This window comes from Corvus hawaiiensis, chromosome 2 (genome assembly GCF_020740725.1).
Source record: "Corvus hawaiiensis isolate bCorHaw1 chromosome 2, bCorHaw1.pri.cur, whole genome shotgun sequence".
NCBI lineage: Eukaryota > Metazoa > Chordata > Aves > Passeriformes > Corvidae > Corvus > Corvus hawaiiensis.
Genome location: NC_063214.1, coordinates 106168681 through 106240769, shown reverse-complemented (window position 1 = coordinate 106240769; position 72089 = coordinate 106168681). Strand labels below are relative to the sequence as shown.

The 72089-nt window shown below is 42.7% G+C and overlaps 1 protein-coding gene across 1 annotated transcript; it reads right to left on the bottom strand.

Annotated features, from left to right (window-relative positions):
• Positions 1-34374: 34374 nt before the first annotated feature.
• GRPR (gastrin releasing peptide receptor) lies at positions 34375-59852 on the bottom strand. The gene is made up of 3 exons (XM_048286891.1): positions 58810-59852; positions 41372-41723; positions 34375-38865 (listed from the first exon to the last, which is right to left on the bottom strand). The coding sequence occupies exons 1-3, from the start codon at positions 59226-59228 to the stop codon at positions 38473-38475; spliced, it is 1164 nt and encodes a 387-aa protein (XP_048142848.1). The 5' UTR covers positions 59229-59852; the 3' UTR covers positions 34375-38472.
• Between the last annotated feature and the right edge of the window lie 12237 nt (positions 59853-72089).

Below are 72089 nucleotides of genomic sequence, written 5' to 3'. Positions count from 1 at the left end.
CACAGCTTGGTAACAGTGTTGTGGGCAGTGTAATTGCACAGGCTTATTAATGGCATGCTACAGAGAGGGCTCAGGAAATTATTTCTGTGTGTATTCCATGGGACTGTGCTGTGGCATGCTCAGTCATATATGCCAATATCAGCCCATATGGCCAGAAAAGGTGAGAGTCTGGACCCAGATAATATCACTGGATGGCTCCAGACACTTCCACTCCTTGCCTTGGAAAAAGGCCAGGGTCCAGAGCACATCTTGCATGTGGTGCAGGTAGAAGCCAAGCCTGGTGCGGAGAAAGGAATGGGATAGTTTGTTCATGTGTCTGGAGTATTCTGTCTATCTGAACAATCTGAGTTAATATTTGGGCTTAGAGACATCTTGCTGCTGGAGACAGACAAACTGGAATGACGTAGGAGTGAGTAATCCTGGGGTTCCTCACTGGTTAGTGGGAAGAAACAAACACTCGCAGACTGGATTCACTCTTCTTTGGACAGAGATGAATCATGCTACAGAGATAACTCTTTCTCTTCATTGACCATTGAGGGAAGCCAGGGCGACAACTCCAGTGCATGTATCTATAACATAAAAGCCTTCCTTTCCTAAGATGAAACTCTCAACTAGTGTCAGTCCCCCATACTTTAAGAAGAGAAACTAACTTAAAAGAGAAATGTGCCCTGTGATTTCTGAGATGAATTTACTTCTTTGCATATCCATGATAACCTTGCTAAGTTACATTTAGTGAGATGAAGAGGGAGATACAACCAAAAAGAGATACCCTGGGGTCATACTTGATGAGAGGAGAGTAGGGAAAGACAAGAAACAGAATTCTACTGACCTTTTCATTATTTAAAATGAAACAAAACAAAACTGGGAAATAAGAAAGAAAAGACTTGTGATTAATCATGCATTGGGTAGCTTTGATTTCTGCAGAGACTCATCAGGAGTCTGCTATTTGGAGTTGAATCATTCTTTAAAGTCAGGCAATCATTTTCACTAAGTTGATATTGAGCACAATTCATAGTCTAAACAGGCAAAGTAAAAAAATCCTTCAGCATTGTTACTCTTCAGTGGGCTCAGAGGTATCTTTTCAAAGATAAATGGGCAGCTGCTGCTTAACTATTCTTGCTCTCCACTTGAGCAAGGATTAGACTGTTTTTTGCACCTGCATCACAATTTGTGCTACAAATGAATAGTGCTATTTCAACTACAAAAGATAAGTGTTACCACTCTAACTCACACTCCTTAAGGAAGCCTTTTAGTGAGGTTTTTTTTTTGTTGGAGCTTTGTTTTGTGCCAAGTATATCCATCACCTGATGGAATTTTTGATAAAATGTCACCTCATCCTTTGCTGTTCATCAAGCATTCAACACATTGCAAAAAAAGCTGCATTGTGCACCATCTAAACCCACTTCAATTGCTGTCTAAAAGGTTTTTACAGACATACAGCATTAGGAGAAGATGCATTGATCTCCCATTGCCTGGACACCAGTGCTATTTCTGCACTATTACCTGAGTGAGTGAAAACCCCGGGAATAAAACAGAGGATACCCATGCACTTCATCTGCAATCAGAAGGAAATGCAAATGGCAATGACAATTTCCTTTTCTGTGGAAAGAATCATGCCGATGTGACTTAGCTACCCAGGGAAGGCTTTCAGGAGAGGAATATCACAGTTCTGTGCCCTGGCCAGGCACTTGGGTGAGACACCCCTGAATTCTGACTCCAGGATGCTGGGACGAGCACTGTCAGAGACAAACACAGAGACTGGTCGAGTGTGTGGTAGTCCATTGCATGTGGGCTCATGCAAAAAGAGCCTAAGTTCATTAAGATAATATTTTTTGGCTTTGGTAGTTTTCAGAAGAGGGCATATGGACTTTTTGAAGATGAATCTTCACTGTGCCATGATGTGACATTCTTGTCTTCTGCTGAGAAAAAGTAGAATTGCTATCATGGTCTTCATAGTGAGGGAAGATTGGAGAAAGGGGAAATTATTGGAAACAATGGAAAGGAAAAATCTCAGTTTGTGACACAGTTCAAAGCCAGAAAATTTTATCGAGCATCCCCAAAAGAAAATGAAGGAAGGATAAATGAAGGAAGGATATTGGCCAATATCCTTGGAAATTATTACTCAAATAATTGGCAGAAATGCTTTTGGGCTTGTGTAGGTTGTTGCGAAGTTTATACATGCTTCAGTCTGCATCTGTACAATCTCTCCTGTGTGGATATTTCTTTGCCTAGAGTTTGGCAAAGAAACATGGCTATTTAATACAGTGTTTGACACTTACAAAGCATTATGTGCCTGTGTGGAGAAGTAATGATTAATACTAATAGACTTTTGCTCATTACAAGAAGTCCACAGCCTTTAATCAGAGCAGGTGCTGGAAGGTCTTTCCTTAAGAAACAAGCAATGTCTGAAGAAACAGGACAGAAAAAGCAATATATTTAAGGATATGCCTTTTCCTTCCCTTTGCTAGTGTAATTAACTACTTGTTTGTTCCAGCCCATATGCCTGCTGTTCTTGTTACTGCTTTTTCCCTAACAACCCAGTTCTTTACCTCTTGTCTCTGTTTCTCCATTAACCATCTCAGCTATGGGAATTTCAATTTGTTTAGCAAGTCTGAGTGGCTCCTTTGCATCATTCAAACAGTCCCACTCCCACCCCCACTTCCCTGGGATCCTGTGCACCATGGTTTTGGGAACCCCTTCTCACTTCCCGACAACTGCATCTTTGAAATATGTTATGGCATCATATATTATATGATAAATCATATATCATGATGATATACACATATATCATCAATCCCACTTTAGACATCTTGTATCTTTGAGGTTAACTCTAATCCACACCATTACCCATCCCTGCCACAAGTATCTTTTCTTCTGGCTGACTCCACTTAATAAATATCCTTCCCCATCACCTGTTTCTGCTCATGACCCATATTTTCAATTATCGGTTTTCACAGGTCTTTGATGCATACTTCAGTTGCAGTTAACTTTTATTCTTGAACAGCATCTTCTTTATTCGAGGCTCTGTGGCTTATTTTCTGCAGTTTGGAAAACAGCAATGCTTTTATCTTGAGATTTACTACAAGAACACTGGAAAAGAAAATACTTAGATGAAAAATATGGAGGATTGGAGACAATTAAACTGCTCATTGTGAATTGCTCACAACTTCTGCCTGGTTTGGAAAGTGGGTTTTCCTTTCTAGTTATGCTTACATTATCTATCTATCTATCTATCTATCCATCTATCTATCTATCTATCTATCTATCTATCTCTCTATCCCCTTAATTTATGGATCCAACTTCTCACCACAGAGAGATCTGCTGCTGCCTCTCCCAAGAAATTATTATCTAATCTTTTCTTTTCCTTATTCACTCTGCCTAGTGTCTGGTTAGCCACAAAACACATATGTGTGATCTATTTCTTTGAGAACATTTTAGCTCCCTGAAACTCCCTTTTTCCTTCCAGATTTGAATCAGATAATTTTCTGGAAGGCTGATTTTCTGAAGCCAGATGATTTTGTTTCCTTTCCCAAGGAATGTGGTCACACTTTATTCTGATTTCAATTCCTTTCTAATGCTCATGGTTCTTGCAGTGTCTCCTTTTCATTTGTTTTCTCGGCTCTCTGTACTCAAAAGCTGTAAAAAGCAGTTGCCAGCTTCAAGAAATTGCTGGATTGTCTCTGCCTCCCTGTATTCCTATCCTGGATACTGGGTTCCTCAAAGTTACTTATTCTGTAGCCATTCTTGAAGACAGAGCTGAAGATCTGAGGCTGTGTTGGCATTGGTGGTGTACTAAAATGCAGATTTTGCTCAACCATGTATTATTGCTTCCTTCTTCATTCCAACCCCCTGGCATGGAACACCCACAGCAGCCCACTGACTATCTGGATATTCAGCCCTCTAGGTACTTCCAGCACGACAAAGCCCACTAACAGTGTGTAAGGAGGGCATACTTTCGTTCAACAATTTGTTTAACTTGTTTGACAGGCTAAAATTGCCATTCAGGGTGTATGTAATCTTGAGTTTTCTCAACAGACAAAGACACAGTAATCTCACATAGCTATAGCCATGGTGCAAGAACTGGTTGATGTTTCTGGCAGATCTTAAGCACAGAAAAGGGGTGGTCTTTCCCTGGAAATCTGGAGAGTTTATATCTATTCAAAACAGCTGAAGACCAACACCAGGATAAGTGCAATCACATAAGAGTCAAGACTTTTGTAAGACTTGATATTTTCCAGGTCCAGGTACAGTGCAGCTTAGAGAGTGAATAAGCACTGGGAATAGATGAGCACACAGTATCCTGCAGGTTTTCAGAAGAGGGGTGCAATTTTGACAGTCCTATGGCATGTCAACCTTGTTTTCCATGCATCTTTTTGGAAAGATTGAAAGTTAGAAACTCATTTAGCCTGTTAACACATGCTTTCAAAAGGGAGGACGGAGGCATGTACAGAAATTGATGAAATCTCACTAGTGTGTCTTATTTACCAGAGCATTTTGTTAGATCAGGATTTATGGAGGAGAAGCTGAGCTCTGTTTCTACAGATCTTTGCTCAGAGCTGTATTCTTTGGAGAGTACAATCTTGGGCTGAAGACTCCAAAATATTTATTGAGCATCAGTGACTCAGGGACTCTAATGGCAATATGTTGTATACCATAGTAGCAGGCAGTAAGATGTGGAGTAACTCAGTGGAGAACAAATATAGAAGTTACTTTCCCATTTGTCCCATTTAGTCACCCCTGGAAGAAGTTTGGACTGCTGTAGTGAATCCAGCTGAGCACAATTTTCTTCGGGACTCTAACCTGCTCATCTGCTTTTAGTGCCCTTGGAAAGGAAGGGAAAGATAATAATTTTCAATTAAAAGTCCAGCAAGTTGTTGTGAAATTTTATACCACATACTTGAACCACTTCCAAACTTTTACCAATATTTTCAATCTCCTTTTTCCTCCCAAAGAAGTTAAATGACTGCATGAGGATGACACCAGGAAAAAAAAAATGGATTACGGTTATTTTGTTATGAGGGCTCTACTGGGACTTTGAGGAAACCAATTCAACAAAAAACCCCCCACAGAACAAATTTTCAGGGCCAGTGGAGAGGAATAATATTCTCATACTCTGCGGATCTGTATCATCATTATTCTTAATGGCCTGTTCCAGCATTTCTAGAATACAGTGTACCTGAAGTTGGATGACTAGCTGTTCTTTGGGACTCAGTGCATTTGGATTCAAAGCTGCATTTTTGCTGGATACAGGATGCAAACCTGAGGGAAGCTCATGTCATGAATACATTCTCTCTGTCAATCTTTGTGAAGCAGTCTCATGTGTTGTACATATGCCTTTTTGTGCTCTTTTCCTTTTTTCCCCTTTCTTTCCTGATTAATAAGGACTGCTGGGATAACGCTGAAACACAGTCTGACTTCTAACGCACCTCTAGAGAGCTCCTGGATTAATTGCTTTTTTGTCAACAGAATTTTGTCTCTCCTGCACATTATTTATGGCACCTGTCTGCCATTGTCACTGTAACTTTGGAATGGGTTCTCCCAGACCCCACTGTTGTCAACACTTCCTTCAAATTAATTTGCACAGGAAATTCAGACATCCCTGTTGTTTACATTGAGATATAGTTATTTAGGTGAGACTGCTCTCATCAGATTTTCAGGTGTATTCATGTGATTAGAAATCTTTTGCTACCCAAATACCATAAAAAATACACTCAATTTATCAGAAGTGACTATCAGGAAAAGATCATTTATTGATGTTCTTTGGAAAATTAATGGACACACTATCTTCTCAGAATTTTGTCTGTTAGGTATGCTCAAGAATAAGATTTTTCCATCCATCTCTCTTCCCAAACTCTGTATTTACATGCAAAGAGACTTCCCCTTGCTGAAAATATCTTACACACAAAGATGAAGCAAAGAAATATTAGAAATGGAAGGTGCAAGTCCAATGGGGAATGGCTAAAGGAGCTTGGGTTTTTTATCCAGAGGAAAAGGAGGCTCAGAGGAGACCTTATCACTTCCTGAAACTTCCTGAAAGGAGGTTGTAGCCAAGTGGGAGTCAGTCTCTTCTCCAAGGTAACAAGTGGCAGGACAAGAGAAAACGTCTTCAAGTCACAGCAGGAAAGGTTCAGGTTGGATATTAGGAAGAATTTCTTCACTGAGAGGGTGATCAGGCATTGGAACCATTCCAAGACGCCCAGGAAAGTATTTAAAAGCACGTGGATGTGGCACTTGGGGGCATGGCTTAGTGGTGGACTTGGCAGTGCTGGGTTAACAGCTGGAACTGATGATTCTGCAGGTCATTTGCAACCTAAAGGATTTTATGATTCCATTAAAAACTACTCAATTTGGACTGAATTAAAGGCAACATCAATGATGATATTACTCAAAGTAATATTTTAAAAACTATGGATAGTTAAAATGAGGCTCCTAGAAACAATAAGACACCAAACAGTAAGTCTTTATAACTTTTGGCCCAGGTACTGATGTGGCTAAACCTTCATTTAAAAGCTTAGTTTTGGGAAAGTCTTAACAAACTAAGAAGACAAAATAGGATGTCGTATAACTTATAGTACAGAGATTTGTTTTTCTAACTCTCTAGAAAACACTTCAATTTGTTATTTCCTAATAAAAAATATTACAAAAAGAGGATCCATAGCAGATACAATTCAAAAGACTGAACACTGAATCTTCAGAAGTCCTCCAAAACATTTTCCTGGTTTTGTAATATCTGAGCTGAAATTCCCACATGCAATAAAACTCCTTTTCTCTGTATTTTACTGTAGAATCATCAGAAGTAAAACCAACAAACCAAAGCATCTCTATTTCCACGTTTTTGTCAGGGTTCAAAACTAGTAGAAAACAAGATGCCTCTTTGAGCTACTGTTTATAACTTTTTAAGCAAAGAAAGAAAGCTCTGCCAAACTGAAAGCAATTGCTGGTTTCTAATGCAATCAGCAAATACAAACTGGACACTGATACCAACCAAGAAGCCAGCCCACATCTTGCCTTTACTGGTCAGTTAACTCAATTGTATTAACTCCCCAAATCCTTTCTTCCCAATCCAAGGAAATCATGCATGATATTGCAGTGTGGAGTTTAGTGTCTGCAACTTTAGAATGTTGCCTGGTATAGAATTTAAACAAGAAGGAGGAGCTTACACCAGGGCAAGGCATGATAAAAAACATCCCAGAATTTAAAAGATGAAGTGAAAAATCTTTATTTGTATAGGGCATTTGCTACTTACCAAAAAGAGCAGACTCTTTGGTGAAATGAAAAATACCCCTTACACCAGAATCAGAAAATCCATGGCAGGTATTATTCATAACGTGGAAGAGTTGTGATTTGCAGCTAAGAGTGTCAGAAGAAAAAGGAATCAAAGCATACAGCAGATTTTTTCATATGAAACACAACTTCATATATCCTCCAGTGAACTATTTCACTTACCTGCTGTCTCCTATCCAACCTGGCTGTCATGTCTCTACGTGGGCTTCTGTGTGTCCCTATAAACAGCCACTTTGGATGTTCTGTCACTGGTCAATGTGGCCATTCTGTGTTTGGCTCTCTTGTGAAAGATGTTGTTCACAATGAGAGTGTGGCATCAGCCTTGGGGGAAGGTGTTCACACCTGGGAGCTGGAGGATGACAGCTCTGGGAGGGTGCAACTCAGAGACACATCCCAGTTCGCAGGTGGATGGGGTGGGGATTAGGATCACAGCAACCACATCTTCAGAAGATGCCTCTGTAATGACACATCTGCAGTCAGCATAATTAATGCCATTAACTTCAAAGAAACCAGGCAGACTGCTGTACTTGGTGATCTGGCTGCTTAGTTGAAAGAGGTAATGCTGTGTCTGTTTCTTTCTGTACTCTGTGTCCATGTTTCTCACTAACACAGAAATTTAAGGCTGTATTTTCCAATAAATGTCACCTTATATCAATCACAGCTAACATTACCCTTTATCCCTGTGCTTAATTCAGACACATGCACACAACTGTTTGTCTTGGAAGGTTCAGTTCATTGCACAGTAACTTATAGCCTGAATTTTGGAAAGCCCAAGCCATATGTTGAAGTCAGTAAGCACCGCAATTGCTTCACTTGCAGAGTTCAACAGTTAATTCTGCCTGGCTTCCAAACACCTTTGTCATTCCCTAAAGTGCTTCCTCTGTCATCTACCTTCACAAATTTTTTGTGATACTTGTTAGGAAGATGAGCACATTGAGTTAATTAAGAGTCAGACATATATTTTAAAAGCACAGTATCATTTTCAATGATAAAATAATAAATCTGTATTGTACTTGAAACACAGGTGTCGTGGGGCAATTGCATAAATGTTTATTGCTCCTATTTAGAGCCTTGCATTCTCTCCATATAGCAGGAACCAATTACCTCTGCAGGACTAATAGATGGTATAAAGGCCCAGTGTAAGAGAAGCTCTCTGCCTGAGTACTCTTTGACTGGTTTACAGGCTGTACATGTAGTTTGGTACTCCTATACCTGCACAGCTGTTTCTCAGCCTCAGAAACAGCTCAAGTGCACTCTTCTGATGTCACTGTCACCCTGACACAAGGACAAGCTCTTCCAGGTACTTCAGTAGTCACTTTCTAGTGGTGTCCTTCTTAGGTTTCCCATTTGAAAGGCGTATGTCCATCTCTCTTTTCTCCAGGTGTTTGCTCTTTCTGGACTTTGCTCCCTAGAGCTGTGGTACTAAGAAACAACTGAATATTGATCTCTCCCAGTTCATTCTTTAGGATAATCTTTTTGTTTACCCTTTTTGCTAAAGCATTTTCCACAGAGATTGCTTCTCCTCTGAAAGACCTGCTTTCTAGGCAGGAATGCCTCTCCTCCCTTTTGCCTTGATATATAACTCTTGATATCTACACACATGCACTTCTCTCAAAGTGCTCTGTTGCCCCAGTCCCTAGTGTTTGTTGACCTCCCTGCTAACCTCTGTCATGCCTGTGGTCTGCCAGAAGTGAGTGTGTATCTGCTTGCAGGTACTGATGAGGTTGCTGAGTACCTGGGCCAGTCCATAAGGAAGATATATGTCCCCATTCAGTGACCTCCCTGCTGACAGAAGCTTGAAGTCCATCAAGGACCCAGTCATTTTTCTTTCCAGCCTGTGCTTTTTTCTTTACTATAATTTTACATTTTTAATCAGAGTATTATGATCTCCTAAAGCCTTTACACAGTGTAAGACTATTACATCAGAGAAGTTATCTTTAATCATTAAAGATGTCATCTTATTGAAGATTAACAAATTATTATTTATTTGATAAGATTTTTGTTATCCAGGTCATTGTGCTAAGCAACACTGACTATACTGCTATAATTTAGGGTTTTATAAAATCAAACCCTTATATTAGGTTTTCTGGTATTTTAACTACAATTTATATCAGGCTGGACTACGGAAAAATGCTCCATGGATGCAGAAAACAGGAGGTTATCCTCTCCCATCCGCTATTAGGAACTTTGTTCTGCACAGTGTTGCCCAAGGTGATCCCAAACCATTTATAAGAACTGAGGAACTTTTGAAAAATAGCCCAGTAATAATACAGAGACCATTTCCCCCAAAGTAGACAAAGATAGATGAAAGAATAACTTTTTCTCCTTTCTTAAGATGAAATCCAGAGCACTGAATGGATAAAACACATTCTATTTGAAAGTTGCTAAGAAAATCCCCAAAGCGAATTATTAAAGAATAATATTTATTTCTATTTGTTTATTTAGATGCATTATTATAGAACACTCTCTTGGAAGCAACCCTGCTTTCACTCATATTTATTTTTCAGAGCTCAAACACTTTAAATAATTCTGCTCACCTGCTTTTTTTCAAAGCAAGAGCTCTGGGCATTCCTGGACCTCTTGGCTGTTCTCAATTTTAAGTAAAATGTGTCTTTGATAAGCCAAGAATTTAAACATTCTATTAAATTTTATCCAGGGGTCCTGTTGGGAAATATGATTTTCCAGCCCCACCAAATTCACCAGAAGGTCCCTGGTCAGTAATGGCGCATGTTGCACTTAGAGCCTCCCCTTTGAGGCTCAGTTTCCTGAGGATCTGGGTTGACTGGATCCCGGACACCTTGCAGAGCTCGACTGACTGACCCTGCTGGAATACTGGTTGCTGAGGGAGAGTACTGGGGATCAGGGCCTCTGGGCCAGCCTTGGAAAGCTGGATGAGCACCTGAGGTGGAGTGGCGTCACCATCTGGGGGAAGCCCACAAGGCATTCTTCCTGGTTGACGGCTGTGACCACGGTCAGAGCTGACCTCAGTCCCACAGTTGCCGGCACAGACACAGTCAGATAGGGCAGTGTGGTTCCTGTTCCCCATCTCTCTCCTAGGACCCTGGCTTGGACCTGGCATGCTGACCTTGGAGGCTGGCAGGTGGTCTTAGCCATTACTCGTCTTAGAAGCTGATAAGGGCTGTCAGCAAGTCAGAGCCTGACATTTCAGCCTATGTCACAGATAATTTTTCTTCATTTCCTCCTAACCAATGGGAGTCACAGGCCACCACAGTGTGTGACAACCCTGTATATGTGCTGAAGGCACAGGCACACAACATGATACAGGAACAAGGAGGTGTTTTATTCAATGTGAAGTACTTTGCTGCTGAGATATTGACGGGCCCTGATCACCATGTGCTTTGTTCCTCCCTCACTCAATGTTTTCTCTCCTTACACTGGCAGTGAGTTGAGAAAGAAGCAGAAAAGCATGTTGACTGTGTTCAACAGAGTTGTGTCTCATCTCAGTCTAATCCTGTCTAGTCAAGTGTGTGGGTACACCTCTGCAGAAAAAGCGGGAACAATCTATGTCAGCCAATGCAGAGTTGCTCTTCTGCACCCTCCTTCTTTCCCTTCTTCTCTCTTGCCCACTGCATCCAGCTTCTGTGATGACCTCAGCAGGCCTACCCACAACTGACTTCCACTACTGCTGTACTAAGTCCACCTCCCACAACATATCAGACTTGGTAGGAGTTTGGCTAAAATGCAGAGTGTAAAAAAGACATTGCTACTCCCTGCCTTTTCTGAGGATGTGTTTCAGAATTGTCATGTCAGGTTATGGATGATGCCTTTTCTTGGTCTTAAAATCAAGAGTCATACACGGTTAGAAGGGGAAAAGGGATTTTACCTTGGTATTTATTTTAAGGATCCTTAGGTGCACATGTCCAGGTCATACGCATCAAAATGCACCTCGTCCCGTATGCCCCCAAAGATTGGGTATAACCTTATAGGTTTTACTAATTAGCATATCTATCCAAGATTCCCCAGTGAGAGGCCTCCTCCCCAAGGAACCTTCCCCTGGATGATTCTATCTTGGTTTACAGAATGTGTTCTGGAGAGGACCTTGGGGTCTGGGGCACACTGATCCCTAGCTACGAAGCTTCTAAAATGTTTAGTCTCTTAGCTTGACAAACAAGTCCAAGAATGTAGGGAAAAAGCACTAGGAATACAGAAGTTGTAAAAAGGTATAAATAACAGGGGTATAAAAGAAAAGGCAAAAAATTTTCATGGCATCATGGAAGCCACTAGGAATGGTGAGCATTCTCATTATTTACACTAGACCTGATCAGCTGGTCTAGGATATGAATTCAAAAGCAGTCATTTTGCTTCCCTCCTCTTCTGAAGGACCCATCTCAGATCAATGGTAGTGACTCTCCCAATAACCATAAAAAAGTGGATGTGGAGAATTACATGTCAGTGAGCTTAAGAAATTATTTTAACCAAATGATGAACTATTCAGAAAGTACCTGAAAGATAAAGAAAGGTAAGGAGGCAGAGGGGATTTGTAAGGAGCAAATTGTATTACAAAACATCTAATTTTCCTCTGCAGCATAAAAGCAGATCTAGAACTAATCTATTAAACTTTACTTTGGGAACCCTTTTGATTTGATCTCACATGACATTCTTATAATCCAGCAAAAGAAATACGGCATGGATTAAATCACTAGATGATGTATACAAAACATGTTCTTTATCTATACTGAGAATTGCTTCATCCCAATCACACGCTTACGGATGATACAAAGTTGGGTTGGAATACAAGTTTGAGGTTCAAAGTTATCTTGGCAATATAGAGAAAGGGCATGAAACCCAAGGATAACTGCAAGGGAATGCTCCAAGAGATGAGCACTCAACTGCTTGGGCACAGTACATTTAACAAGCAGCCAGGTTGCTGTTTTGGAGAAGGATCGCAAGCAGAGCACAACAACGTTGTACTGTTATGAAAAAGGCAAACAGCGTACCGTGATCTATAAACACACGTGGAGTTGGCAAAACACCTAATGTATCAGTAGCATCCACACAGGAATATCTTGTCCAGTTTTGGGCACTGTGGTTAAATGAAGATAGAGGCCAACTGGGGAATGTCAGAAGAGCAATGTGAGCACATCTATACTGTGGAACTATTTTACCCTCTAAAACTGGCTGTAGACAGACAGTTCCCTGACCTGCACTAACTCATCAGGTATGTCCTGCAGCTCTCCAGGAGCATGCAAGCTCTCCCAGGTCCAGCTGGGCCACTGACTGGTTGTCATGGCCTAAAGGGCTATCCAGCCCATGGATATATAGAGATCATGACTGTGGGTTTGCAGGATTTTTTAACACACAAGCACACAGAGGCTTTTTCTTCTAAATTTCTCGATTTTTATTATAGATCACCACAAATGGTATGCAAGGATACATATTATCAATAAAGTTTATATCTCTATCTCTCAAGCCCTTACAAATTACTATCAGCAGTCAACACAGCACCAACCAGTGGTATAGCAACCATCAATTGTATAGCAGCAATCGATATTGCAGTAACCAACAGCCAACCATCACTAACAGGTGTAGGTACTATTACAGGTTACTGCAATCTCATCACTAGTGGAAAAAGCTTATCAACAATTAGCAGCACATATGCTTATGGAAGATTACTTGTAGAGATATATAATACCCATGTCAAATGAATTAGACAGATTGCAGAAGGGGCCAAAACATCCCACAGGTGGGAGAACAAACCAAACTGACTCCAAAAATGGGCCCAAAGGGTGTCTAGGAAGATAACAGAGAGACTCTCACTTCAGAGATTATCTCACATCACGGAGCTTGCAGTCTGTCAGCCGGATCCCCTGTGAGAGTCCAAGAACTTGTAAGGAGTTCATGTGGAGAATTCAGCCTGCTTAAGTAAGAAAAAATGCATGCAACATGCATTGTTCTCTGTTGTTTTACTCATTTTGCATAAAAATTAAGTCCTTTTTACATCATAGAGGCATAACAGGATGTAGACATCATCCCTTAAAGCAGCCAATAGATCTTGTAAAACTTGATTTTTCACATATAACAAAAGATAGGTGATGTTTTCTGATTTTTTCAGAGAAATTTTTATTTTTGTAGACTCTTTCTCACCTTTTCAGATGATAAGTGGTGATTACAGTCCCTTTTTTTTTTGCACGTTTTGGTGGCATCTCAGGATGTCTCTAGTTTCTAGGCACCCTGGGTGTATTTCAAAGAGACCAGCTGCTGCACTTTTCAAGTATGTTTCTGGTTCTCATGCCTGGTTCCCAGGCTCACAGCTCTCAGGCTGGCAGGAATGTTCTCTGTCAATATATTTCAGCAGGCATTTTGTTCTGTTCAGTAATTATCCCCTTCCAGCCAGGTTGCATTTGAGGCTGCTCACATTGCTTCTGTGTCCAGAAATAATCTCTGATGTTGTTTGAATCATAAATACAGACAAAATGGATGATTTTATGGCCTTTGTCCTGGCCTGAATAGCCTAGCACCACCATATGAAAGACAATCACAATTTCTTTTAAAGTTTTAAACATGGTGCCTGAGAATTTAATCAATTGACCTTAACTCGTTTTGTTGTAAAAAATAGTGAATATGAGTCCCTATTCACTGCTACATGCCATTCATGGCTGTATACACATGAAGATACACAGGTTCCTTTCTGAGCCTTTTCTTTCAAAGACGAACGCATTTTGAACTCTTTAATCTTCATACAAAAGCTGTTCCAAGGCTTTGACTGCCCTTGCCTTCATATGTGTGTATTCTACTTCTGTTTTCCTGGAGGAGGAAAGAATCTGAACAGCACATAACATTCACAGTATAATCATGAAGTGACAGAGGATTATTATTCTGTTTGTTCTCTGTTCCTTTCTCAAGAATTCTTAATGTTCTATTTACTTTCTTGATGGCTCCTGAGCATGGCATTGAGATTTTATTGGAACTGTCAACAGTAACTCAAAGATCTTTTTTTCTTGCTTGCTGATAGCTAATTTAGAGCTCATCACCGTTATGCATGGTTAAGAATGTTTATTTCCATGTGCAATACTTCATATTTATCAGCATCTCATCTGCCATTTTTCTCACAATCACTCGATATTGTGAGCCATCTGCAACTCTTCACAGTTGAATCCCATTTTATTGCCTTAAATAATAGAGTATCACCAGAAAATTTCATTACTTCATTTTTCCAGATGGCATATGAACATGTGGGATAACATGAGTTCAGGCACAAATGCTTTCAAAGAGCTACAAAGTGTAAAGTCTGTCTGTTAACTTAATGATTTAAGGACATATAATGACAAAAAAAAGGAGATTTCTTAATAGGTGAGCAGTAGATGTATCTCTGTCTTTCCCTGTGATATTTTTTTGCCTTTAGTAGTGCTATGGGGACTCGGAAGAATACCTACAGAGGATATCACTGAATATTTCTAAAGATTCTGCCTTTTACTCTTTTGACTATTCTGTTGGTTCTACTTTTGCACAATAGTCTGCTCTGCTCTGTATCAGGGCAAGATCTCATCACCCAATGGGTGCTACTGGTCCTTTGTGCCATATTGTACTTAGTCTTTCATCATCTGATACAGAGAGATGTTTCTCATTTTCGTCCTATACTCTACATCTGTAATGTCACAGCATGAGAAGCCTTTAAGTCATTGTTGTGGAAGCTTCAGACGAAGTATATTAGAGAAGCCCTGCCACTGAGCCATGAGGTACAGAAAAGACCCCCTTGTGTGCTAAACTCTTTCTCAGAGAGGAGCCCAGGGGCAGATGGATCTGATCTTAGCCTCAGACTGTCAATGGGTTAAGTAACTTTGTCCTGCAGGCTTTAATGATGGCAAATCAGATATATTTATATAAAACAAATTATTTATTATGACAAATGATTAGACAAAAGATCTTAATCAAGAGTTACTTACTACACAGTATAAAAAGCTAAAACTGCTAGCAATGCATAGTACAGTATAGTGCACTATATCTAAGCAATTATATTAAAGCTAGCAAAAAGAAGCAATTATTAAGCAGAGATTGTTATAACTCACCAGTGCTTGTGGGCAGATCCCTTTCTCTTAAACTTGAGGGGTATCTGTGGGGGGCCTCTCCCCTACCCAAGGGAGTTAAACGTCACACAGTCCAAGGAGGAATATGTGGAAGAACCTAACTGTATGAAAGTGGACTGGCCTTTTACACTATACAGTGATTGACTGCCCATCATATATCTCCAGGTGAGTTTAGCATCTTATCTGCCAAATCTTTGCCTCGCTGTCAGGATGATAATTTGGGGTTAGTTAGCCAGACAGCTTTTAGCATAATTCAAAATAGCAACACCAGCACATGGTAAGCCCTCTCAATCCACTACTGATAGCTTTGCAAACAGGACATTGTCCAAGCTGCTTGGCCATGTTCCAGGGCAGAGCACCTTGCTACAGTCATGCCTTCCCATGGGATTTTCAAACAAATTTTGCAAAATCAATTGTGCTTTCACATCATGCCTTTAGTTTGCTCCACTGCTCCATAGCACATATGGGAATGTCTGCATCCCCACCACTGTCCTTTTTCCCAAATAAAGTAAAAGGGTGGATAACAAAGAACTTTCCAGAGGCCACATGTTAATGGCTTCTTAAACAGCTAATTTGTAGTCATCAGTTTTTCCCCTTTCCCAAGCTTTTTGCATTGTATACAATGGCTTTGTATTTAACCCAGGGGCCTGGTGTACTGTCAACCATATCCCAGTTTCATCTATTCTAAGACATACCCACATATGCAGTTCCTTTCTTTTCAGCATTTGAGGCCAGGCTTCAACAATTACACTTTTTCCCAGGCATGGTGTCATGGCAGGATACAATCTCAGTTGCAGCATCAAGAAGTGACATGCATCATTAGGCCTCTGAAATCCTCCCTGCACAGAGAAGAGGATTACTCAGCCACAAGAGCATTAATTTCTCACTTTCCTTGGGGCAACTGAGGGAGGATGATATTCATGGTTTTGTTACTTCTCTCTCTTCTTCTTGGTTTGTGGTATTTACAGATCAGGAATGACTGTACATTTATAAAGATACTTGCCTGCATGACTTCACCCGCTCCCTTAGATGGTGCAGGAAAAAAGGTCACATTGAAGCCAGGAATCAGGGTACAAGAAGAAGCACAATTCTGCACCTTTTCCCCATCATGGCTTTCCATCTCTTGTTGGTACCCGAGCACACAGATGGGCAACCAGGATGCCACAGTGGGCTGCTCCCTCCTCCATACAGAGGGAATGTAGGCCACTGGAGACAATGAGGATCCCTGCATGGTTTCCAAGGTCCACTTGCTACTGATAGAGCTCTGCCATGGACATTGCACTACATCAAGCCTTTGCTTTGCCTAAATCCCTCTAGGAAACTTTGGGAATTTGCTTTATCTATTTGCCCACCAAAATCTTCATATTCTGCACTTGCAACACTCAGGGAAGATGGAGCATGCATCCCTTTCCACAGAGCAGATATACTTGGGCTCATGTCCTGAAGGGAGGACATTAGGCTGAGTGAATGGATGGAAAAGACAGAGGAACACAGCTAAGTTAATGTGTGGTGTTTCTTTGGGATATCTGCTCAAGTAATTCGTAGTGGATGAATCCCTCTTCCCTGACAAACCAGAGTCAGAATGAAGCTCTCACAGGGATTTGGTGTGGGAACTGGTGTTCCTCATGTTTGGTGTGGTGAGAAAAGCCCCCAGCAGACAGATATCTCCCTCTTTTCTGGAAGATGACTGAGATGGCATTGCAAAGTGGAGCAGGATGAAGTGCAGGTCAAACAGAAACCCTTCACTGAGTGAAGCTATGCAAGGACTAAGTCACAAGGAGGGACTTATGGCTGGATGGATACACAAGAGAGCAATTCAGAAAGGGGTCTGGCAAAATCTCTGTAATTAGCCACCTGAGACAGCACTAGCTCATTCCTGTGACAGAGAAGCTACTCAGACCCCTTCATGCATCTTTCTGAAGCTTGTCCTGTTTTCTAAACTTCTCAGTTGAGCCACGCACTGCAACAGAGAAGTGCAGTTGAAAATCTTTAAGCATGATAGTTAATGTGGCTTGTAACATGATAATTCTTGCCCCTCTGCAGATGTGTGGGACTGCTCCAGCAACACTGTGTTAATTGAAACTTGTGGGTCCTATCTTGTAGTAGCAAAACATACAAGCAGCTAAAATAGTGTATTTGTTGGTTTTGCCTATATAGAGAGAATGGGGTAAGTGCTACATAGGCAAAACGTAAGTAGGAATGTTTGGTTACCACTCTCCAATCCACAAAGCCAAACTGTTACTTGCAGCAGCAAACTGCTTTAGTAGGACTTTACCCCTTGACACTTCCCCATTCCAGTCTCCTGAGTACTCAGCATAATTCATCTCTAGCTCTCCACAATTTACAGCTCTTTACATTAGACTACATGGTCCTGTGTTGTCAGATTTGCTCTCTTCCCTTCTCTCCCCTGCAGTCAACAACAGAGACTGTCTCCATTCTCTATAATATATTACCTTTACAATTTAATTGGTTCAGAGGTAATATATAAACAGCTGGAATAATCAGACAACCAAAATGTTACATGGAGCAATTATTATCTTTTGAAAGTATGCAAGAGAACAGCGTATCATTTATATTTCCAGTAAAGTATGTATGATGGTGGTACAACTTGCAACTAGATCGTCAAATACTTAATATATGCAGACCACAGTGTTTTCTTGTAAGTACAAATGCAGAAGAGAGAAATGAATTCCCAGAACAGCAAGGAGGAGGAGTGTTGGGGTTCGTCCCCTCCTGCCATGTAGTCCTGGGAGAGGGGCCCTGGAGGGGAGGCATGGGGTTTCCCTGCCCCTGGTCAGCCTCGTTCCCCATTGGTTGGTTTGTGTTCCCCTGCGCGGGCAAGGACCCTCAGGTCCCGTGATTGTAAGAGTTCCTTGGCAGATCCCGGCCATGCGGCTGGAGAAATAAACATCTCTGAAACATTTATCAAGAATCGGTCCATGTATATTTCTTTTCCTTGGGCCTCCTTGTTTGATATATGCGTGTTACAGCATCCGCACTGTAACAAAATGGTGGAGAATTGTGAGCAGAATGATCCCCGATCCCTAAGTGACTGATATGTGAGTAAACCCTAGAAACTTTGGATTCCTCTTCTTGTTTTTGTTTTCCTATTCCATATCTAAACTACGGAGGAACTGTGGAAAGACTCTTGGCTCTCAGAGCCGCATATGGACATTTATCTTAAACTTGAAAAGATTCTTGAACAATGATTTGTAAATTTTAGCTTAATTCAAGCTCGAAAAGAACTGAAACACTTCCTGGCATGGTTGTTTAAGAACTTTTTCTATGTTTCTTGGGATTTAATTCTTACCAAAGACTTTCGGAACACTGTTTGGACACAGTTAATTTCTGAATCAAAATATATGCCGATGGAAGAATATTTTTGTGAATATTATTTAATTACCGAGACTGTTGAGCAATGTCAGCTGTGTCTTGGCGAAGGGAAGCCTGCCTCAGAGTCTGTGAGACCCAGGCCACGTGGACCGAGCCCTCTCTGAGCAGCAGCGAGGCAGTTCCCGCGTGCGGGCAGAACGACACAAGCTGCAGTGTCGGCGGTGGAACGAGGCACGGTGGGAGCGGCGCAACCCAGCGGTGACCGCCCGGCCACACATAGCGTGTGGTGGAGCGAGCCCCGTGAATGCCTGACCGAGAGGGGCGGCGTGTGGGCGGCAGCTGGCAGCGGTGGCGGTGGAGCGGAGCCGCGCCCAGCCGAGATGCGCACTGGAGCAGGGCGTGGGGGAGTCGTCGCTCGGGGGCCCCGCCGAGACACGGGTGCAGTGCCTGGCAGCGGCAGTGAAGCTGAGAGCAGAAGCGGCGATGCATGGAGAACTGAGTGGCGTGGCCCGGCCCGGCCTGCGCTGCCCCGAATGTGACCCCGGGAAGAGCGCGAAGGCACGAGCAGCTCTGGCAGCCCCGGCAGCACTAGCAGCCCTGGCAATTCCAACACGGGACAAAGCGAAAGAGAAAGCAAGAACGCAGCGAGACAGAAAAGAGCAGCCATGTGGAAGAAGGGAAAGATCACCATAGCTAAGGTTTTAGGAATATTAAAATGGTATAATGTTAAACAAAATTATGGTTTTATAACAAAATGTGACAACCAGCAAGACATAGTCGTTCGTAGAACTGCTATTAAAAAGAATAACCCTGAAAAATGCATCCCAAGCTTGGGAGATGGAGAGGTGGTGGAATTCAAAACTGTGCAAGGTAGAAAAGGGTTACAAGCAGCAGAGGTCACTGGGCCTGATGGTGTTTCTGTAAAAGGCAGTATATATGCTAAAAATCATTGTCATGTTGGACAATATCTCCATTATAAGACCCCCTACAGTCTCCCTTTCCTAATCCCACCTTTCCCTTTTACCCTATATCCTATTACCCCCAGTGTATTCCCAATCCGTTTTTCCACCCGTGGTTTCCCTCACAAAACCATGCCTTTACCAATTGATTCCCCAAAAATCCCTTTCCAATGCTGTCCTGGATTGCAGTGTATTCTATTACCATCCTCAGGAGCTGTTGAAACCAGGAGGGGCAGTGTTTCCTTGCCTCCTCCCCCCAGACTATCTTTCTGTTAATTGCCCATCATTGTCCTGCTGCCTGACTCAGAGATAACTCCCTCCGGACTATCTTCTGTTAATGAGCCTAATCAACACTTTGCCTCATGACTCATTACCCCATTGTGAGATGCTCCACCCAGAGGGAGGAACCAAGCATCCCATCGTGGATATAATCTGGGACTCTGACCACCAGACAACCCTTCCCACTGGATTTCCAGAGGACAGGAGCTACACAGCCACCATTGGACTTCCTGAGGAAGAGCAGACTCTTTTACTACAGGATCACCGCTTCAGAGGACTGCAGCCACCATTCTACCAGACTGCTACCACCACCGTGCCTAACAGGGTGTCAGGTTGTACCTTGACTCTGTCAGTTTGACAGTGTTTTTCTTTTACTTTTTTCTTCCTTTTCTTTAATTTCCATTAAATTGTTATTCTGACTTGGTGCCTCCCACTGGTTTGTTTTCAAACTAGTACAAATGCCAAGTGAGGGATGAAAAGGGGGAGGGAAGAAATGAAACCCTCTCCTGCCTCAGTTTCCCCACAAAGCATGCTCAGAGAGTCCTGTCTCCTTTCTGTCAGCCTTAAGATGTTCCAGAGAATCTGTTTGGACATTTAAAGACTCAGGAGGGTGGCTTATTTTATTTTAAAACTGTTCTTGTTATGTTTATCCAGTTGTTTTCAATGTTAAGTTTTAAATCTCTTTTTGTTAAAAATAAACGGGTGAAATGTTGGGGTCCCTTCCCCCCTGCCATGTAGCCCTGGGAGAGGGGCCCTGAGGGGAGGCACGGGGTTTCCCTGCCCCTGGTCCGCCTCGTTCCCCATTGGTTGTTTTGTGTTCCCCTGCACGGGCAAGGACCCTCAGGTCCCGTGATTGTAAGAGTTCCTTGGCAGATCCCGGCCATGCGGCTGGAGAAATAAACATCTCTGAAACATCTATCAAGAATCGGTCCATGTATATTTCTTTTCCTCGGGCCTCCTTGTTTGATACATCGTATTACGGTATCTCCACTGTAACAGAGGAGCAGTGGGTACATGCTGAAATGGCAGTGTGACATCCTCTGCTCCTGTTGACAACCTGACCCACGGGCTCTGGCTGTGTTTCCTGGGTGAGGTGCTGCAGCAAAGAATTCATTCCTCTCCCTGGTAATGGAGACGCCAGAACAATGAGAATCCCTTCTCAGACAGCTCCTCCTGAGTCAGTGCAGTGGGAACTGCTGCAGGCAACAAGCCCTTTTCATTTCCTGGTCATTCACCGCTCCTTCTGTCACAGCTCTTTAAGTGTCTCATTTCCTAAGCCTTTTGACCTGGTGAAACAGAGTAATGAAATTTTTGTGAAAGGCTGACTTAGCTCTGAAACATCAGTCACTTCCCATCACCATGTGAGGTAGAAAAACTTATTACTAGATCTTTCATGGAATCAGGGCATGAACTACAGGTCACCAAAAGCCAGGGTTATTTTTTTATTAGCTGCCAAAGTTTTCAGATACAATTGTCACAACCAGTGCTCTTTGAAGGGAACCATGAGGGCAGCTGACCCCAGAAAGAGCTGGAGCGGAGCATGAAGGGGGTGTGTAAGCTACAGAAGTTGATGCCATACCTTGCAAACTGGATGGCTTTTAGCTGGGAATCTTTTCCTAGAGAGAGAGGGGGGTAATGTTGGATGTTTGATAGGCTATCCAAAGGGATGTAGCCCAAAATATAAAAAGCAAAGAATAATTTTTATTGCTTCTTCTAGCTTTTGGGGGAGGGCTGGTGGGGGGTCAGGGTGGGAATTGCACCTCTGAAGTAAAGAGAACACTAGAGAACCTTTTAAATCATCTGTTCTGCTTCAGCTGGCACAGCCAGAAGAAATGAAGCTCTGCTTCATCCCCTCTAATTTCACAAACAGAAACATCCACTAGGGGGAAAAAAGTCATATATATATTTGTGGCTTGGCGGCATATCACAAGAGTGGGAAGTTTGGTCTACCTTTTTATCTGTTGCAGGTCACTCTGAATGACAGCAAGATTTGTGGCCTGATTTACCCCCAGCTGGCAGCTCAGCCCCATGCAGCTAATTCCCACAGTCAGGCAGATGTTCTGCCATCTCCAGGAAAGACCACCAAAGATCCCTGAAGCCCTCTGACCCTTTTCCAGCAAAGTCTAGAAGAACAAAATCTGTGTGATAATTCATTTGCATAGAAAGAGAGAAACTTAGCTCCAGGGTGGGGAAAACTTATCTATAAAAAGGTATCCCTGTGAAGCCTGGGTGGACACTGGACACCCCATCAGCTGGATCAAAACTGAAGCTGGGATTGGTCATCCTTCCTTCCTTCCTTCCTTCCTTCCTTCCTTCCTTCCTTCCTTCCTTCCTTCCTTCCTTCCTTCCTTCCTTCCTTCCTTCCTTCCTTCCTTCCTTCCTTCCTTCCTTCCTTCCATCCATCCATCCATGATTCTATTCTATGATTCTAAACATCTCTGCCGTTATCAGCAGTGTTTTCAGCAAAAATCCAAAGCGCAAACCCATCCCAGCAACTATGAAGTAAATTACCTCTATCACAGCCAAAACCAGCATATTCTGGCAGACAAAACCATAGCAAAACAGATTTTTCTCTCACTTCTTTCCAGCAGCTCCAGAGATATCAATATTGCAAATAATCAAGATAACAAGCAATAAATTCCCAAAATATTTATCTTGCAGTTATACACTTACATGAAGGCCTCTTGCTCACTGCTGTTTCTCATGTCCTAGTTTTCTGCAAATTGCCTGGATACGATCCTAAATTCCTGCTGATAATAAGAATTATAGTAAAATACAGATTAAAAATTATATTTAAAAAGAACTTCTGATATCTATGACACTAAAATAATCTTTCAGGAATGCAGAGAGACTTGCATAACTACTGAAGAATACAGAAGATTAAAAGATCTGAAAGACAATTTAAAAATAGTAATAGAATTTGTGTCTAGAGAGATTCAGAAAAACATTCTGCAAAGACAGGAAGGACAGATGCAGAGCATCTAATAAACATTTCACTCTTGGCACATGAGTGATGAGCTACCCTGAAAGGTTTGGGCATTTTGGAAGGCGGTACCAGAGTGGGTGTCATGATGAAATTTATTTCTCATCCTGGCTCTCACAAAGTGTCTTCGGAGCGTGCCTTCAAAACGTTAATTAATCTAATGGGAATTTCAGGCTTTGTGGTCTACTTTAAGAGCCATAATAAGGCGTCTCTTAACTAGGTTTGAAGAAGATTGGATTATCACAGGAATTGAAATTTCCATGGCATAAGCAGTAAATCATGATTTTTTGCAGGGCGCTATAAATCTCAAATACAAGCATGCCCCCACTGAAAAATGCCCTTGAATTTCTCAGCTCAGCTAGTGTTTCCTGTTTGGCTTACCAAAACTGCCATGCAAGCAAGTTACTGGAAGGCAACCTGGAGTGTAAGTTTGCAGTGTTCTGATGCAGCAGAGCCATGTCACTTGGGCAAAGAGCTTGTACCAGGGCTGGAGTCATGATGTCCATACCTGACTGGTGCTGCATTTGCAGCTTCCCATGGAAAGGCATTCCCCTAGGTACTGATAGAATCAAGTTTTGGAGTTTCCTTAGAAAAATTCTGGAATGTGCTAGTACCAGCTAGGATCTGCACTTAACTCAGGCTGCCTAAAGGCAGGTATGCCACCACCAGCTGTAGGCAGACTGGATGCACTGTGAGACAAAACAATTGCCACAGTTACATGGAAGTGTTCCAAAGATCCCAACTTTGTGCATAATACAGTACTGGAATGAGACACCAGAAAAGGCTAGAGATTCAGAGTTACAAAAAGCCTTTGCAGCTAATACCCCATCAAGCCTGAGTGCTGATCCTCTGCCCTTTAAACACTATCAGGGACATGTGTTCACCAAAACAATGTTGAAAAAAAGTGTGAACCGTGATCTGAGTCTTCAGCCTTGGTGGCATCCTTTCCAAGGGTTGGAAAGGACTTCAGTGGGAATCTGCCACTTCAAATGGGAGCTGCCTCAGGATGCCTCAGGGTGGTCTGAAATCAATATCTGTGGCTAAGAATATTCCCTGTAAGGTGAGAATTTACCATTAAAAAACACTCATCACAGGAATGACTCATCGCATACATAGCTAAAATGACAATTAAAAATTGCATTTTGAGAACCCTGTTTTAAAAACATCTCTAAACCCACACATCCATGCCAGACACACAAGAACAACCATCAGTAGGCAAGGACCATTCATACACAGCCAGGAGAAGGCACACACTCACATGCCTCTCTTCAGTATTCAAGAAAGTCCTGTCGCGTTTCTGTTGTCTGGTATCATGTCGCGACCTTCCCCACAGCGTCTCCAAGGAAGCCTCTCGGTGCAGCCAGCACACTTGCAAACACACACCAGATAGCCAGCTAAAACAGTCCAGCGATGAATGAGCAGGAAGAGTCTTTGCATAGGGCTCTACAGGAGAGATTTAACGCATCTGCACTCGTGCGAGGTTTCAGAGAAGTCCCGGGGCAGAGCAATGGGGGGGTCCAGGGTAAGAGAACTAATCGAGAAACTCTGAGGGCGTATCAGGTAACAAGGGTTGTGGCGGCCAACGGAGCCAACCAGGGGAGCAGAACTGGGGTACATTAACAGAACAGAGCATTCTGGGGGAAGCTTTTCAGTCACCATAAGCTGGAAAGGAACGTAGGACTTATCCCACTGTAGGACTCCTTTCGCTCCTTGTCCAGCAGGCCCACCAGCCTCCACATTTCTCCACTTTGGAGGGTGCAGAAGGCCGTAGTCAACCCCAAAAAACGCTTAACTCCCTGTATCTATCCATAAGAAGAGTCTAACAGGTTCTTACAGACTCTTTGGAGCTCATGGACTATCCATCCCCACTGCAAGGTAGGAGTGTTCTGTGTTGTGTCATGTGTCCAGCTCATAATCATTGCAGCACACAGGGAAAAGATGAACTTGTCACCGGGATTATAGTTTAATTGGACTGACAACACTGATAAATGCTTAATCAAAAAGACTACTTTGTAAAGGAGCTGTCAAGATTTCCTATAACTCATCATTTAGAAACATGAAAATTAATATTATCTCTTTGTTTCCCTGATACCTGTGGAGATGTATCTTGTATGGCAATGCTGTCTATTAAAGCACAGATCAGTTTGCTTCTGGTGTTTGCATTTTGTCTATACTGCACTTAGTTTAGCAATGAGAAGCAAAACCTAAAAGCAAAGAGTCATTATTTTGTCTGTACTCATGTGCCTTTGCTTTTTTTGGAAATTATGATTGCATCCACCTTGACATCTTCCACATGCTGCCAACACCTATGTTCAGATGCAAAACTGATCCTGCGCTCTTAGAAAGTCAGCATAACAATTATGCTGTTTTAAATCATGTAATAAATGTACTAAAAAGGAGTGAAAATCAGTGTCATTGCCTCTTCTCAATGAACAGGGTTCAGCCAAATCTAGGTAAGACTCTAGCTCTCTGCAGTGCCCATGTTAGAGGTAATAGCAGAGGCTGCAATGTTTGGAGAAGTGTCTTGATGTTTTGATCTTCAAGAAGAGTAGGGTAACCCTGTTTTCTTCGCTGAAAGTAATTCTAGACTGTATGGCCAGTCACTTTTTCAAATTTCAGTCTTTCTCTTAGCTATCTCCATCACTTTTTTTTCCCAGTTGTCCCTTTCCTCTTTTCACCAGGCACAGTAACTTGGCCTGATTTTATCAAAAAACATCTTGCATTGCTTAAGAAGACTCACCCCATCCATCTTTGCTTTTCCTTTGAAGCCTTATTTTCATCTAGAAAATGTCTGCAAAGAAGCCAGTGCTGCAGGTAACACTTTCTCTAACATCTCCAACATCGGAAATATTTCAGTTCAAGTTTCTCAACTGATGACACACTGCAACTCAGCTGTAGTGATGTTTCTTTTGGTCCTTCCTGCACCTCTTGTTCCTGGAAAAGATCTATGTACTGGGCAGACTTTGGAGAGTGTCATTGCAGAAAATTATCCTGGGCTGGCGAGGGAGCAGGGAGAGCACATTTTTCTATCAGCAAACATTTATTTTTTCCCCCCAATACTATATGCTTTATTTCCTTTTTCAGTGCAAGAGAATGTGTTGGTAGATCCTCTGCCTTAATTTGAATTTTAGAGCCTGTTCTAAGATCTGGTGTGTTTGTGTGAATATATAGTGACTTGTCAGATCTGTTCCCTTCTTACACGGAAACAGTGCTCACAAGTTTACTGGAGTGTCTCCTGAGGGGTAACAAATTCAAGTACAGTTACTACAAATAAATTAAAAAGTATAATAAAGAAAATAATAACCTACCTTAATCAAAGGCCAATAATCTCTGTTCCAGAAGGAATAGCAAGAAGCTGAGGTTACACAAGAAAGCATAAGAATCAGCTCTTGATCATATTAATTAAACTGAATTAAGCGGCCTGAGGGACCCTAGAGTAACTCCCAGTAAAGATATCTTTATTTATATTTGACCAGCTCTGAATGACGGTGCATATAATCTTCCTAATATAAGTACAATATGGAAATAGAAGCTTCATTAACTTCATTTCCTGGTAAGGGTGTCCTTTAAGCCAGTGGCAGAAAACTTAATAAAACCCAGTAAAGTTAATAAACCCAAATAAAACCTACTAGGTAAGAGACTTGACATATTTTCTTAATGAATATCTTAATAAATCCCTAAGTCTGTGGTATGAAACAGCAAAGAAATGTGTTTTTCCCATAGAGAGTTCCCAAGATCTCCCATGCAAATAGAAATACAATATAAACTGGTAATTAATGTCAACATTGGACAAGATGCAGCAGAAACAAAGAGAAGTACAGTTCTGCTCCAGAACATTTCTACTATCTGGAAGTAATGTTAGGCAGCATAAGGTGGTTCTTTCTATCATTCTGTGTATTGTATGACAAAGCTGTTCTAAGAACTGTGGGTGTTGGTAGATAAGGAGCTGGACATGTAGTGTGTGCTCGCAGCCCGGGACGCCAGCCGTGTCCTCAGCTGTATCAGAAGTGATGTTGAGGAAAGGGATTCATTTGCTCTACTCCACTCTCATTAGACCTCGCCCAGAGTTCTGCATCCAGCTCCGAGGCCCCCAATATAAGAGGGACAAAGGGCTGGAGCACCTCTCCTATGAGGACAGCCTGAGAGAGTTGGGGCTGTTTAGCCTAGAGAGAGAAGGCTCTGGGGTGACCTTCTGTCAGCCTTCCAGTACCTAAAGGAGCTGAAAAGAGAGCTGGAGAGGGACTTTTTACAATGGCCTGTAGTGCTAGGACAAGGGAGAATGGCTTCACGCTGAAGGAGCACAGACTTAAATTAGATGTTAGGAAGAAATTCCTCTTTACTGTGAGGGTGGTGAGATGCTGGAACAGGTTGCCCAGAGAATTTCTTTACTCCTTCGTGGGTTCAAGTCATGAGATTGCTGCTGCGCCAGCACAACTTGTACTGGCCTTGTCTGCCTGAGTGGAAAGAAACCAGACTGCAGACTCGTAGAATTTGCAGTCTCTAGGCACTTCATTATGTGCAGTGCTATGAGATGTCTTGCAACACTTTTCTCTACAGATTTTCCAATGAGTATCAGGGACGTTCCAATTTGTGCAAAGTGCTACATTAAAAAAATATTAAACTAATGGGATATTATCGTACTCCATACCTTTTCATGCTAAATGCACAGTGAAAGGTCTGAGTCATGATACTTGTACTCTGTGAAAAATACCTACTCAAATGCAGTATTTTGATTATTTCATAGTGTGTAATATTATAATACACAGATCACCTGGAACAAAATGCAATATAAGAAGCAGTTTTGTATAATAATATATAACAGAACTGTAGCCAACAGGATAGAAAAAGAAATTGAAGTTTTAAATGGGGGATAGCATAAACATAGAAAGAGAACCTTTCCAATAAACAGTCTTTTGTCAGTTGTCTATACTGTTTAAGCTTTAAATAATATTATTAATAGTAAGTCAAACATGCAACGAAGTGTGAGCTGCATTTTAAATCTGAATCAAACAATGCCAAGCAGCAGAAATTGAAGTTAGTGTGACATTCTGCCTCCTGCAGCACTCCTACACTCCTAATGTCTGCATCCAGCTCACAATGTGTGTAATGAGGATGGAAAAGATCCACAGACTTAGTGGATTGGATTGATGACCTCAAGTGCAATAACTCTCCACAAAAGCAAGATCTCCTTCAAGCTGTGAGCTGCAATTGATTCTTAGAGGGCCAAAACTGTTGTGTAACAGATGCTCAAAGTGATATGGATGCTGAAGCAAAGGTCACTCAGTTTCTTTCCAGTGAGCCAGACACAAAGCCCACCGATGCCAACATATCACAGGAGAGCTTTCATAACATGCCTCTGTGTTTTTCCATTAATTAATCAACATTATGCAGCTGAGTTTCACAGCCAATAACTGTTAGGTGTATTCAACTATTCTAATACAAATGCTCTTTTGTTTTTATAGGCAAGGCTGACTGCAGCTTTTCATTGCTCTTTCTGTGGGCTCCTCTCTTGCCTGCTCCCTTCACAGTTCCCTGGTATTGCATCCACATTTCCACTGCTGCTGCAGGTCAGTGGTGGCAGAAATGGGAGTAGTACACATTTCAAAAACCTCTGCCAAGTCTTATGGGTTTGCACACCTGTTGCCAGTCCTGTGTTGCCCATGGGAGCAAACTGGACCTGGGATGAGGATTGTCGGTGGGATTTTTGGTGACACAGCCTCTGGTGTTGTCTATTAGGTCACTGGAAAATAACCCTTTCTAATGTTTGAAAATTGACACAAAAGCAAGTGGAAAAAATGCTTATGAAACTTGTGTGTTTTTTCCTAACTAAAAAGCAACAGATATAATCTATTTTGTCTGTCATGCTTTATTAGCTGTAAGTTTTGTGCAATTCAATATTCATGTTTTGACAGAGTCTTCCGTTGAGTCCATATTTCTGTAGAGGCCATTCATGAGCAATTTTAAAAGCATGGTGTATAAAACTAGAAAATACATCAAAGTCACAGAAAAAAAATCCAAATTGCAACATGTTTTCACTTTCTGATTTTTTTTCTAAATTTCCTTCTAAGTGCTATTTCAAGGGAGCTGAGACATTGACATTAATGCAAATTTTCATTTAATAGGGAAATTATTTTTCACAGCAGATTATACAGCCTCTGGAAAAGGAAACCAAAGCATGTTTCAGATAAAATAAACTGCACTGCCTCTGTGCACAGCAATTCAAGATATTTAAATTCTATACAGATAGCTGAATGCATACATACATTACTTTACAAAGTAATAAGTAATATTCATAGGAGATGTCAAATTTACACACACTTTATGAAATGTGTACAATCTTGCAGTTTGTAACTAAGCTTTTGCACACATGCATTTGGAAACCTAAATGAAGTGGGTTGTGTCTTCAGCTGTCCTCAGAGTGCACTGCTAATAAAGCCAATCTGTGGTATGGAACTGCTTCTCATCTTGCTGTTATAATTTTTATAAAAAGCAAATACTGTGTGGTGTCTTTAAGATATTTTTTAAGTGCATGTCATAGTAATGGCTTGCCACGCTTCCTGAATTGATTCCTGGCTTGTTCTAGATTGCCAGCAACTGGTCCTGAATGCACATTCAGAATGACTAGAAGTGCTCAACAATTCTTCCTCCAGGAACAAACAACTGAACTTGAAATGCCCTCCTGGAGTTCAGTGCTCACGGCTCTCTCAAAGAGCTCCACCTCTTGGAATGAGGTGAGTTCTGCCTGGAGACTGGGAACTGCTGAGTGAGGGCATAACATTAGAGTGTTTTTCAACCCAGACTCTGTCCCTCAGACAGAGCTTACCTCTTCCCTGGAATGCAACACTACCCTTACAGGGAGCAACACAACCAATTTTCCCAAGTTTCCTTTTGGACGCCAATAAATTATGTTTTTCTGACAGATTGTCCCTTTCATGGCACATATGAGTGTGTTTCAGACCAAGGAGCATCTTGCTCTTTGCCTTCAGCCTCTCGCATAGATAGCAGAAGCGTACTGTAGGCATGAGATTGGCTTGAGAACTTTCTGGATTTGCTATTACCTTCTTCTGAATGAATCTATGGCAATAAGACATTTTATTCTGACTTTTCCTCCCTATTCAGTCTGCTACAGGAGTAACCACATGGCCCAGGGGAGACAGGCCTTAAGTTAGATTTATGGTCTAACAGAGCTTGAGCAAGTTGCCTAAAGTCTTCCCACAGGGTCCCCATGGCCATTGGAAGTGTTTTCACAGCCAGTTCCCCTTATCATGCCAGTGGGGAGTTTGACAAGCCCAGTGGGACAAATGAGCAAAGACCCAAACCACCATCTGAAGAGGTCTCCTATGTGCCTCATTAAAGTGAGTTATGGGGAGTAAAAGACCCCTTCTCCTTGTTAAACAATCCTAAGAGCCTGCCTAAGGTGACATGAGATGGTGGTGATAGGGCAGCAGTTGGTAAGAATAAAAGAACAGGGCTGAGTGCCTGCTTTTTTCAGGGCTACAGGTAGGAGAGTGGCACCCCACACCTGGGGACTACACTCAACTTTGTTGCTGACCTCCAGGGTCAGGGGGCCACCCATTTCTACCTGCTTTGACTTGGGTTTAGGCCAATCATGAAACACAGATAGAAACATCACTCTCTTTTTTTTTTTTTTAATTCCTTGAACCCTTTGAAGTGCTTTGGAAAGAAGACTTGTTCAATGGACAGGTGTTATAGTCTTCCTTCTCTGTCTCAGTGCAGAGCCTGGTGTCAAATCCACCCCCACCGAAACCCAGCTGCAGGGAGATGTTGGTGTGGATAATGCACTGTCTGACTCTGCAGCTGGAAGTGCTGACACAAAGCCCAGACCCATCCACTTCAAAGCAACATAGTGGGTGGACCTGACTTGCCTTGAAAACAGAGTAGCACTTACAAAGAAATGTTCAGCATAAGGCAGGCATTTTACCATTAAGTGTAATTAATTTGCATTAAGATAGATTCAATCTTTTATTTCAAAAGAATTCTAGGATTGATTCTCTTTAATTCATATCCACTTACAGTAAAACAGTCAAGCTAATCACAGAAATCATTTGAAGTAGCTATTTCCATAAACAAGCAATTAGGCACTTATAAAATGAGTTTTAGATGTGATTTTAATATAAAATGAGATGTAGTCTTAATTGATAATCTTAGAATTAAGCAGAATGTTATTCAGTCTCTATTCTTTAAAGATTTTACAATTGCTGTGCTCAATTATTATGAAGTGCAAGGTAGACACATAAATATTCATCCAGCTGGCCAGCAGTGAGGGTCTTTCCAAGGGGGTACTCTTTCATCCCTTTTGTGGCATGACCTGCACAGCTGCCCTACCTGTGTGAGGACTCATTAACTGTGAATCCACATCCAGCTCCACCAATTTCAAGGTGCCAAGACTTTCAAGGTGTCCTGTACAATTAAACTTCAGGCTTCCTAGGGAAGCTATTACAAGGGAGAAGTAAGTTCTAGGAGATCTGTAGCCTGGGCCTGAGTGAACAGGACGTGGGGTGCCTAAGCATGATTTGGAGATGTGTAGTGCCTCTTCCAGAGGTCTTGCAGGAGGCTGTCCAGCTGCTTACAGCCCCAGCTGCAGGCAGGATGGCAGGGGTGGACCCCTGCCAGCTGTTCTGGGAGGAGAGAGGGGTCAGGGACAAGGTGGTCTGACCAGAAAGGGGTGTGTGAGCACAGGGCTGGCCCAGGGCTCCTGGCTCTGGGGAGGGTCTGGCTGTAGTGGTGCATGTGAGATGTACAGCCCCTGCAAGAAACACCCTGTGTCAGGGAGGGCTGCAGCAAGAGCAGCTTGTCCAGCTCATCTGCTGAGCCCCTCTGCAGGCTGGCTGAACTTGCTTTGGTGGGGAGTCTGTAGCCACCCAAGCTAAAATACATTTTACAGCCCAACAACTTTTTTGTTCCTAAATAAATATCAATTTACAGAAGACCTAAATCAGCTAAAGTCAGCTATCTTCCATCTATGTTTTCCAGGTTTAAAATACAGTATCACATATAAAGATGGTGTCATAAAAATTACAAACAAAAATTAAAATGAAGTGAGGGTGGCACAAATATTTCATTGAGGTGGAGGTTTGAACAATGCCGTCAAAATATTTCCTTGCATCCTTGAACTGCTGCTACCTTCCTCTTGGAAAGGGCAATATCAGTAATCTCTAATGATTTATGGTGAATGATAGAGGCCCATCACCTGCTGTGGTTTCCCAGTATGGAGAGGATAAGCTACCTGTTATCATGGCCCAGCACTAACAATGAGCAGTTAGCATTCAGGGGATTGCTCACTGCTCAGATAAGCAGCACTGAGCTTCTTGCCTTTAAAGAAGGCTGAAAGACAGGGTTTTCTTCCCAACTGAATACCCACAGATGGTTTTCTGCTGTAAAAAAATGTATTTTGTCAGAAAAATGAGGAAGAATGTATATTATTTCTGCCAAACCATGCACAAAAGTGTAATTTTTCTGGGTTTTAACTATAACATTCATTCCACATAAATCAAGCTAATTGGGAGAATCAGGATTACACATATCAGTAACAGGTTTCCTGTTTTCTTGTTAGGTGCATAGGGGTGCTTTGAATTTTTGTTCATTTGTTTAAAACAAAGAAAAATTCATCACCTGGATTTAAAAAAATAACTATTTGAGTTCAACAAGTATTTTCATAAATAAATATTTGTGTTTAAAACTCTTCCACCATCTGATATTTTTTTCTTGCTTGCACCTATTGTTGCCATGCAGCAGAATCACACATCTTTGATTTTTCATATTTAAACATATTCTAAAAGGCAATATTTGGAAATACTGCAAAAAAAAAATGCCCCTTGTAGACAGAGATGAGGAATCTGAATTGTTTACCTGGTGTCAGTATTAGAAAGCTTCTATGCTTTTTGATCCTTTGTGGTGATTTTTCAAACCTAGAATAAATAGTTTTAGAGAGAAATTGTACCTGATAATCCTAAACTAAAGCAAGAACAGCTGAAAGCTGTGATTTACTTGGCATCTTCATCTCCCACCAGGTTCAGTGTAAATGAAGGGAATTCAGGAATCTCAGAAAAATTTAAATTCCTGATGAAGAACCATGTTTTATCCTATTTAATTTCTCCTGAGTAAGCATGGACATAACTCAGTATAAGCATGAACATAATATAGAATCATAAAATGGTTTGGTTTGGAAGGAACCATAAAGATCATCTTGTTCCAACCCCCCTCCAATGGGCATGGACACCGTCCACTAGATCAGGTTGCTCAGAGCCTCATCCAGCCTGGGCTTGAACACTTCCAGGGATGGTGTATCCACAGCTTCCCTGGACAACCTCTTCCTGTGCCTCACCACTCTCACAGTAAAGAATTTCTTCTGTATATCTAACCTAAATCTCCCCTCTTTGAGTCTGAACCCATTGTCCTATCACTACAGTCCCCGATGGAGGGTGGCTCTCCGGCTTCCCTGTAGTCCCCCTTCAGATACTGGATTTATTCCTGTTTAACATTAATTTAGCATTTCACACCAATTCAGCAAATGGCAGCTATGTACTTTTAATAACTCTGCCCAGTAGCACTTGTGACCCAGGACGAAAGCACAGCTGCCCTGTGGGGAGCAGCAATATTTCCCCGCTGTGTAACACCCACATTCTCACCCAGGGACCATTTTTCCCACACCCCCACCCTGCAGATAGTCGAAATGACACAACTGCCATGTGTCACACAGGACAGAGCAGACTGAACCCAAAGGGCTGCCTTGTTCAAAGCAAATTTCACCTTTCCACTTTTAGACATGTCTGTGTGGACCCAGCAGGAAAATTCTTCAGCCTCCCAGGAGCCAGGGATTTCAGGGTCACTGAAACACAGCATTCCTTAAACAACATGGTCTGAGTCACTACTGCAATGCTTCCAGTGCTGATGGAGAGAGCAGAGCTGAAAAGGGGGTGCAGAGCCACCCCAGGGTCACAGCCAGGGACTGCAAAGCTTCCCAGGACTGGGCAGTACCTGAGTGCACAGTGCTGGAGTTGCCTGCCAGGATTTTATCTTGGGCACAGGTTTTCTTGAGTTGTATCTTGGGCACAGGTTTTATCTTCGGCACTTTGAAATTTACCAAACAAACAAAACACTGCAGACAACGCTCCAGGTTGAAAGAATCAGCACTGCAGCTGTGCCAGCAAACACTGCGAGAGCTCTAGATAAGGGATCAGGCTGCTGCGGCAGTGTAAAGTACATCGTGTTTTTGAAACCAAGGTAATGAGACAAGGAATGAGAAACACACACAAAATTGCAGCTACAAATATTTCAGTTACATGCTGGGATATTTCAGAAAACTTTCTTGAATCTTCCTTCCTTCCCTGACCTCAACTGCTGAACTGAATTTATTTCATTATTTTAATATGAGGATGAAAGAGAAACAATTTCAACCTCAGGTTTGCTCTTTCAAAGGCATTAAAAAATGAGTGCAAGTTTGTGAAATACATTTCAAAATACTTTTTGCAAGGAACTTTTTTCAATGCATTTTTTTTTCCCACAGACCCACTGAATTGTCTTAAAGATATTGAACAGCGAGCCAGGATCTGAATAAAATGAAGAATGTTAATGCAAATTGACATCTCATTTGAAAAGACTAGATCTAATTTTCTAAATATTAAAATAACTTGTATTTATCTTAGATTCTGATGAAAGGATTGCATTTTACATGGAGCTCCCCCTAAATTTATGCCTATCAGATGCAAAAACCAAGTTAAAAGGAATCATAGAATCACAAAATCATTAAGGTTGGAAAGACCTCTAAGGTCCTTGAGTTCAACCAGCAGTGAGGTCACCACTAAATAATACTGAGCAACTTAGGTAGGAGTGAGGCTGTGACACATGTGAACAACCTGCAGCTGCCTTTCTGGAAAGCATTTTCCAGACCACAGGCATAACCATCTTTCCTGTTCTTGGAGGAGTCACTACCTCTGTTTGTAAGAAAAGGGTAAAATCAATACCACTTATTTAAATCTGCAGTGCTAAATCTTCATAACTCTCCTGTGTTCAAAACAGCACCTTTCTCAGAGAGGCAGAGTAATTGATTCAGCTTAGCCCTAAGGGAGTTATAACACTGCTCTTCTCCCCATATTTATGATTTTCTCATTTTTATGATTCATGATTTATGATTTTAGCCCCTTCGCTCAGAAAAAAAAAATTCAGAAACTTTTGAAGTCTCTTGTAGAACAAGAGTAATCTCTTGTTTGTTACTGAACAGGAGGACACATCATGTAGCACACCTGGTGTGGTTGCTGTTGAAGTATGTAATTCCTGCTTGCCTTTGATTAAATTCTTACAAGGTTAAAGAAAATATTTTATAAAAATACCTAGGCCAGATAAATTTTTCTCATTTTGAAATGTCATAAACAGCTCAAAACCAAACTCTCTGAAATGTTTGCAGACTGAGCGTCTGGTACTGTATGTGGCTTTATAGTAAAGACTGGGGAAAGCACTGAAAATTTTAATAAATGAGGACCTTAGATAGCTCAGTAAATTGAAATTAACATCATAGTGACACAGTCAGCCAAGCAAGGGAATTGACTCATCTATAAAATAACCCTATCCCATTAGTTTTCAGGCTGATTAGGATGTGAGGGCACTTATGACTGCAGGAGGGGGTGACACAGGTGTCAGTGCCCAGGGCTGGTGGGGGAACAGGGCAGTGTTGCCCTTAGCAGCACATCAGCACAGTGGTGTGGCCACATCCGGAGCTCATGTACCTGCATGTCCAATCTCATCTGGAGGACAAAAGGAAAAATCAGGTGAAGTTTTCAGAGCTGTCTTTGGCATCAGAGCCTGTTTGAGCCCTTGGAGACACCAGCTCCCACTAGCATCACAAAGCAGTTGCAGATGCAGGGCTGAGTGCTTTTACACTGCACACATGACTTTTTCTACAAACACAAAGCAAACCCAGGACAAAGTTTTACCAGCTTTCATTTATCTTTTGGTGTGGTAATGAAAAGGATCATCATCAAAGAGTGTTGGAATCCTGGGTTCAGAGAGTTTTAGTCTTGCACACAGCACCCAACGATGTTCCTTTACAATTACCACAAGGAGACTTTTTCATTTGTGGAAATAGAGTTTGGTCTGCCATTCCATCAAACCCCAAAGGTGGACCATGCAGCATTGGGAGACTTACTTTACTAACACCTAACATAAAAATGATTAAAGAACATAAGCATAGAGAAAAAAGATTTGTTGACCAATAGACACCTGATTGTAATGGTAATTTTAAAGCTTGGAATTTTGGAAGAAGGTTTGCTGCAGCTCTCTTTGTACTTCATGCTGCTGCAGGAGCAGCCTTGAAACAATTGAATCAATTAGGCTGTTGGCTAAGTAAGAACTCTCATGCCATTTCTCTCGCATTGAGCAACTTGTTAACAGATGTTCAAAGTGTAAGACATGCAACTTAGCAAATAGCAATAGATTTCCTTTTGTTAGTGCACAGACACGGATGCAAACTTTGATGGAATGTGTTGCATGAACCTTTCTGACCATTCTGTATCAATACACAAGAGCATCCAACAATTAGAAGAAGGTCTCACTAAACTCAAAGCTGAAAGAGGATCATGTTTGGATGATCTGTCTGATTGGTTGAGCCTCGCTCCACTATGGAGAGAGCTTTTGAGAATGGGCATGTATGTTTTGATTGTCATAGTCATCATGGTACTTGTACCTTGTCTACTTCAGTGTATCCGACAATGGTTTAAGAAAGCAGTTAAAGCAGTGTTCATGGTTCAAACAGGAGGGGAAGATGTTGGAATCCTGGGTTCAGAGAATGTCAGTCTTTCAGTGCTGACAGGTAACGATCTTCAAAAGCACAGTGCATTTGACCTGAGGCCTTGGGAAGAACTTCCCAGATTATGTAATAGCACTGAGATTGTTGCTGTGTAATTAAAGTTTTGTCACTGGGTGGAATATGTAGAGATGTAGAAAAATAAGGTTTATGGGATCTAGTAACAAGATGGAGGATTTGGGGCATAGGTTTGTTCTTCTTTCCTCCTTCTTCGTCACAAATCTAGGTGTTTGGTATTGGTTCAAAAAACCCGCAGTGTGGATCATGAATAATTAGTTATTGGATTATAAGTAAAAATAAATTAGTTGGCATTCCATAATTGGATAGTGTGGACTTTAAATGGCCTTGGAAGTTAGAACTTCAGGGCCATTTTCCACCTTGTTAACTTAGAGGCACATTCCGTGCAGCTGTGCTATAGATAAGAAATAATAAACATCAATTAGAAGAAGAAGCCCCTGGCATCTCCTGCGTTTCAATCTGAACTCTGAGTAAAAGAACTCGTGAAACAGAGGCAAAGAAGAAAAGAAACGAAAAAGAGAAAATTAATAAAAGAGGATAAGGGCCATTAAAAACCCAATAGTCTGCTGCAGTGATTGGTTTATGGCCTCATTTGGCAGCAGTTTTATTTATCAGGTGTGCAGCTTCATTGCGTGTCTTATAGCCCAGGTGCTTCAGGAGTTTGTTATCTGCAGGACACTGTGCTCTTGTTTCCAGAATAGATGATACCCGGCACAGGACTTGTTCTGGGGTGAACATTACAGTAGACCTGATTCTCCAATCAGTTTTGGCACTCTGTCTCCACAGATTTCTGTGAATACAGCAGGAAAAAATGTAGGTTGGAGATCAGACCTTGCATTGTTGACAGGTTTTGCTGAAAAACAAGTGTTTTACAAAGCACTACTACAAGAAAAATAGCTGTACTTCAGTTTCTGCTATTGCCTGCCCTTAGCCAAACCCAACTAAAATTTTGTGGTACCACTTGGGTGATGGATCGTTCACTATCTCACACCTTTGAAGACAGGAAGAACAAAACAGTAATGCTTGGAAATTGCCCTGCTGTGTCCTCCGCAACATGGCAAAAGCTCACACAGGTTGAAAGCTGTAAACATATTCCAACTCACATTTATTCACGTTACTGCTTTCACATTGACGTGGTGCAAGATACTGCTCATTTCAAATGGAGCCACTGACATGCCCCAGTAAACTCTTGATATCTTTCAGACCATGAATTAATACTGTACTCAGAAAATTAATAAATACTTGAAAAGTCTGTAAATGACCTATGGTGAACTCCTTTGTAAATTTACCTTATTTAAATGTATTTTTTTCTATGTCAAAATACATTACACCATGAAATGATGGATGCAACTGTTCTGAGAAATTGTGTGCACCTCATATGGTCTTTATCACTGCTGTAAGTCTGCATAAATTTGGGATTGAGCAGGATGTGATTCTGCAGAGCCAAAAGAGATTTGATCTTAAAGTGCTCATTTTGCTCTCACTGAAAGCACAGCAGCAGTTCCCAGGGAGATCCCGTGGGCTGGTGCTCAATGATCTGATGCTCCGGCGATGCCTCAGTCCAGGGTGAAATTCTGGATGCTTCAACTTCATCCCAAGATGAAATGCTGGATGCTTCAAGCTCCTCTGAGTTCTCTGAGCACACCACACCTCCTTGCATGCGTGTGTGCATGCATGTGTGCGCTGCTCCCCATCCCCACGGAGCAAAGCCTGGCAGCTGTGCTCAGCACTTTATGTCCCTGACTGTGCCCTTTAAACACAGCCTTCGTGGCAGATGTGGTTGCCATTGATCAGGCTGAAGGTGGCCAGGGAGTGGTTGGTGCTCTTGAGGGAGGTCATTCGTGTCGTGCTCCTGGCCATGCTGTGGGAGCGGATGAGGAGGCGAGCTCTACAGCACAGCAGCTGGTTGTTGAACTGCTTCCGAAAGCTCTTGCTGAGCAAGTAGAGAGCAAAGGGGTTGACACAAGAGTTAGTGAAGGCCAGGATCCGAGCGCAGATGCTGGCAATGAAATGCAGCACTGAGGTGTCCACCTCAGAGTAGTGGTAGGAGCGGTATAAATAGATGATGTGAGTGGGCAGCCAGCAGAAGGCAAAGAGGCACACGAAGACCAGCACGGTCCTGGCCAGGCGCTTACGGGACTCAATCTGGACGAAGAAAGAGAAACACAGATTAGCTGCTATTCCTAGCTCAGACCAGTGGCTGGCTATTTTTGCCAGTGCTGCAGCTTTCAGGCTAACATATGGCAGGTGGCATGTCCAGAGCAGAGAAATCTGGACTGCACGTAAACACAGTCAAGAACTCTCCTTGTCTCTCCTCAACCCCTTTCCCTTATAAACAAATAATTCTGAAAATTTATTACATAAGAAGTAGTCTTTCCTTTCCTGTTTAGAAATAAAATTCCAATGGCTTGTCACTTTGCAAAATCCCAGCTCTGGCAACAAAAGTGTGGACAATCTTCATTAGTTATCCACACATAATATATACAATCATATGTAATTTTAATATATCACCTTATTATTATTACTATTACTATAATCAGTTATCATGTGGGAATCTGGAATATTTCACAGAGCTCAGAGGCAGGACATTCTGCCACGGGGCCATGTGGTGTATGTACACAAAAGTGCTGTCAAGAGCTCACAGCCCTTTGAGACCAAGTGCAGCACTCAGAGTCTGGAGGAGATGGAGAAACAGAGAGAGGATATTCTGTACTTGGAGAAACACCAAGGCAGCAGCGAGGTGGACCCTTCAGCTGAAAGCACTGGAGCCACCAGGAGAGAGCTACAGGTGGTGAATCGATGGGTGACCACCTTTCAGCATAATCTGAGCTTTGTCAGGGAAAGGTGCATTCACAAAGCCAGCTAGCATGCAGTATAACCTTCATGCAGACCAGCCACACTTTTGTTTTACTTACTTCTACAGGCTTGGACTCAACCCAAAGGTATTTCTCAACTGAGGGGAGCTGAGATAAGCTATACCTTGTCTTTTGACCACAAGTGCTGCACACTAAGATAACAAAGCCACTGAAAAACATACCTCTCTTCCTAATGAACACAAAAGCCATGAAGGAGGTTGCCCAAAATGAGAGGACAGACAGGGTTGCCCAGAAAAACCTGCTAAAATGCACTGCCTCCCTGTGTGAGGTAGTGTGACCAGAGTTTGCAGGATTGGAAAGTGTAACACTGCTGACCTTTTAGGGCTTCCTAATGTTCTCCTCTGTGGTAATCCCAGTAATGCTCCTCAGACACTCCTAGGGAATTAGCTGCATCCCACTTATTGTATTTAAATAGGATGTGAATGGCCTCCAACTGCTCCTGGCCCCAGCCCTGCTGCCCTTGCTCCTGCAACAGTGTGGCCACAGTGCCTGGCCAGGCTCCCAGGACACTTCCCCATCCTCATCCCCCTTCCAAGCTGCACAGGTAAATCAGAAACTGAGCATCTTACACAGGCTGATCTATTCTCAGGACAGCTGCAAGCAGGAAGTAGGCAGGAGAGACATGACAAGCCCATTTTGACTTTATTCTGTGCCCCTTTAACGGCACCAACTAAAAATCAGCCATTGAGCTCAGGAAGGACTGACATGTACCAGGTGATAACGTCTCTAGAGAGACAGCTGAAAATTAAATCCTTTGAGAAAGGGCTCTCCTTGGCTAACCATATATGCTTTTTAAATGTATTCTTAATTTGATATAGGGCTATTGAGGCCACATCTGCACTATAAAGAAAGGAAGCAACGCAATAAAGAAATCGATACCAGTTATCTCAAATGGAGACGTATAGCAGTTGAGTGCACAGCAGGACGGGAATGATGGACGGAGAGTGCTAGAGTGCAGCTTGGCCTTTTGCTTTCTTTAGAGCTCTCTCCCCAAAACCAAAAGGGGAAAGGGCTGCTGTACTGCTCACTTTATTGCCACTAATCAAAACAGCCATTGAATCAGCAGAGGAATGGCCTGCGGGGAGGGGAAAGATTTACGCACATTCAGAAGGGAAAAAGGATAAGGATTTCAGGGATCTCACACCATTTGATGGGCAGAACCAAAGTCTTTCCAGCCCTAATGATTCAGCACAGCACCTGAAGGCTATGTGAGATGATTGTGTTGGGTCAGCCTAAGGTGGAGGTGTCAGCTGGGTGCAATTGAGTGGACAATTGCGCAGCTTAGAACCATTTGTGCCAGTTTAGCTGAGGTTGAAGCGCACCTCGTTTAAAAGGAAGAGGTAAGGCAAGTCAGATAAATGCATCAAGGTAAACAGGCTGTTTAGAAACAGGCAAGGTCTTCTCTCTGACAAAGCAACTTTGTGAAGTTTTGATTTTCTCCTATATCACCCCTTTGCTTCAATCTGTAAACACTTACTCAGCTCTGCCTCTTTCCCTGTATCCTAGTCAATACCTTCCTAGGCTTTGGCAAGGGTGTCCTGCTATGCTTGCCATGGTAACCACTCTGCCAAAGTCTTTGAACTTACAAAGAGGAGATGCTTTAACTGTTTAGCCCTGCATCGTGGCTTCTTTCAACCATTTTCATTCTTTTACCCCACCTAATCTATTAAAATCAGCACGATATACACGGTTTCACAGTATAAATTTTCCTGTATTCTCTCTCTCCTCCCAGATTCACAGAGAATGTGGATTTTTGAAGAAAGTCAAATCTCTACCTGTTTCCTCACATGCACATTTCCTTCCACGGGGATGTTGTAAGCACTCCGGATCAAATTCTTAGCAATAAAATAATAATATACTGAAATGACAGATAGGGGAATGATATAAAATATGAGAAATGATGCCATTGAGTGAATTTTGGGATGCAGCCCATCTGAATGTGGGTAAGGAGCACAGCTGATAAAAGTTTTATTAGTCCCTTTGTCACGGAAAGGGTGCAGATCTGAAAACACTGCTTCAGGGATGGCAAGCAACATGGATACAATCCAGATTATAGCAGCTCTCACACAAATCTTCATCAGTGCATGGGATGCTTGGATCTCCATTGGCCTTACTATAGCTTTATACCTAAAAAAACAAACAAAAAAAAGGAAATAGTTTATTGGCCTAAACATTCGAGCATAGTATTCCTGCTTTTCCCTTCTGTTCAGAATTAAAACCCCAACAAAGCCATTCTTTACTCCAGATTGGATTTTTTCTGATGTTTTAAATTTCAATGTTTTCAACAGATTTCTCATTTTAAATCAGAGCCACCTGTCATCAGTTCATTCAGTTTCATGTGTGTTGATTATGAGTTCATTTAATTTGTAATTGACCTGACAAAGCACAGGGCTCCCTGACATTAACATGTTAATTAATATTAATGACATTAATATATGTCCAAATAGCATTAAGACAGGAAGTGCAATCATAGACTTCCCTTCAAAAGTGTACAGCAGCTTAAACCCCTTCACAGAATAGTGTTGAAGGAAACTGGGCTGCGATTTTGCCACACATTTCAAGTTGTGAGTATACTGGCCTCCTTATTTTTTCTCAAGCTACAAAGAGCATGTTTCCTGTTTTAATTGCTGTTTGGTGGTGTAGCTGGCAAGAGTTTTCTCTAACTCAATGAATTCAGGTTAAGCAGCCAGAATACCTAACTGAGCTTCTTGCAGGAAAAACTCCACATTATTGCTTGCTATTCTAGATATGTAGATATATTTTTTTATTTGAAATTTTGTCTTTCATGATTTCAGCCTTTCAGAAAATTGTACTTTAGAATCCAAGAATATCACAGAATTAAACTTATTTGAAATTGGTCTGCACAGTGAGAGGAATGGAAAGCATCAGTGCTTCATATATGCTGGAGCCCTGCTCTGGCAGGATTTGACACTCCAAGTAAACTGCAACTCGCATATGCATTTAAGAAACATGGTAGAAGAAAAAAACCATAATTAGGAAGGAGTATCTACAGGTTTCACAAATTAGCATGTAGGGTCATTATTATAACAGTTACAAACTGTTAGATATTTCTTTCAGGTTCTGTCTCACTCTGCCCATGGTGCATTTGGCTCCCCTTTGCTCACTGCTCCCTGGGGATCGGTGTGTGCCTGGGTCCTGGGCTGTCCCAGCCCACTTTGGCATGGCAGGCATCCCATCAGCTGCTTCAGAGTCCATTTCTAAGCTCCTTCCAGCATCCTGGCTCCTTCACACAGTTGAACTGGGCACCCGGGTGGGAGCAGAGGCAGTGAGCACAACACCCTGCCCGAGTCCAGGCAGCACACCAGGGCCCCTTCACGCGCAGCCCAAACCCACACTCTACAGACACTCCATGACTCCCCATCTGCTATAGCCTGCATTATCCGAAAGCTCAGAATCTGAAAGAGGAGCCCATCAGTCCTGCCCTGTTTTAACTGGGTAACTGCTTTATTTGCAGGCTAAGCATGCATTCAACTTCTGATTATATGCAATATCCTGCTCAGCATACTTAACTTTCCATTCATGTAAGTATATATGTGTCTCCATATCTCTGTGTGAATTTTATATACATACATATACTTATATTCATGTATACGTAACTACATACATAGTTACATACTTTTTTAATGAAGACTGTATCTGGACATTTATTTTGTCATTTGCAGATATTTCTTCATACAGATGTCTTGTGTAGAGGACATTTGCTTTCATGTACTATGAATACCGTGCTCAGTAGTTTGCTGTTTAACCACTTATGCTCCAAGCTCCCCTTTATTCCAGCTGTAGTGGCCAGACACAGTATTTTTAAGGCTTGCTTAGCACCTCTTTAACTTCCACTCTGAAACTGAGGATTAAGTGGTGTCATACCACAAAGCACAATCTTCCAGCACCAGATCATAAACTCAGGCAAAGAAAGACACGGCACTTAAACAAATATGATGCTCCGGCTATTGCAGTCATAAAACAGAAGTGCTAGGCAGATTACTAAAGGAGTGTTGTTGAAATAGCTCAATTTATAGTCTCATTGTCCAGATATAGATTATTGACAGAAACACTAGCTCACTGAAAATCTTCAGTAAACCTTAAAGAAGAGAAATGCAAAAGGAAATTAATAATATATCAAGGTACTAGCAGATTTATTTGGTTCAAAGGTCTTTCTGCAGATGTCTACTGTATGCTTATCAACATGAAATGTTAGCATGATTATTTCAGGGATTTTCTTACAAAATATAGACAGTTGAGAGAATATTTTCCAGTATTATTTTCCAGGAACGTGGATAAGTTAAAGAATATAGAGAAAGCAAAATTGTTTGATTTTTATTAACATTAACAGAGTTGGAATAGACAAAAAATTACTCCATTTCAAGTTATTAGCACATTTTAATTAGAGATGGCATTTACAAACAATTTAATTTGGACAGAACCTAATTAGAAATGTTTAGGAATGCTGGCACTGATTACTAGGCATTCAGTTTCTTTTTAAAACCTCCTACAGCAGATGTAAAAGATCTGAGAGAGGTTTTAATTGCAAGGGGTTCAGTGTAGACTCAAGACACGGGAGTGAAAGAACAGAAAGATAAAACAGAAGAAACAAAACTAGAAAACAGACTTTGAAAATACAAGTTCTCAGGTGCAGAAGCACAGGTAGATACTTTCTTAATAGCCTGACAGTCAAATTAAATTATTTTGCTGACTGTGTGACTCCCTTGATTGTGGGTTAATTTATTCAGAGATCTCCAGTAATCTCTGCTAGTCTCCGAGTATTGATGTGTGACTGATCTGTACTGATCTGGTAGGAATCCCCATTTCCAGTCACCTTGCTGATGTGTCAGTGGGTCTCTCCCAGTTTGTGTTTCAGCTGCTCTACTCTCCCACACCAGCTCGGGCTCTGGAGAGCAGCTGCAGCGGCTGCTCCCGGAAAGGCCACGGAGGGTGGGGGATTCACATGAGGAATGGCCCCCCAGGCTGCTGCTTGGGCTGAGACACCACTAGATTTTCCTGTTGCTGGTGTTCAGGGTGTGAAAAAGCTGCACCTCCTGGTTGGCTTCTGAGTGGGGCTCAGAAATGCCTTCACTCCTTTTCTTTTCCACACCACTTTCCTGGCAGGGTCAAGCCTGGGTTTTATAATTTATTTGACATTTCTTCAGAACTTCATCAAGGAAGACTGGGTTTGAGTAGAAGCTCATTCTGCTTTTCAGCATGTGTATTTCCAGTTTGTATGTCAAATAATATTTCAAGCTTTCCACAGCTTTGTCCCCTGCATTTTGTTTTTCAATGAGCTAGCCTAAGGCACATAACTTTCCCATATTTAACATCCAGCATGTGAATATTTCAATCCACTTTGAAGGGGACATTGATGAATATACCTATACACCTTAGAGAAGCCATGGACATCATGGAGCTGAGCTTTCATGCAAAGGTCTTGCCACAGCATTATTTTTAACCCAGGTAGAAACATGGGCTCTTAGAGTATGTGTCACATTGCATGTTCAACTGTCTGCAGTAGATCTAAACATGGCACTGGACTGATCCCCTCCGCTGCTCGCACATTCAGTCTCTAATTATTATTTGAAACATATTTTTTTTTTTTCAGCTAAACTTTCCCTATCAGCTTTTAAAGAAATTTTTGGAAAAGCTTAAAAACCAGAGGTACAATTCATGCCCTACAACAAAGGCCAAAACTTAAAAATATGCCTTCTGAATATTCAGTTGAATAAAAAAAGACACAGCGAAGAACTCATGCCAAACAGCCCAGATGAAAATGACTGTGTTGCTGATCTGATCGGAAATGAAAAAGATGCTGATCTTTACTACTGCTAGTGCTTGAATTTCCCTGTTCTCACTTGTGAAGCAGCAACTTGAAGCAGCCATGTACACTGCAGCTGCCAATGACCTCCCAGCCAGGATAGATGCCAGTCAGCTCCTTGTCTTGCAGTCTCACTCACAGAAGCCCTCAAACAGAAATTACTCATGGGGCTATCCTCAGTGTGCTTAATACAATTGCAATTCATGAGGCACCGTGAGGATTTCCCCCCTAAGGAAATCCTCCCCACACCAGACACAGTGACCATGGTGCTGTCCCTATTCTCCAGGTCAGTCTCCAAGAGGAAGTGGGTGATTGTGTGGCTTCAACCCAGAACACCTGATCACTTTTTAACTTAATCTCCAAAATTCATTGTGGATTGGTAGGAGCCCACACAGCACGTGCATCTCCACTGAATCCTTGAAAATGTCTTTTACACATCCCTTAGGATCTCTATCGTGCTCATTGAGTTATTGTTTCTCGCAACTGAAGCTACTGAAATGACCATAAACCACTAAAATGTGATGCACCCAAGGTCTTTGTGTGGTAAATACTTTCCTGCTGAGGTTACTATGCCAGGGAAACAGGAAAACTGTGTTGTTGTCCCTGTGTTAATTATAATGTAACTAATGATAGCATCACCTAATGTACTCTAAAGCTCACAGTATGCAAACATTGGTTAATACCATGCACTTAGCCCCAAAGCTGCAGCTTCGAATATAAACACAGAAGAAGGTGTAGCATGAAAAATACAGTTACAGATATACTGTCCAAAGATACCAACCAAAATATGCCCCCAAATGGATGTCAAAGTTTCCTAGGTGTAGTTTCTCTGTTGGTACAAAAATATTTTAGCCATCTTTGTGCTCCTCAGCTGAGCCAAGAAAATACACACCACCTGAAGCATAAACAGGCTTTGCCCTCAAAGCCATACTGCCTATATATTTCTATGCATAGAGGGGCTGCAGTTTTGCTCTCTGGGGAAGAAAGGACCTTATCCATAAAGACTGCAGCCTCAGTGCTTCCTTCACAGCTTTTTCCTGTCACCTTCATCCACTTACTTGTGCCTGTTACAACAGCCACAAAAATTAAATTAAAACAACTAAAACATGGGGAGGAAAATCATTTGTTTTCCTGGGATTTAAAATTAATTTAGCTCCATATGACTAACTCCCCATTTTGGTTTTTTTTTTTAGGGAAGTAACTTTCTGCTGTGTGGAGAAGCTGGTGCTATAGGCAGCCTCAGTTTGCTCTCCTCTTTTATGATTGCTTTGTATTAATGCCTTTCTCTCTTCCCTTATGCCAGCAAGAAAAAACTAATGTACATGACCCAGGAGTGTAGGGAGCAAAAATGGCTGAAAGAGGCTCTGCCACGGAGTACTGCCCTTTTCTATCTCAGTCCTTCCAAGCACGTCCATCTTTCTGCAGCTTAACCTCACACCTGCAAGAAATATAACAGAAAAAAAAGCCTACCCACCCTTTTTCCACAGGAAAGGAACACTGCCCCTCCAAAATGAATTTGCAGGAGTCCCTAACTGTCAAGGAAAGTTTCCTCCAACAGTATCATCTGTTACTATGTCCTACACCATTTACATAAATAGATCCTGTACCCCACTCCTGAATTTTTATAATGGTTTTAAAAACCAAGTGTGTTAAAACCTGCTCAAACAAGATTTCAGAAGCCTTGTCCACCCTTGCTTCATTACCAGTCTCACTGTTTACACTGCATCAGGCTGGTGGAAAGATGTGCCATACTGACACTTTCTGTTTTCTCTCTGAAGTAAGATATCTGCTTATGAAGTTTTGAATCTGTTTAAACTGAGCTATATTTTGAGAATCTCTCAAGCTAATTTGAGCTAATTTGAATCTCAAAATTAAATTTAAAAAGCAGGTGTTGGCTGGAATGATGTCTTACAGAAACATTCATGTAGATTGCTGAGAAGTGAAAACACTGAGTTCTTCCCAGTTCTAGAAAACGAGCTTCTGAAATTGCCACGACTTCCTGCGGTAATGATGGAAGAACTGCCTCTCAGTCAGCATGTCCCCCATACTTCTTCTGTTCCCCCTTGTAACTGAAATGGGGAGAAAAGTGCAATTTGCAGTCCCTCTGATCCCCAAACATCTGTTCCCGTTTGTAAGGTTAATGTGAGCACATTGGTCTGGCCCTGGCCCGAGAACAGACCGAACAAAAATCCTTTCACTGAGATTTTGTAATTATGTTCTACTAGCATCACATTATTGTTTTGCCCACATAATATGAAGGACTGGCTCAATTACCATTCAAAAAAGCCTCAGGCAACAGAGAAAAATTGATGCTATGAAAAAACTGCATAAATGAAGAAGATGGAGCCCTGTTGAGTGTGATGCTCCACCTGGAAAGCAAGAAAAAAGTCTTACTAAATATCCAAAGAAATTTATGACAAATGCAATACCACAAACTTTCCTTATTGTTTCCACCATGGATGTTATGAATATTTATAGCTCTGAAGACAATTCAGTAAATCCACAAAATTGCTAGACTGTCTAACCCATCAACACACTCCAACAACCTATTCTGGGTCTATCTGCTTTCTGCATACTTAGTTAAGATTATCATTATTATGCATGATTCTTGAGTGAACATCTGTTATTAAAATCTTCAGTAAATTGCATATGGGCACAAAGACATCTCTAATGGGCAAATCTTAAATACATTGTCAGGTACTGCCTACATTCTCTTTTTATTAACTTAACATATAAATGAAAAGAAAAAGGAGGCATTGATGGAAGTGGCATAGTTCTTACTTTTAAAGCATATGGTCAAAATTCAATCTGTATACCTGCATACTGCTACATCATCCTGGAATATGGACAAATCAGAATTTCAGTCCAGGAATGTGTAAATTCAGAATTGAGACAGGGTGTTTTAGAGAGCACTGAACTGCACTACATATTGGGGAAGGAGAGCTTAAACACTAGTCATTTCATAGTGAATGTGTTATTCCTAATCATAACCATCCACAGCCTAAAATATTTCAGAAATTACCTATACATATGAAAAACAATGGATTAGAAGGTTACTGCAGGAAATAAAGAACAACAGCTGCATGGATGATGCTTTTCTTAACAGAAAATTCCCCTTTGCACCCAGGGTATTTATTCTCAGAAAGTGATCTTCAGCCTGATGCCAGGTTAAAGATTTCAGTGGGGCCAGCTTCACAGTTCCTTGTGAACAGATGTGAGACCTGCTGTCTGAAGCAGGGATGGGACCCATTCATTTACAGAACCACGGAATATGCTGAATTGGAAGGGACTCATAAGGATCATTGAGTCCAACCCCTGGCCCTGCACAAGACACCCCAAGAGTCACACCTTGTGCCTGAGAGCATTGTCCAAATGCTTCTTGAGGTCTGTCAGGCTTGATGCTGTGACCACTTCCCTGGCGAGCCTGTTCCAGTGCCCAACGACCCTCTGGGTAAAAAACCTTTTTCTAATATCCAACCTAAACCTCTCCTGACACCACTTCAGGCCATTCCCTCTGGTCCTGACACTGGTCACCACAGAGAAGAGATCAGTGCCTGCCCCTCCTCTTCCCCTCATGAGGAAGTTGTAGACTGCAATGATGCCACCCCTCAGTTTCCTCCAGGCTGAACAAACCAAGTGACCTCAGCCACTCCTCATATGGCTTCCTCTCAAGACCCTTCACCATCCTCATGGCCCTCCTCTGGACACTCTCTAATCGTTTAATATCTTTCTTACATTGTGGTGCCCAGAACTGCCTCCAGGACTTGAGGTGAGGCCGCCTCAGTGCAGAGCAGAGCAGAGCAGAGCAGAGCAGAGCAGGACAAACCCCTCCCTGGCCCAGCTGGCGATGCTATGTCTGGTGCCCCCCAGGACACGGTTTAGAAACATCCTTTAACTTCAAAACCAGCAAGCTTCCACACAGCTCTCCAGCACCAGCTAAGCACTGCACACATTTTTATGGGCTCAGTGCCTGGGTAGAGCCAGAGGGATGTGCCTGCTCTGTGTCATGTGATACCAGAACACATGCTGTTGTTGGGATTTCAATGTGGTGAGCATCTAGAGTGGAGCTGGGAGAACTGGTGCTGGCACCGGGGCCACTAGGCATGAGAAGGAGCAAGCCCCAGGGATGCTTTCCATCCAAGGATTTGCTGCCAGTCCAAGTCTCTAGGGATGTCAGCAGCTTGGGAGTGGGGGATCTGCATGCCTGAGGATTGAACCCTGACCAGGGCAACTAAAGGTGGGGCCTCAGACATGAACCCCTCATTTCACTAGAGAATCTGCCATATTTCTCCTGAAAGCACCACCTTTGGTGCATAAAGACAGCATCACTGAGTTATCTGAGCAGGTGGCATAGCTGCTGGATATCCCACAGAGCCAGTTATAGAAATTCATTAGAGTTTCTAAAAATGGCAGTTTCTCAACACAAAAAGTCCTGCCTGTGATGTACAATAAATCAATACTGTACCTTGTTTTGACAGAGAAAGACGAGCTCATCATTGACCTAAAAATTAGCACGTCCATAAGCTATAGCAGCTGTGGTGTGCTTACCTTAATTTTGTGGAAATAGAATAAAAAGCTGTATATATTTAGAACCAAGGCCAGGTTGGATGAGGCTTTGGGCAACCTGGTCTACTAGAAGGTGTCCCTGCCCACTTCTGAGGGGCTGGAAGTAGATGACCATTAAGGTCTCCCAACCCAAACCAGTCTGTGTTTCTATGATTCTGTTAACTTTAGAGAAGCACATTTCCTAAAGTTAGAAGCAACTTTCAAATCAACTGACTGAGAACATAAATGTAAAGAGGCAACACTAACTATACATTAGTCGCTGACTTCCAGCCTGCTCCCTGGTGTCTCCTACCTTGCCATGAAAAAAGCAGGCAAAAAGCTGCCCTGGATAACAGAAAATGAGGAGTCATGCCAAAACCTCAAAGAAGTAATTAAAAAAATCAATATGCAACAGATGGGAAAAAAGCAAAAGTAAATGACAGCAAGTATTGGAGTTTTAAAATGTTGGTGGCTGATAAGGGAAGCTGAGGGAGCCAACAAATTATCAAAGGTCACTCTGTAATTGACAAATGTGCATTTTTAAATACATCAGGAATAAAAAAAAATCAGTAAGTCAGCCATACACATAAATGGTGACGATATGAACAATGATGAGACAAAGTGAAAAGCAATAACCCGATATTTGTCTTCAGGACCAAATATGTAGGAGATATATGTGGTTCTATACTATGTGTACAGTACTACAGATGTAGCAGAAAACTTGTGAGTTGTATTAAAGAAGATGTGAGCCAACATCTGCTAACATAAACTAATTTCACACCGGCAGGCCTGAATAATTTGCACCTAGGAGTATTAAAGAAACCAGCTGAGGAACAACTGGTGTTAATTTTTTTACAGATCTTGAAAAAGTGGTGAATTTCCTCAGAAGTGGAGAACTGGCTTCAAAGTTGTGGTGTTCAGAAAAACTGGATGGTGTGATCAAGAAAATTGCAAATATTTGGGCTGCCCAAGGCCAGTTGTAGAGAGAATAAGAGATAGGTTAATCCTGCTAACAGGTGATAATTAATATTAGTCTGTCTTGTTTAACACACAGCAGATTTCAGGTTTTTTATCTTGTCACAACATGATAAGGGATGTAAATAGGGTGTAGGCCATGCTGGTGTACAGAGGAGCTGCAGCTTTCATGGGCATGTTGGCACAAGTGACAGTGCACGTAGATATGCATGTGTGAGCCAGGGTACATGTGGTTCTCCCTCTCCTATCCACACAATCCCTGTCCCACTCCCACAGGACAAGGGTTAAAACTAGGACTCCTGGCCTGGGAAGGGGGAGTCCCAGGTGGGGACCCTGAGCCCCATGCTTCCCTAGCAGGGCATCAAGCATGGTGGTAAAAAGCAGTATGTGGAACCATTTGTAGCCTGGGTCCTGCGAACAGGCTCTAGCTGCAGTGTTATTTATTGTGCATATCAGCTGCCTTGAGCAGGCTATAAAACCTTTGCTGGAAAAGTTTGCAGGTGACACAGTGGCTAACCAGACTGAGAATGTTGTAGACTCATTGGGATAAATGGCCATAGTCTAAAAGAAACCATTTTAACTCAGTTATGTGTAAAATACTATATACAGGAGCCAAGTGAGCAGGAGATGCAAAAAGCTAGTGCTCTGTTAAGGAAAGAAAAGATAAGAGAAGACATTAGAGTGACTCTTCTGCATGTGACAAAGTGAGATATCCTGTGGGATTCTCATCGTGTCGTGGCTTTAGTGTAATTCAGTATAAAGCTAAGCCAGTTATCTGATGCTTAAGTCCTTTTTGTGGCTTCAGTAAACATAGGTGTCGTAAGACATCATCACTACTACATGAACCTTCAGCAGCATGTAGGGGCTGAACAATCTATTGCTATCCCTGACTGCTCTAGTCACAGAGACGTAGAATAGCTTGGTTAGGAGGGGACCTTTAAAGGATCAACAAGCCCAACCCCTCACAATAAGCAAAGACACCTTCAACTAAGTCAGGCTGCTCAAAGACCCATCCAACCTGGCCTTGAACACTTTGAGAGGCAGAGTATCCACCACTTCTCTGGGCAACCTCCCTCCAGTGCCTCACAACCCTCATCGTAAAAAGTTTTTTCCTTATGTCTAACTTAAACCCACTGTCTTTCAGCTTTAAATGATTGCCCCTTGTCCTTTACAGGCCTTGCTAAAAAGTCCCTCTCTCTCTTTCTTATAAACCCTTTTAAGTATTGAAAGACTGCAATAACCTTCTCTTCTCCAGACTGAACAACCCCAATGCTCTCAGCCTTCCAGTTTTGCTCTGAGTTAGGTTATTATGCAGTGGTTAGCGGCCAGATGAATTTCAATTTGAAATATGATAGAAGTTCTAAGAAGAGAGGGTAACAGAGTGCCAGACACACAAGAGAGGGCAGGGTGATATATGCACCTTTAGTCTGAATACTCAGAAAGCAGCCTCATGTCACTGGAAACATTTTTTCTAATCCAAATCCTGTGAGATATTCAATAGCCTCTGTGCACAGATGTGGGCAAGAAATACTGCTGAATTGATGGCTAGTGCAGTATCTCCTAGTCCTGCATCCACGTCTCTGGTTCTCCCAGGTCATTTGAGCATTCACATCTCAGTCTCATGCTTCAGGGTTGCCGGAAGGTGTGAAGAAACATTTTTTTCTCTCAGGGTGTCATGGTACTGTTTTCTGTCCTGCCATCCCAGGAGCTGCAGGAACTGACTGTAGACAGAGGGCAAGTGAGGACAGGATGGGCAGAGCCCTGACCACGCTTCTCCCTTTGATGCTCCGCAGTCTTCTACAGTCCAGTTAAACTGATCACTAGCCCGGCATCAGGAGGGGAGTTTCTGCAAGGGATCTCCAGCTTTCTGCTTCTATCGACAGCATAGCAACTGGCTTGCTGATGGGATGCCTTCAGGTGCCTCAACACTGTGAGGGGGCCATGGACTGTCCCCGTTTTCTGCCCCATGGCACAGGGACATCGAAAACCCTTGCTCTGCCTGAGATCCTACGCAGCAGACATTGGGGGTCGGCGGGGATTGCAGAGCCTGCTATGGACACGAGCTCATGGCCCTTGGTGTCCTAGATTGTATTGGGTAAGGTGGGCACCTGGGTGTCAAACTGCTGAAAAACAAGGTGAGGGGACTCCATAGGGACAGTGGTGAAGTCTCTTTCCAAAATAAAGGAAAACAGGTTATTGCAATGGCTGTCTATGAGCAAAGCAGTTACTAGATGTTTCACAGCATGGTTGTGCCTGCTTCTCCTTTTTCAGCTCAGCTCCCTCCTACTTTTCTCAGCCAGGCCATTGTCCACATTTGAACATCATGTAGTAAGACATGAACTGATGGGTCCACCATAAGCTCATCTCCTTGCAGTGATGGGGAAATCCCAGCCCACTGCTGGGACACACAGCTAGCAAATTCTCCACAGAGAGTTGCTCTCCTTAATAACAGCATGTACAGCACCTCGTACTATGAGACCATGACAACTGATTGGGGGTTTTAGGTTTTACTGAAATGTAAACAATAGGTAATCTGACTTTTCTTCCTTTTGATTGCTTAAATATTGACTGTCTCCAGCACATTAGCACTGACTCTAAACTCAGATTTCCGCACCAGTCCCACTGCTATAAATGGGAGCTCTAATCTTCCTGGTTATAGAAGTTCATCTATTGTGTTTTGGCCATCTGCTCTGGTTAATCAAGATACCCAGAAAGTTTGTGCTGTTTGATCAGTTGCTCTTGGTGCAGATGGATTCAGGGGCTGAGGAAATGAGAGCTAAAACTACGGGTGTAAAAAGTGTTGAGATTATATTGACACAGTGGCCAGCAACCAGGATCTAAGACTCCTATACGTCAGCTGAAGGAGCTATGTGTGTATCACCCTGCATCAATCAGCATGTGGAGGGCAGCAGCACACGCTGTGCCAATGGCAAGGGTAGACATGGGGCTGCCCGGTGCTTCAGTGCGCGGGAAGGCTTTGGGCTGGGCCTCAAAGTCCCTCCAGTTTTCTTCCCTGGCTTGGAAGAATTGATGTTCTGTCTGAGATCACATCAATGGACCCAAACTCTCCACATGGGGTATAATTTTGTCAACTTGCATTGACTGGATTAGATGCTGTCTTGGTAGTTCAGAGTGGCTTTTTCTGCCACCCGCTCAAACCTTCCTGGGGCTGCACAGTAAATTACAGCACAAGTAAAATGCTCCAAAATAGTGCCTTAGTGTCCTGAAGGTATTTCATGAATACTGTGACTAGAATGCCCAGAATAAATTCATAACCACTATGGACTTGGCACTTTGCAACTGATGGTATTTAAAACAAAAAGTGTCACTCTGTAAATCAACTAAATGGAAATCTGTGTTGACTTTTCATAGCTTTTCATTAGGATGGCATGCTTCCCTTAGTTCTCTAGTGGAGATATAAACCAGTGATTGTAAAATAAAATAAATGAACTGGCAAATAGAGATTACACCTACTGTAGTATTGCAGGTAATATTAATAGTAGGGGCTGGAGACATCTAAATCATAGAAGAGATGAGTCCACTAAACAAAGAATTTTGCATGCTTTAAAGTGTATTTCTAGAAATTCTGGATTTATTTCTTTTCTTGCACTGCTGCTATTTTTAGGAGTGTTGTTTGAAAGTTTTATGTCTTAGATAAACAAACTGTCGTATGAGTTCAGAGGAGCATCAAAAGTTGTGTTCGTGATGCATTCCAAGAGACCCAGCAGAGCTGGGAACTCTGCAGCATCCTTGCATCCATCCAGGCACCCAAGGCACTGAAGTCCACATTTCCAAAGCTAACATCTTCATTTCAGGTCTCCCACACGACCGCAATCCTGCTGTCTGCAGCTGGTTTTACCACTGTAAGCCACCTAATCTCCTGTGTAACATCACTCCACATATCTCACTACACTGTCACTCCCTCCCTCCACAGGATTGCAGGCAGCTCTGGCTGGCAGGCACTGCTGCAGTTTTCCAGTACTAAAATCCACATAATCCAAGGTGCTTAAAGTAAAGATGCTGCTTGTAAACTCCAATTACATTTTACACTTACTCTGCTGTGTGCTTGTAAAAACAGCATTGCTTCAGGAAGGTTTCGCTGCATGAGCACCAGGGCATTTCGATCTTTTACAATGCTGGCCTAACAGTAGGGAGCTATGATCAATGCTTGACAGCCTGGTTAATTCAAATGCAAATGTATAAACCCTGTCAGTCATGGGAGAAAGTCAATTAAATAAAGATGTCTCCCATGACATCAGCAATTAAATAGGTGCTTTTCCTCTTGCTGTGCAAAGATTTTCCTTGATTTCCTGTCCCTTGCTGAGACAGCCTTGGCTGTTCTGCCTGGGCTAGAAGCCCAGGTGTCACTGCTCTCACGCACCCCTTACCCTTGCACTGAGGAGGAGGTGAAGGAGGAGGGCCGAACACAAACTCCCTTTTTTCTGGGATAAGCTGAGCAGCAGCTGAAGAAACCACTGCCTTGACAGTGCAGAGCAGCAGGGCAGACAGATGTCCTTCCCCCTGCCAACCTCATTTACAGTCTTTCTAAAACACACAAACATCACGCACACGCATGGGCTGCTCTTGTATACTCAGCACTGGTGCCTTATCACTCATGGAAGGTGGCTGTAAGCACAGCACATGCCTTAACCCTCTCTTAGCTGCTCTGAAAATTTGATGTACTTGCAGGAAAACAGGTGTCAAGCTCCCGCTGCAAATGCAGCCAGACAGATGAAAGCACCATGCAGCCAGTGGAGTGGTTCCACAGGAAATACTTTTCTAATATTGTAAACTCTTTTTTGCCCTTTCTTACATATTGTCTGAAATAATGATAAAATCTGAATGGAATCTCATGACTGTACACAGAGCCATCCTAAGCACCCAGGGACCCTCTGGCTGTCCCTTCCTGCTCAAACCTGTGCAGGCATGCTCAGCTGTGTCCATATGTGTCCACACAGAGCACTTGCAGGCTGGGAGGCTCCCACTGCAGGAAAAGCTGAGGTCAGCAGTTTGCCCCTCTGTTTCTCCTTGAGAAGTCTTCAAGTGAACAGTCAGTCTTCAGAACAATCCCTCGTTCCTGGCGGGTCAAACCACTGAGCAGCTTTAGGTGCTCTATGCAGGAGGCTGGCACTCAGCCAAGTGGTTGCCATCTCTGGCAGATGAGAGATTCCTAACACAGGGGAAAGTGGAAATGGAAAGACTAAAAGTATACCTCAGGAAGGCATATACTCTTGCACCAATGATGTCAGTGCAAAAACCTATTAAAACTGGGCTCCTCGTTTTCAGAAGGTGATCCAACGCAGCCAGGATGATTTGTACCATTGTTGTAATGCAGCATAAGTGACTCACGCTCTCACATACTCTATCTGCCCATCACACCTACCCACTGCTTTACACCTTGTGTTCTATTGGTCATGTCTCTGGAAATGACCCTCTTGTATCACACTCCAATGCTTTTCTTCACACACCAGACTTCTGTTCCCTGTGATGTCTCTCTAGCCATCACCATGATACAGTCAGTAATGCCAGAAGTTGTTCCCGCTTGCTTTTGTCAATGGAAGGATGCTGAAACCAAGAGGGTTGTATGATAATTTTTTGCAGATGATGAATTATAGACAAAAGGTCTGTAGTAAATTGACAAGTCTCCCTTTCCTTGGAGACCATGCCATGTGATGCTACTCAGAGTAGGTTTAGGAGGTTTTTCTCTCACATGTCTATGGCTTTGATTAATGAGAACAGGGACATTCACATGCCTCATGTGAGCATCTCAGGTGGAGTTCACATCACCGAACATTAACCATCTCACCACCATGCCCCTTTCTTCTGCAGGTGTTTCCCTTCAGGCAGTGCCATGTCTGTAATCAGAAATGGGTGTCTATGAAACCACACCACGTTCCAGGCTGAGCAACTCACCTGCAGCAGGGTGTTGGGCTTCCACATCCTCCACAGCCCCCAACAGGCATTACCATGTTGATTCACATTCAACTCACATTTTGAAAGCTTTCCCTTTACATTTTAAGGTTATTTCCCTAATGATTCTGACATGATTAATACTGGGGTCTGTAGTTCAGGGTGACAGTTTTAAGTAAATAGACTAACGGGCTGTGAGCTGACAAAATAGAGACTGTATTATTTTGTAACAAAATTAACCCAGCACTGCTGTTAATTTATCAAAATAGAAACTTCAGCAAACATAACAGATAAGGGACACTTGTGTTTCAATGCACAGCATATTAGATTCATAGACCTAACAAAGTTACAAGTTTCATTATTATCTCATTCTGCAGTGGACCACAGATGCATTAGAAGAGGGTAAAATGACCACTTGGAAATTGGAACATTTGATCACCCGTGCAGCATGATGGTTAACAGGTTCCAGATACAGCTGAAGTTCAGAGCTTGAAGTCACCAAACCCCAAGCTTTAGGTCTTAGATAAACTGTCTTAGCTGCTGTTTTCTGTTCTGTTCTATCACTTCGGGCAAAAAGTGCTGTTCATATGCTGCTCAGTAAAAGCATTTGCAATGTTTACTTTGTGTAGCATGTGATCAGATAGCAATAGATCTCTCTAACATAATCTTCTTTACAATGCATTTTTCTGTTCCTTACACCCCTTAAAACAACTTACATTACAGCTTTGGAAAGATGTATTTTCCTGGAGAGATACTTATTGTTTTCCCAACATTTTCTTCAGAGTGGTCGGGGGGATCCAGACACCACATCATACTCATGAGTAAAAGTGCATGTGGTCCTTCACTAGTGTAGTTTTCCTATTTTCACAGCACTTTAAAACATATTGCTTTAAGACTTTTATCTGCACATAGGTGTGTTTGTCATCTGCTACTGGGACAGACAGTGCTATTTTTATATATATCCTGACATGGAGGAGTGGACAAACATATTGACTATTCTGTCTCTGAAACACTAAGGAGTCATCTGTTTTTGTTGAGACTGCAATACTATATTGAAATATGTGTGTGAACTAAATTGAAATATGAACAAAAGTAGTCTGGTGTTTTAAAGCAGGTTAGCAAGAAACAGTGGCATGCAAGGGACTACCCACAGCAATCCTAGTTTCACTTATTTGTGAGCAAGGATGCAATCCCCCATGTCTTTTTTGATCAAAACAAAACTGAAATAATTTTTCACTCACTGGTTCTGTGTCACTTCATCATGGTGACAATGTATTCTTTAATTTCTTTTGGAAGCATCCAGAAAATAAACCAGCATATTTAATACACATTATTTTTTACTAAACATTATTGGAAGATGAAGTTTCTGAACCAACAGCACAGATCAGTTTTGACTGGCTAAGGGGCAAACATTTTAACCATGGGAAATACACAGGCTATGGCAAACTGCGATTCCTGGCTTCAGGCAAACTCATTTGAATATCTGAAAAATATTTTACGAAATATTGCCTCACATATCATTAACTTTAAGGAAGCAAGCCACTAGAAAGAATTGATTCTCACTGCACTTTAAATTGCTGCTCCAGTGCCTTCACACTTCATGAAGTATGGATCAATTATCTTTTGGGCAAATATGAACATGCTATCTTTTAACAGAGCTTCATTAATGGTATTTTCTCTCTCTGGTCTTTAGCTTGATCTGCTCTTGTCTCTATTTGAACTAATGTAGACTATTAGCTAAATTGCACAAACATTTAGTTTAGAAAAAGTATCCTGTGTTCAGTCTCCAACCTCCTCAAGTTGTATGCTAATAATTACCAGAAATTACCTGAGGTGGTTCTTCTTCCCTCATTACATTAAAAATAAACATTTTACCTGAAAATACGAATTTGTAATTGTGCATTTTATGGAGTCATAATTATGCAGGCTTCTTTTCAAGGCAATAGCAGCCAAGCTTACCTGTCAGCTGAGAGAGCAGTGAGAGTAAAGACTGACACCCCTACAGAGGTGAGCTGTATGAAGGGGATAAGTTTGCATCCAGTTCTGCCAAACAGCCACTCATCAGCAAGATACCTGCTGGCATCCACAGGCACACAAGTCACTAAAAGCAGCAGGTCTCCCAGAGCCAAACTGGAAATGAACAAATTAGGGACATTTCGCATGGATTTCACAGTACAGAAGATCTTAATCAAAGTGATATTGCCGATAAGACCTATCAGAATGATGATCCCGTAGATCGTGGGGATGGCATAGAGGAACGCTGGGTAAAACCAATCTTCCCCATGGAGGGAGAAGTTTGCACTCTGGTTGACAGAGATGTTGTAGAAAATGAAGTTATCTGTTTCTAGGTCTAGCAGAAGGCACTCTCCAGATGCCATCGTCCTACTTTGCTCTTCTTAGAAAACAGCTTTCTTCTTTGAAAGTCCTCAAATTAATTTCTTGCTTTAATTTTGTGCCTCCTTGCTGGCTTTAAACAGTCAGAAAAGTTTAAAAGTCATATTACTTTGTGACACATCTTGTCAATAACCAAATTGAAAAGCACCTGCAGCTTTCTCCACAGTCCTGTTTCCATAAGGTGAAAGGAGAACATGTTTTTGCGTTGTTGAATTGTGAAACTTGCCTTTTCCTCCTTGACTTGTCTTGCTGTTAAGTATTCCTCAGCTCTGGAAGGCCAATTATCAAATTCAAAGACCAGCAAGTGGCAGGCATTTTCACAAACGGGGCTTGTTAAACTCCCGGCCTCAGGTCTGCCCGGCAGCTCCGAGCCCGAAAGCAGGGAGTTACAGAAACAAGAACTTTCGGGAGTTGCTGCCACGCTGCATCGCCAATCTCTCCCGCTTTCGGTGCCTGCCCTCGCCAGCCGGATTTAAAGTGAGAGGGGAAAGCGGGGTTCGGCTGGCGGCTCGGATCCTATAGGCAGGATGTTCTGGACGTCAGTCCTTGCGCTGCTTCCCACGGTGTGCGCGGGCTGCCGGCAGCGCGGCGGGGGCGGCGGGAGCGCCGGGAAGCGCCGGGAAGCGCCGGGAAGCGCCGGGAAGCGCCGGGAAGCGCCGGGAAGCGCCGGCCGCCTGCTGGATGCTCCGGGCAGCGCCGCGCGGGGAGGGCGGGCGGCCAGCACCGCCCTTAACTCTTTAGGTGAAAAAATACACATCTGCTCACTTAGGGCTCCTGACGTGCGTCACCGGCTCGCCACCCACCCCCTCCCCCGAAAAACAATCAACCCCAAAATCTCACCCCCCAAAAAAACCCAAAACCAAATCTCCCCCCCAAAAAACCCCAAGCCCCCCCCAACAAACCAAAAAACCCCCAAACCCACCAAAACCAAACAACTCTACCCCAAACAGACCAACCAACCAACCAAAGCCCAACCCAGTTAATTTCATACTGCAAACAATGTGTTCAGAAAAGCCATCCCACCTTCTTCACTAAAAGCACACTTATTTTCCTTGCACTCCGGTATTCAATTGTTCCAGTGAAAGAGAATGATGATATGAAGCCAAATTCATCTTCCCCTCTCCTCCCTAGACAAGTGAAATTAATAAAGCCAATTAAGATAAAACCCAACATCGTCGTTAAGGTAGGCAAATGAACACTAGCAGTGTGAGCCTGAAGTTATCCAGGGAAGCCTGAATTCTGCACCTTTTTTTGTTAATTTTTTAATTTAGACGTAACAATACTGAGGGACAAAGTTCACCACTCTATGCGATAATTTCTATTTATGAGGTACCCATCATATTGGCATCCACAGATAATGCATGTTGAGATGCAACAGAAAGAAACTTGCTTGGCTTATAACAGTCTGGAAAAACTCCTTCTTAGAACTGAATTAAGATATAATTATTACTGATGCCTTACTGCGTTATAACAGGCTATTCATGAATATATACAAGGCCTTTCTGGACTGCAGAGATACATAGTTAATTTGGAAGCCAGCCTGCAGAATTAAATGAAGCTGTAATTTATATTTTCTCTTGCCACTGCTCATTTTTGCAGGCAAAAGAATGTTTCACCAACTGCTAGAGTTACTTGGTAGTGAGAGGGGAGGTGATTCAAAACAGGCATTAAAGTTTGATCACTGGTTTCTGCATAAAAGAAGCATTTCAGGACACAATCTGGAAAATCTCCAGGGGTTTGAAAGTGGTGTCCCAGGGTGGGATTTGAAGCAGGAGTCTTCAATAGTTGTTGTTTTTCTGCCTCATTCTTGTGACATGGGTCAGTGTTTTCAGCTGTTTTTCTGCTGTCCACTCTAAGTCAACAAAGGACTTATGTGTACCCTTAACTTTAAGTAGGGCTCCTTACATAAGTTTTTCAAGCCAAACACCCATGAAAGTGCTGTGCTGAGAGCTTGAACGTGCAGAGGAGAAGCCAAATTTCCTGGTACTCCTTTCAGACAGAAGCCTGCTTTTAAGAATAGGCTGGAGGTTACCACCGTTAAAAGCAGAGGACGCAGAGCAATTGTGCACACTCTGATCGGGGCACACGGGCACTTCTGCTGGTCAGGGCCAGCTCTGGGCAAGGCTGCCAGGTTGGATGGATGCCATTTGGAGGCAATGCCTTGTTTGGCACAGCAGGACATACCAAAGGCACAGAGAGGAACTATGGAGCTACTGAAGCAGCCTTGCCACACACCATGGTGGGACACCTTTCCCAGGACTTCCCCCAGCATATCTGGGAGCCTGGTGATAGGGACTGCCTGACAAAGGGATGCACACCTCCCCCCACACCTTGCCTTCTGAGCATTGGGATAAAGTAGAGAGGACACTTCTGGAAGTGTGAGCAGCCATTTGGTGTAAACCTGATGGACCCCTGTGCCCAGCAGCCTCATCAGTAGTTGGTAGTGACCTGCCCTGAGTAGGAGGTGGGGACTTGTTGTCTCCCTTCCCATTCAAATGGCTTGTTGACATTGGGATTTTTAAACCCACCAAATTTAAATTTTTTAATTTTATTTTTCCAGATGGAAAACAAAGTGGTCAGTTTGACAAAAATCCTCTAACAGAGCCACTAAGTCATCACTCTTCACCATTTAGACTCTTCTACACTGAAATCTCTCTTCCCTTTACATGGCAAACTATGTGGGGTGAGCAAAGCAAGAAACGAGAAGCAATGCTGGAAATCCTGCTGATCCTCCAGCAGACAGTGATGTTGATCACGCTTTTGAGATGGGGCACATCACCATATCCCAGATGTCTCCATCAGTGAAGGAAGGGGCTCTCATGACCTCTAGGAGGGTGCACTTCACCTTTATCTTTGCAAGGTTGATAGTGCATTCCAGGAAGCACTTCAAGTCTAAAGTTATAGGTTTCTCATTTTTGCTTTTGACAAATCCAGGTTTCAGGTTTAGGACAAACTCTTTTGACCACAGAGAATGAGAAATTGAAAAGACAAAAAAAAAAAAAGAAAAAAACCCCAAACCCTAAACCAAACAAAACCAGATTCTATAATGCTTGAAACAGTTTAGATTATTAAAAATATTCATTATTTATGTCAAATGTAAATAGACTGTTTCAGGGAAGATGAAGGATACAGGCTTTATTCACCATTGCCTGGCCTGCAGATGTCCCCCAGAAGTAACTTAAAAATGCTGAGGATGTTTCCTAGACATGTTTTTGTCTTGTCATAAATTTCATTTGAGAGATTTTGTTTATAATAAATAGTGTACCTTTTTAATAATTTCACTCTAGCATTTACCTTCCCTGAGCGGGCAAAATGTCTGGGCATTTGTATGAGCATGCCACCTCTGTGTTCATTTCAAGATCCCAAGCCTTCCTCCAGAGGAAGGTAAGCATCAATACCCCTGTTTCACCACTGGAGTAACCTGCATGCATTAAAACAAACAAACAAACAAACAAAAAAAAAAACCCAACCAACCAACCAAAAAAAAAAAACTCCAAGAAGCAGAAGTGACTGGCACAAAGTTACTTAACAAGCTGTTGGCAGAGTTGTGAATGGAATAATGCAGGGCTCATGAGCCTGGTCCTGCATTATAATGGTTTTTGGTTGGACAGTGAGAGATTCCCCACATGCTTTCAATAGATGCCTTTTTTTCATCTCTCAACCTTTGTCCAGCCTCCAAATGACAGCTGCAAAAAGACAACCTTCTTACTCCTTGACTGTGCACAATGAAGTAGATTTGTAAAAGTTTGATGGGCAAACTTTTCAAAAGCACTTAAACCTATATGAAAGGTAATGAAATTTAGGCTCCTACGTTGCTTATGAGCTCATCACCCAGAAGTGGAGCCAGAGTTTCAAACAAATGCAGTTTGCACTGAGAAAAGTACACGAGGACCCGCTTTTCAAAGGCTCTTGGAGAGCTGCAGCTGCTGCAGTCACAACTCCAGGCAGATTTTCAAAAAGCCCAAACAGCCAGTGTGCCAAGGTCTTTTGAAAGACACTGATCATGTGTTCTACATATCTAAATGCACCACTTTGGAAAATCTAATGCAGTAGGGGATTCTGAGGCCCTGTGAGGTTCCATGGGAGATGACCTGGTGATGGAAGACAGAGAATGCTGGTGTGGCCACCAGCAGACCCTGAGGCTGGCCCAGCCATCACCTCAGAGAGCTGGAGCAACGTGCTGCACCAGCGTGGGAAGCCCATGCAGCATCCCCCACATCAGGCATGTCCAGCACCCAGGGGATGTGGGGGCAATGGGAATCACCTCCTTGGAGCATGGCTCTTTGCTAGGGGTGTCATGGTTGCTTGTGTGACTTTCCTTTTTAGCAGCCTCTTCCCATCTCAGAGGAGATGGATAAACTTGCATCCACAGTCAAGAGTCAGGAGAGGAGTCCCTGTGCTCAGGGTTCTGCTGTTTCCTGATAACAGGATTACTGGGGCTAGGAACCAGTGAACCAGGGATTACTCACTGCTGAGCTTGTGAAGCACAACATCCGCTGATTTACCAAATATTCTCCTTTCGCAAACTCTTCATCTCCCAGAGGGAACAAAGCAGTGTCGTGCATCCTGCCTATAATGTCTTCAAGCAAATTCTTCATTTTTATTGCTGTCACCTCTACGTGCCCATATCATGCTCTGTGTTCACCACTCTGTTTCAGTCACCAAGTTAACAGAAACTGTTCACAAAAGGGTGATTTTCTAACCCAGTTCATTCCAGGGTTCAGATTTACATCAGGGCTTTAGAGAGTAAATTACATAAACTTTTTCTTGAGCAAAGATCTGTACTCGTACCTGCATGACTGGAGGTCAGAGGGGCTGGGGAAGGAACTGAATATAATTCACAGCATAAAAGTCCCCTGAGTAGATACGATGTGCTGGTTTCTTGCATATGGAAGAATGGAAATGAAGCATTGTCAAGTTTCCTCCATCCTGCAGCCTTGCTAATGCACAGCCTACAGTGCAAATGAAGATGCAGGCCACACAATATGAAGTGCTCTTGCTGTGCCTTTGAAAATAGCTTGCTCATCCTAAATTAGACAACTCCTTCAGTGTGTTATTTAGCTTCACAAATCCCTTACTTATTCCCAGCACTTCATCATGACACACAGTCATCAAAAACTGACATGGCTGGAAGGGATGTCTGAAATGCCTAACACACTGGATGTGTGCTCATGGAGAAGGAAGTGTTTGAAGGAGACACATGCAGATATATATTTACAGGAATATTCAGCCAGGCTGAAAGAGTAACACAGCCATAACAGCATCTGAAAATGCAGTAAGTGAAAGAGTAAAGGTTGCAGGGTGGGCCAGCAGGAGCAAGGAACCAGGCTGTACCTGGTAAATGAGGGAGGAAAAGGGACTTGAGAATGCAGAGAGCTGCCTGTGTGAGCCTCTTGCAAGGAGGGCACATTTGGGAAAGATCCACAGAGAGTGTTGATGTGAGCCCAATGCAAGGAAAAGGATCTTGGCAGCCCTCCAAGAAGCAACAATGCATTTTTTGAGAGCAAAGAATGCTGTAGCAGGCAAGATATGGGCAAAAAATCTTAGCTAAAAAAGCGGTAGGAAAAGTTTTATTTCACATACTTTATACAGACACACACCTCCCCATACCTACACCCTGCAAGACAGAAAGACCTGGGGATGCAGAGAGAGCAACAAGTAGGAAGCAGGACCGAGTGAAAAGCAGTCAGGAAAAGTGCTGCCACCTCGGTGCAAAGAAAATATTAATGTCTCGTTTAACCATGCTGAGCTCATGATGGCAACAAATAATTCCCCAGGAAATATTGCAGATTGAGATTCCCATCCTGATAGATGGAGGCAAAGTCATTGAGATTTGAAAGTCATCTGCATGGAAAGGAGACATAAGTTTGTGGATAAGGACAGCTCAGAGGGGCAAGGAAGGGTACAAAGGAAAGATCATCCCACAAACATCTGAGGGGAGACAAAAAGAAACCATCAAAGATCCTGCAGAAGGAAAAAAGCATGCAGAAAAAGAGAAGGCAGATGAGAAAAGCAGGGGAAGCCAAGGTTTTGGGTTAATAAAATCAAACACATCATCCTAAGTAATACATGGCCAAGTAAGGTGAAGCTAGTAGCACAGTTTGGGCTAGAGGAGTCTTAAAGAATTATAGACTTTTGTGCATGAAACTTCAGTGCAGTGGAAGGGATGAATCCAGATTAAAAGTCTGGGCTGGAGCTGTAAAAGAAGGTGCTCTTCTTCCATGCATCTGTTTTCCAAGATAAAAGGGGAAAAAAAGGGATCTGGGTGCAAGAAGGTTGGGGACAGCAGCATCAGAAGGGCAAGAAAAGTGCACAAAAGTCATGTTTGTCCTGAGTTTCCTAATTCTTCCTGAAGGGCACTTTGAATTGGGCACTTTATAGCATGGCACTTTGGTCAAACACTTCCTGAAAGCTCTCCTGCTCTTGGCCATCAGCAGAGCCAGCTCTTCCCTGCAGTTGCTGGCCCTTAGCAGGGATGTGGAAGCAGTTCCCTGGCAAGACCGCTGAGGAGAGCAGAGCATGGAGTGGCATACACACTGCAAAACAGGCAGCCCCAGGCCTGTAACACCACCTCAAGGTTACAAATCCTTCCTACTAACACCTTTCCTTTCAGGACCTACTGCCAGACAGCACTGAGCTCCACTGGGACCTTTAGGAGGTACCTCAGACTTCACTTGGTAGGTGAAACTTGGGCAGTCAGCCAGAGAGTTTATTCAAATATTAACTCTAGCGAGGTCAGGCAGGATACTAAGGGCCAGAAGATCTATGCTGAGACCTAGAATTATGAGCATCAGCCCTGTGTCCATCAGCATCTCAGCTGTGTCACTTCACAGGAAAGATAGGTGCCATTTTAACAAGACTAAATCTTCCTTCCTGACCCCTGGCCTGCAGAAGTATCATTTAGGACATGCCAGCCCTTCCTTGGGCTGAGCAGTGCTGATGCATTCACACCCAGTTTCACTCCCTTGCTTCCCTGCATCATCCCAGCATCCTTGGGCTCCTGGGGTTGGAATATTTTTTCTCTCAATGTTGTCACTGACAAGTAGCTGGTGCAATAAATTATTGCTTAATGCATGATGTTCTTTTCCTTTTATAAGGTAAGATGTACTTTTTTTTTCCATCTTCATTGTCATGGGAAGGTACAATTCCCCACCTACAGAAAAACACAAAAACGGAAATATTGTTATTATTAATAATAAGAATTGTACTCTGGGAGATTGGAACAAATGAAACAATTCAGTGTCAAATATGTATTTTAGAGAAGAAAAATATGTTGAAGGCCTTCATCAACAAGGTTGTTTAAGCTTTTTTCTAAACAAATGGTTCCAAAGCTAGCTGGCATAACTCACAAAGAAATGTGCTGGAGAAACACAGCAAGGTAATATTACCATTTACCATCTTTGTATTGTACTTGAGGGATGTTTCAAGAAGAAAATCATGTAATGTAGAGTCATGCAGTAACAATCATTCTAAACAAATTGTTTTTGTCTGCAGCTGGTATCTGATTTGTTTTCTATTATACTCCCTCACATGAGAAAGAGAGCAAATCTCAAATATTTAAGGGCAGTGATTTGCCTTCTAAGTTACAAGGGGAAGAGGCTGTAGTTGTGACAAGCAAGAGGCCCCGAGCCCCCGGTGATGCTCGGGGTTAAGCCATGCGCGAATCTCTCCGAGGGGCGCATCCCCGCAGTGTGCTCCAGAGACTTATCGCGGGGAAGGGGAGCTCCCTGGACCCTTACAGAAGCTCTGAGGGCAGTTTTGCTTTGACAAAGCCTTCTGCGCTTCGTTGGGGTAGGTCGGATGCGCCCCCGCCGCCCCCTCCCCGGGGCTGAGCCTCCCGAGGCCCCCCTCTGTCCCGGGCGCTGCGGGGCACGGCCGCCAGAGGGCGGCGCTGAGCCGGCGGCGCTGCCGGGCGGGGCCGTGAGGGGCCGTGGGGGTCTGTGAGGGGCCGTGGGGAGCCGTGGGGGAGCCGTGAGGGGCCGTGGGGAGCCGTGGGGGAGCCGTGAGGGGCCGTGGGGAGCCGTGGGGGAGCCGTGGGGAGCCGTGAGGGGCCGTGGGGGGCCGTGAGGGGCCGTGGGGGAGCCGTGGGGAGCCGTGAGGGGCCGTGGGGAGCCGTGGGGAGCCGTGGGGGAGCCGTGGGGGGCCGTGAGGGGCCGTGGGGAGCCGTGGGGAGCCGTGGGGAGCCGTGAGGGGCCGTGGGGAGCCGTGGGGAGCCGTGAGGGGCCGTGGGGGAGCCGTGGGGGGCCGTGGGGGAGCCGTGGGGGGCCGTGAGGGGCCGTGAGGGGCCGCTGCCGCCCCACCGGGCACCGACACCGACAGCACCGACCGCAGGCACCGACACCGACAGCACCGACCGCAGGCACTGACACCGCCGCCACCGAGAGCCGGCCAAGAGCCCCGCTCTGCTGCACTCCGGCCTCAGCAGGAGCGAGAAGCCAGCAACCGACAGATTCGGAGAATCTGTCTACAGCAGGGAGAGAAAAGGGCAGAAGTTGAGCAGAGCTTCTGCTCTTGTCTCAGTTTAATTTAGCTCTCATTTTAGTTTCGTGGGCTGTCCCCAACACCCATTCACAGGATTCGTTTTAGTGGCTTTGCATATCAACAGAGCATCTGACTTGATCCTTATTGCTTAACTCCAGCTGTATTTTTGATATGAGAGCACAGGTTAGCATGTCTGAGAAGCAAGGGAAGAATTGAGTTTTCTGGAAAGCAAAGCCATCTGCCAGTGTAGTTACTCAGAACACCTCCTATGAATTTGGCAATGCTAGCTTTTGGGCCAAGTAGTGGCTTTGCTCTGACAAATGGTAGCAGAAGGAAGGGTGGTGCAGATGTTACACTGATGTCCATAAAGTGTGGAGAGAGAGCTACGGTGCTGTAGGGCAGACACCAGGCTTCTGATGTCTGAAGAAGACAGCATATTAAAAAATAAAATCAGTAGCTATGTGAAGAAATACAAAGAGTAGGGGAAGATCAACACAACATTCATAGACGGAAGTCATAGCTCTCAAACCTAATACTATTTAAGTTAGGAGTCAGCGAGGCTGTAAATAAGGGTAGTCAGACAATACATGTGTGCTTGGACTCCATGAAAGCTTTCATAAACTTAGGGTTTAATAAAGGTTACAAAATAGGAGAGTGCTTCATATAAACAACTTCTGAAAATATACAGGTAGACGGGTGTTCAGAATGGTATTGTGGTATTCTCTGAGCATCTAACGAAGGATAAACTAATGAAGGAAAAAAAAGGGGGAAATGAATCATTTGCAACAAGCAATTAGATTAGCTACAATGAAGACAGAGGGATAAAAGGATTTGAAATAGAATTGCAATGCTGAAATAACTGGGTTTTTATCCCCAGAAAAATACTGCTTCAGAAGGGAACCTGAAAGTGTGAAATTGGTAAAGCTTAGTCTGATTTGGAGTATAGCTTTGCTTGCAATGAGACAGACAGCCAACTCTGATATCACACTGCTTTTCTAATGGCATAACTTCCCTGAACTCTGTGATTTGTTGTCTTGATTTACACACAAAAAAAAGACACATAACAGCATTCAGCAAATTCAATTCTGAATTTATGGCAACTGCAGAGAGAGACAAAATTGAGATGCAGAACTGTGAGTGCACTGGAAAAGTCAGCCCTGAACCAGGAGAAGAAAGCTCTTGATCCTTTGTAAAGAAGTAAGGCACAGTGTGCAATTCCCACTCCATCTATGGAGAATACATTTGTAAACATGTTCCTAAACTTCACTCAGAAATCAGACTGCCGAAGGTTTGTAGAGAATGTGCCAATGGATATGATTTAGTAGGACCTCAATTCAGTTATGTCATTCCAATAAAATACAGCTGTTCTTCCTACTATGGATGTTATCCACATGAAATAAGAGAGCTGGAAGATCCCTGGAGTTACAGCCCTGATGGTTCTCACCATGAATACCATGGGGAAAAAATCTTTCAGGAAGATGCATAAGCCCTCAGCTAAAATCAAATCAAAGTCAGTGTAAAACACTATATATTCATGAATGTATTGACAGCTCTAAGCACTCATTCCTGTGTCTTGGCAAGTCAGTGTCCCATCTTATTTAACTGAATAAACAAATTATTGGTTTTCTGGGCAGACAGACAAGTGTGTGAAAAACAAATGACTTTTTGAATAATTTTCTCAGCATATCATTGTGCTTCAGCAAACATCTTATTCATAGAAATCCCAAATAAGGGGCTTCTGAAACAATACAACTATTGCTTTTTCTGCATTTCATGGAACTAATCCTATTATCTGTCAGACTGCATTGTTAGAAGAGAAGAGAATTCAAGTACAAAGTGAATGTATCATCCTGGAAGTTCAGTGAAAATGTGAATATGGAAAAGACAAAGCATCTGACAAATGCTTTGAGGATTCTCTACCAAGGAATGACTCTGCAGCCATTCAGCTGGAGCTGTAGTTGTGACACTTTGCTTTGATCCCTTTTCTTGGGACCCATGTACATTGGACACGTACCTTTTTTTATAACTTTGGCGTGCTTTTTATCCACCTCACAATCTACCCATTATTCTAGTGCACTTGTATTGTTCATTTGGATGAGATATGCAGCACTAGAAAAGGCAAATGAACTGTTCCAGCTGTCAGTAACTTTGCTGCTGAAATTAAATTATTCACTTCTATTTAGCAAAGGACTTTAAACCTTAGGCAATATAAACACATTGTGGACTACATGAAGAACATGGAGGTCCTCAACTTCCACCTTACAAATCTGACAGGAAAGAAAAGATTTTCAGGAGGCATTTATTTTGCAAAGATGTTGTCAGTAAAAGTGAAGGAGATTAGCTAGCCTCAGAAAAACAGCTATGCTGGCGGGGTATTGGACACACAGAAGAAAGTCATCAGAGGACTCTGAATTATCAACAATTATCTGTAACACACCAATTATGCTGTCACACTGAAAATCCTTTCCGGGAGCTTGAGCAGTGACTGAAAACAAGACTATCCTTCACCCACCTTCTGTGAGATTAAACTTTTCTGCCTAATCCACTCTGCTCTTTCAGGTGTGCCAGAACACAGATATCATATTAATATTTAAAACACTTGGGAAGAAAGAGTAGAAATAATTAAATGCTTTGCCATCCAAATCTGAAAACCATTCTACCCCTTAGATGAAAAAAACCCAGTAGTACTGATAAGACATTTAACAGCAGTAACAGTTGAGGCTCCTCTCTGTAATGTACAATGCAAATGGACCATTTCAGGCATGTTAAATATAATGAAGGTAAAATGAAACCATGTCCCCAACAGTGTCTAAAACAATTTTGAGGCAGACTCAACCCAGCACAGCTGTAAAACTTTCAGCCACATCTGAAAACTCAGTACAGATTTTGTGGTTCTTTTCCAAACCTTGGTAGTCAAATGGGAGGTTTTCCATTAACGCCAATAGGCTGCACTGGGAACACTCTTGGCCAATGTCTAACCACAGCCATTTTTCTGACATAAAAACTTTACCTAAGCTGAAGACCAAAAAGTATCAAGACATTCATACATGGGAAGGCACCCTACATTTCCCATCTGAATAGCTCTAATTTGAGACCAAAGAACCAGAAAAGCTAGAAAATGTTATTATGAAAACTCTGTGAGAGAACTGATAAATGAAAATACCTTTTTCGACAGTAAGCTCTGTGTGTGTAAAGGCAATTCAAAGTGCTCTTTTGGTCTGGGCTAACACAGCAGGTGCAGGCACTTCACCTCACTGCCCAAGCTGTTCTTTCACTCAGAATGGTTATTAAGGGTGCTCATTCAGTCTTCCATGAGGATAAACTAAGCCACAATAAAAAGCTATGAGCAAAAGTTTTCCACTCTGAGAAATCACCTATCAACTTGTTAGTGGAGTTCAAAGATTCTTACTTTTTGTTGTCTTGTCCTATTGCTCAGCGCCACTGAGAAGAGCCTGGCTCCATCCTCTGACACCCTCCCTTCAGATACTGATAAACATTGATGAGGTCCCCTTTTAGTCATCTCTCCTTGACGCTGAGCAGGCCCAGTTTCCCCAGCCTTTCCTCCTAAGAGAGATGCTCTGTTGGGGCCCTCCCCCCTGCCGTAGGGTCCTGGGAGAGGGGCTCTGGGGGGGGAGACACGGGGTTTCCCTGCCCCTGCTCAGCCTCGTTCCCCATTGGTTGTTTTGTGTTCCCCTGCGTGGCCAAGAACCCTCGGGTCCCGTGATTGCGGCAGTTCCTTGGCAGATCCCGGCCATGCGGCTGGAGAAATAAACATCTCTGAAACATTGAAACATTTATCAAGAATCAGTCCATATATATTTCTTTTCCACGGGCCTCGTTGATTGATACGCGTGTTACAGCATCTGCACTGTAACAAAATGGTGGATAATGCGGGCAGAACAATCCCCGATCCCTAAGCGACTGATTTGTGAGTAAACCCTAGAAACTCTGGATTTCTCTTCTTGTTTTTGTTTTGCTATTCCATATCTAAACTATGGAGGAACCGTGGAAAGACTCTTGGCTCTCAGAGCCGCATATGGACATTTATCTTAAACTTGAAAAGATTCTTGAACAACGGTTTGTAAATTTTAGCTTAATTCAAGCTCGAAAAGAACTGAAACACTTCCTGGCATGGTTGTTTAAGAATTTTTTCTGTGTTTCTTGGGATCTGATTCTTACCAAAGACTTTTGGAAGACCGTTTGGACGCAGTTAATTTCTGAGTCAAAATATATGCCAATGGAAGAATATTTTTGTGAATATTATTTAATTACCGAGACTGTTGAGCAATGTCAGCTGTGTCTTGGCGAAGGGAAGCCTGCCTCAGAGTCTGTGAGACCCAGGCCATGTGGACCGAGTGCTGTCC

Bases quoted from the DNA above. Each gene is read 5' to 3' on its own strand.
- GRPR (XM_048286891.1), bottom strand. From the start codon at position 59,228: ATGGCATCTGGAGAGTGCCTTCTGCTAGACCTAGAAACAGATAACTTC. The intron at 41,724-58,809 runs GTAAGCTTGGCT...TTGTTTTTTTAG, and splicing joins ACTGCTCTCTCAGCTGACAG to GTATAAAGCTATAGTAAGGC. The intron at 38,866-41,371 runs GTAGAGATTTGA...TTCTTCGTCCAG, and splicing joins ATGTGCATGTGAGGAAACAG to ATTGAGTCCCGTAAGCGCCT.